This window comes from Stegodyphus dumicola, chromosome 3 (genome assembly GCF_044657685.1).
Source record: "Stegodyphus dumicola isolate Sdum_Otavi_A_Nest chromosome 3, ASM4465768v1".
Taxonomy (NCBI): Eukaryota; Metazoa; Arthropoda; class Arachnida; order Araneae; family Eresidae; genus Stegodyphus; species Stegodyphus dumicola.
In genome coordinates, this window is record NC_140770.1 from 22,686,959 (window position 1) to 22,759,047 (window position 72,089).

A 72,089-nucleotide genomic window follows, 5' to 3' on the forward strand; every position below is an offset into this window, starting at 1 on the left:
TAAATTTACTAATTTAACTATATCCAGGATCTATTTTCCACCCTTCTGATAAAAATGATCGATTTTCGAGTGATATTTGTTGTTTCCTTAAGACTACGATAAATTTTTAAACACTTATTAAATTATAATGAAGCAAGCAAGCAAAGAATAAAGCCAAATGAATTTTTAAACGTCATCAAAATACATAAAAAAAATCTGATGTGTACACTACATGACTTTCTAGTACGGAATATTAAATTATACGCATTTTTTCTTGCATTTCATTTAAACTTATTGGATTGAATTAAATCTACTTCGCCGACAGCGCATAAACCACAACAGAATAAATGCATTCTTTAAAATTCACTATTTTTGTTTACCATAGCGACACTCTGGCGCTAGGTTCACTTAACAGTATTATATTTCGTTCATATTATAACTCAGAATGAACAAAATTTATATCATTTAAAGAATTATCTAATCCTTGCCACATGTTCTATTCAAATACTATAATAAATATTCAAATACTATAATAAATAATAAAGCTACAACGATATATAAAAGAAATTAAGCAAACAAAACAAAAACGAAACAGTTTTTCACAGACGATTGAGTATTTCTCGTTCAATAAATTCAGTTCTCACTTCGCGACAATTCAAAAATACATAAAAACTCAAAATATCTGTATTAAAAATTGCGAAGCAAATCTTAAACAGTTATTTTCTCGAAAAAATTCCAGAAAGGATTAAGCATGATTTAATTTGAAATAATAAATGAAGGCGTTATCTTTGTTGTTGCGAAGTTATGTTTCTCTAGATTGGCAACAAATCCACTATCCTGCTGTTTCAAATGTAAACAAGCAATGACCGCCATCAAAAAAAAAAAAAAAATTATTAGGCTGAGCTGCACTTAAACAACTTATTGTTGATAATTCTAAAAATACTGCATACAGATTTACTAAAGGCATAAAAACCTTAACCGAAAGATAAGAACAACATAATTCAATCATTTTTAAAGCAAATATATGTACAATTTACAAATATATAAGAGAAAAGAAACTGAGATCGCTGAGCCGGGTAACAGAGTAGATATATATATATAAATATATTTATATACGTTTGGTGCGCCCGATTGCAATCGAAATACGAGGTGCATATCTACATGTTATAGCAGTCCTATGTACAAAATTTCAACGTTCTGAGGCTACTCGTTTTTGAGTTATGCGAGATACGTACGTACGTACGTTCGTACAAACGCCATGAAAAATTCTCTTCAGAATTCCTTTTAAAGAAGTTTTATAATTTTTTTGGAGGAAATGAGTATTTTATTCTGTCCTTACGTATAGATATCCCGTAAAAACATCGTTAAATTGCATTCGATAGTTGTCAAAATGGATATTTTCGTTGAAATATGCTATCTGAAACTTTTCGCGATTACAATACTTCCTTTTTACTTCGTGCAAGGAAGTAAAAAGGTCCTATTATCATTTCATTTATGAAATTTTATGAAAATATTTCGGCGTAGGATCACTTTTGTGGCGTGTTTTATCTATGATTCCTTACATTTTCAATTTTAGAAAATGAAAATAGGTCAGTATTAAAAAAAATAAAAGTTTCGGTTTTATTCAAAATCGAATGGAGATGATACGAAGAAATATTGGGCTTTATATTCGAATTTAATTCTGGACTACACCCCTTTTTCTGCAAATTCTTAAAGTGGCATAACACTTTTGGGAGCCACTGTATAACGTATTTCTTCCACCTTCTTAGCATGCCTTCGAAGTGTAGTGGTCAGCAAGCTCGTCCCGTATTCGAGAGGTTCGTGGTTCGAGTCCTGGCGAGGGCGTTACTCCTTTTTTATATCTCCTTCTTCAGAATAACCTTATGTCTCTACAACTGTATGTTATTTTATTTTAAAAACATAAATAAAATTTATAAATACCGAAATAAAATTTTCCAAATTTTTAATAATATAGTATTAAGATATAATTGTTTTGTTTACTTGGAATGTTGTCAGATAGTATCTAATCATCTGCTACGCACTTCATGTGAGTGAAACATGGTAAAATTTTAACACAAACTGTCATTTGCGTTGTTAAAGCATTGAACACCGACGTGTTTTATGTTACATTTAATGTTAATTATTAAGTAACGCAAGTAACGAAAAAAATTTTAAGTATTCAATCCAATAGTTCTTTTTAGATTTTATATTTTTATACGATAATATTAAACTGTGCTTTATAATATAAATAATATTAAATATTAATAATATTATTTATAATATTAAATAATGCTTTATAATTATTACTTAAATGTAACTTATAAGCTATATATAAATATCTCACTGTGAGTTTTATTTGTAACTTCCTCTTTGTTGATTGATATTCCAGTGCAGCAAAAGTTTCAGCAACATATTTACTCATATTTAAATTTTTAATAATCATAAAAATTTGTTCCATTGTTTACTTGCGATTATGAATATTTCTAAACAACTTAGGATTACCAGTGTAACAGCTTTAAATAGTATTCAAATCTTGTAGTTTAAATAATTTAAATAGATGAACATTAAGATATTTGTGAATGGCAATATTTGAAACCAGATCGAGTGCCACGTGCGACTCTCGCAAGAAGAATGTAATTTATTTTTAAATGTTAGAATATGTTTTCTCTTCTTGTTTGTATGTCGCCATTTTTGAGTGTTAAATAAAAGTTATTGCTGTGTTCCATCATTGGAGTTGCTTCATATCGCCAAAGAAGTACCACACCAGCCATAGAAAAATATAAATTAAAAGCACTGCTTAATTTATTAAACTGTAACTGAAAGTACGTTTAAGACATTTAATGTATTGTCTTTAAAATTTATTTTGAAATAGCAATTAATATTTGGAATCTTGAAGACGTTTATAGGGTAAAAAATGAGTAAAAAATCCTTTGAGATTCAGTTATTTGATAAAACCAAACCTTATTTTTTATGTATTATTTTTATTTCGTGTTCCGCCATTAGGAGCTACACGGAAGAGAAGGGATGTTCCTTGGAGAACTTTTTAAGGGAAATTGCCTCATACCCACGTTACACATGAGGAAAACCCCGTAAACGCCCACGCAACCAGCCCTTTCTTGGAGCTCGAATCCCAGACTGAACTACCAATGTTCAGAGGCTTTTAGCAGTTCGGCCTCTGGTGGGCCATCATCATTTATATGAAGCAATAATTAAATATAAAAAAGATACAATCATTATGTCTCAGAATATGAGTAGTTAAGTCTAAAACGCAACGAAAATGAAACGAGAAATTTTTAATTGAAATACAAATCCTAGGTTGTTTTTCTTTTGTGTGCTGTTTGCATATTGAACATTTAATTTTAAAAAAATGCATCAAAAGTCAAAGAAAACACTGGCAATCTTGTGTTCCCACCGATTACGCAAAATTCCTTTAAAGTTCCTTTCCATTTGAACAATTTGAACATTTGAAGCAAAAATTAACGCTATGAAAAGCATTAACATCTTACGATATGATCTAAGAACATTTATCGTCCACTTTTCAAAGTTATGTTGTTATATTATAAGGTATTTTATGTTAATTAGCCAGTTATTGTTACTCAAAGCTTTACTATAGCTTCATCTTTCCGAGTCCTTTCTAGAATACAAATTAATTGTTTTGTTATTTAAATCGAGGGTTTTGAATGTTTTAGAGATTTCTGCCTCCCTCCCCTTTAAGCTTACATCATATCGCCAGCTCGGCTTCAGCCATTTTACTAGGCGACGTTAGAAAAACAAGATTTAATAATATTCAGCCAACTTAAATAAGCTATTTTATGTAGTCGAATATGGATTTCGAATTGCGTTATTTTAAATACCCACATGTGTCGAAGGTTATTTTGTATGCACAAATGGTTCCTTCAATTTAAATTAAAGACTTAATAATAAAATTATTTTAACTTCTCATGACATTATCATATCAATTCAGAGTAAGCAATAATTCGCTTCGATAATTCTGCATAAAAGTAAAAATAAATTAAATATGTATCTTCAAACGACAACAGAGTTAATTTTTCGCAAACCTGAAACAATAAACTTCTCAAAGGAGTTTGCTTTTAACACGAAAATTTAGATGAATTATTATTAAGGTAATAAATTACTCGAAATCAGATATATTCTATAACTGAATAATACAAAAACTTTTCTAAGCGAATTAAGATTATTTGATCTTAATTAGCTTAGAAATTAATGTAATAAGCTAATCAAGATTCTTTGATCTATAAATAACTGTCATAAAGTCATCTTTTAACACCTAACGCTAACCTCACCTAACATTGAAGAATGGGAATTAAATTCATCATTAAGAAGATAAGTTTAATTATAACGTGTGAGCATTTTTCTTTACTAAAGCATAACAAACCGTAAAGCTTTTAAAATAAAACACTTTTCCAGTGGACTAGCACTCGTAAAACTATTTCTTCATTGCCTCACCTGAGGCTTAGCAGGCAGAAAGAAATGTGTAGAGATCAAAACAGCTGTTTTAATGTTTTCAATCTTTGAAGATAAAAGATAAGTTATAAAACGCAATACTGTTACATATGCGAGCAGGACTTGGAATGACTTCTAAATGTAAATCGTGAATAGAGACGACAGCCACTCGGGAGACGGCATCCGCTCTGTCAACAAAACCGAATCTTCATGTCTAATTGTTTCAATTTCAATATAGAGGTATTTTTTATTTTAGTCTATGATCACCAAAGTATATTTTAATTCTAACGTCCACTTATGTACATTTCTACATAATTCAGTATGGGATTAAGTATATGAGTTCGAAAATGTATTATTAAGGTGGTAGTTTATTAAAATAGTCAATATTATTAAAATAGTCAATGATTATATGTGATTTGATATAACTATTGAAATAAATATACATTTCTTTTATTAAGAGTTATTGGTAGTTTAGAAAGAAAACCATTTCTAATATTCATTTTTGCAGATACCGAGACCTTTTGCCTAATATGTGAATACATTGTACACGTAATAAATTCAAGATATGTAGGTCTTGCTTTAAAAATATCAATATGCATAGTTCACTGTGTATTAAAAATTAAAACTTTAAATTCTTATTTCCAAACTCTCAATGAAATCTAAAATAATTTTGCAATAAATATGATAATTATTAATACCATTTGCTAAAGAAGCAACATATCTTCTCAACTCAAAGATTAAGTACACCGCTCTGTTTACAGTTTTATTTGTTGACTTAAATATTTGTTTTTACTGATCTACGACTTCTTGATTTTTACTTATGACTGTACGTCAGCTGAGCTTTATACGAACGTGTATCTGGAATCATGTTTAATAATTTTTAGAAAAGTATGTTTATATTTGAAGTTTTGAATACTACGCGAAATGTTTTTACGTAAATCTTGTGCTGTGATTTTCTACGGATTGTGTATAACAGTGACTTTATATCCAGTCATTTGAGGTATAAGCTTTGATTTTTGTAATAAAGTTGTTAGACTTACGATTTAAGTAATGTTTTAGACGTACGATTTAAAGGCTCTTTATTTGTTAAGTCTAATTTGCACATAAAAAGTACATTTTCTAAAAATCACGGAAGCGTATTTTATATAGATTATAATTTTAACTGTACTCTTGAAATATCATAAAATTGTTTATTCTGTTGTAACCGTCAATCAACTGTTTAAAAGAATTAAATTCAATATTAATTATTTTTTTAATTTTGTAATCTCTCTTGCTGTGTCGAAGTTCAAGGTAGAACGCATTAACTGCGTTTGGTGATTGTATAAGTTTTCTTCCTTTTAACTTACAGTTCATTTTCTTTTAAAAAGTTTGGAAAGAAATTAATCTGACCAAATAATTTGGTATATTATCATTGACAACACCTTGAGATGTTTTTGATGTGACAGTGCAGAACATTGTGTAGTGTGATTATTAGTGAAATAATAGTAATAAAGTAATAATAATCACCTGATGCAGTTTTGAAGATTTTTAATGTTAAGCAGTGACCACCAAACAATCTTTTTGACAAATATTTTAACATATTTTTTAAATAATGCTGCTTATGGGAAAATAGCTATAATTTTCATGTGGTGCTTTTTTTAAGCATCTAATTTTTTTTTTTTTTTTTTTTTTTTTTTAATATTTTCAGAAGCTTAATTAAATCTTTTGTAACCATTAACTATCTGAGTTTTCTTGAACCTTAGTAATATTTTATCTGTCAAAAATATTCTTTATGTGGAGCTATTAAGACAGAATTTTGGAACAGCAGTTGAATATTTTTAAACATCACAAGAAGGATGGATGCAAACATGTGCATCATACATATTATTCATACAGTGCATTTCAGGTGATTAAATGTATTGACGTCTAGCCATTTTAATTAAAATTAAATTGAAAAATTAAAATAACAATTGACTAGGAAGCATTTGTTTCTAATTTACAGTTCAGACCTGTAAATAATTTAGGAATTTGTGTAAGAAAATGGTCATATGTATTCATTTTTATTCTATGCAATATTAGTTATTAATTTTTAAGCTTGTGAATATTACAACTTCTTAAAGTTTGGCAAGATATTAATTTCAACAAAAGAGTTTCAAATTTGAATTTTTGAATAATGAACTGATGGTAAGTTAGTGTTCTGGTAAGATAATGTAATTAAGCATTCAATTTGTTTGTTATAAAAATTTGTTAACAATTTGTTATATAAATCATTCGCATTTTATTTTTGAAATATACTGAATATGGCATATCTGTCAACTCTCCCACATCTCCTAGTAGATCACCAAATTTCCTAGTTTTTAATTTCTAGCCTTGCTCAGAAAAAATGTTTCTGAGGGATAAAGGAAATTTATTAAATTAATGGAACTTAAACAAATTCCATAGCATCACTTTTATTGATTTCCACAATAATTTTTCACATTAAATATTATTTCATCTGAATTGTATTTTTCTTACATTTTAGTGATCTTATCAAATTTTAAATTTCATTTGATCTGAGTTGTCTTACTCCACCATAGACTTTTGTAAATTTTTATGTATGAATATTCAAGCAATGTTTAATCAGTTAATATTTATATTTAATGTTGCTTACTTCAATATATGATGCATTTCTTATACACACTAACACTATGTATGTTAATTGTTTATTTTCATTGTATTTGAAAGTGCAGAGGCTGTTCATCAATTTTTTAGACAATTTTCATTGTATTTAACGAAATATTTTACCTAAAATGTTGGGGTATATCTTTGAATTATAGTAACTTGGCGAAACTTTGGCGACCAACCCTGCTACAGCAACCTGCTATTTTTTTAATTTTTATTTATTTATTTATTTATTTTTTGGATGCCGTTTTATTGTCACGAAGTAAAGGCATTTTTTTTTTTTTGGACGCTGTTTTGTTGTCACGAAGTAAAGGCATTTTTTTTTCTTTTTTACTCAACATTTTTTCCAACAATCTGCTAGCCAAATTACGCTTATGCTAGAACTTTTCGGAACAAAAGTGCTTAATCATGACGAAGATTAGGTGCCAAATTGGGAGAAAGTGTAGAATCGCCCACTGCTTGCCGCGTTTTTAAGAATTCCATATACACGTCGACCTACTTTCACTTAAAAAAACATCCCAGAATTCCACAAAAATGGCATTACGCACACTCTTGACTTTATCCATGTACAGATCAACCTATTTTCACTTAAAAAGTCAAAGAAAATTGACAAAAATCCAATTCTTCTTACTCTTGTAAAAAGCACCAAACAAATAAGTGGACGATTCTGCACAAATAAGTGGATGACTTAGCAGCGAAATTGTTTCTAAGTACTTATTAAGTAAAATTCCGATTGGAATTTTCCGGAAAATGTCATATTACATGTCTCATGATCTCTCATTTCTCTGAGACAAAATAATCTGTGATTCGAACTGTGTACTTCTCAGATTATTGCTAAAGTCCTAGCTAAGTAACCTTTATTGCCTTACCAAAATGCTGCCAAACTACCTGTTACCATATTCTAAAAATTAGCCAATTTTTGTGTTTTAAATGTTACATTTGATAACCCTTATTCTCCACTGTCTTTCTACACTGTAATTTCGAAGACAATAAAGCCTTTTGTAGTAGCAGAAGTATTTTATACCATTCCTCTTGAACAGCTTACCAAAGTACAAGGAGTGTTGTAGGTTGACAGTTGGACAATCCACTTTTTAAAAGTCCAAAAGCGCAAATATCCGTGAGTTAATTATCAGGCGATTTAGTAGGGATATACGTGAAGTGTATAATTGTGATACCTGTTTTTGGTTCCATTTTTTACAGGAAATTAACAGTGGTTTGTCTCAGTACAGTTCTACTGACTGATGCCACTGTTTATAAAGAGAAGGTGTTTCATATTTGAAAATTGGGTATAAAATATGTTCCTGATAACATGTGGAGTTGACCTTAGCAGTTTTCTCCACTCTCTTTAATTTAAATTTTTAGTTATATCAAAAACCAAAAACAATCATAAATCCTTTTGAAAAACTTTCTTTAGATTATTTGGTCTATTTTTAAGAATTTTGTATCCTGATAATAAATGGATTCTTTTCATTATATCATTTAAATATATGCAAGATTCATCTGTTGTGGCAATATTTTTTCCATTTTTCTCTGGAAAATGTTTGCCATGAAAATTTCTGCAGCATGTTCTGCATTCGGTTGTGTAGAAAGACAATGCACATTATATTTTTCTGCCCTTTTCAGATTCAAGCAGACATTAATTTTTTGTTTCCACTTGACATTGAGCATTTTAATGATTTTACAACTCTCCTTTGACTTTGCGAATTTTCTTTTAACATGAAGGAACTTACCTTTGCAATATTTGAAATATAGTATAAAGTCAATCCGGACCTCAGAGCTACAAACTTTCTGCACATGCGTAAATGCATAATGCGTTAATGCATGCACATAATACCTTTATGAATATGTGTTCACGCATGTGCCTAATACATTTACGCATGTGCGTTTAATGTATAATGGACGGTATAAGCTAGGCTAAAATTGTCTATTTCAGTTGCAGATAGCGTTGTTCCATAATCTTTTAATTGGATCCAGCTTATTATTTTTTGCAGACTGTTAAAGCAATTTTATAAAAAGTAAGCTTGAACTTTCAATTATGTCAAAAAGAGTTTCCGATTCTGGAGCTGCCAAAGGCTGTACAAAGCGAAAGCATGTTTCGATGTCCATCAAACAAAAAGTGGAATTGCTGCAAAAAATGGATAAAGGCTTATCCTTTGTTTCTCTAACCATTCCGAAATCTGTTTATCAATTTCTCCCTGCTCTGCGGGGAGGAACGTCGCGGCACGCAATGAACTGGAAGTTGATCTATCAGCACTATCCTCATCTTCAGAGCAGATACTTTTATTTTATTCAACTTATAATTCTTTACTAAATGTAGTATTTCATCTCGATGTACTCCGTCTTTAATATGAGTTAAGTCAAATTCCTCGTCATTATAAACATCATGAATACACATTTTCTGGTTGCAATTTTCTAATTTCGATTATGTATCATGTATGCTTTACGCATTCGCGCATTGAAAGAAATGTTTAGAACCGTTTAGATCATAATTGCTCTTTATTTCATAAATTACGGTTTCATATTTTTAATTTTATAATTTTTGCATGCCATTTTACCAGATTTAAATTGATGATCTATAATTGGGAATCGACGAAGTCTCGATGAGTCCAGATTAAAGACTTTGTACTGTACTGCATTGGAACAACTTTTCTCCTCGAAGCCAACTTTGAAATTTTTTTTCTTTCTTGCTGACATTATTACCTATCATAGCTTTATATATCGAAACAGGGCTGTGAAAGCCATGTTTTAATAACTAGATACAAATAATTTTCTTCAGAAAGAAACCAAACATAGCCTTCCATCCATTGCATCTTTAAAAGTGACATTTTGCATGAAAACAAAACTGTCAAGTAGCAGAAGATTATTTATACTTTCAAAAATATAGTTGCAGTTAAAAAGAAAATTCCAAGCAGAAGATTTTTTCACAGCAAAGCAAAATCATCTAAAAAAATATGCGAACATCCTCTGCACTTTCATAAATAAAAGCTTTCCTTCATTACATGGGATTTTCTTGGAATAAAAGTGTAAGTTATAAAATGTAATTAATTACCAAGAACATATAATTTAGAATGCTTAATCAAATAATTAAAACTAGTTCAGTAACCTGAAACATGCATTATAAAATTAAATCAGTTTGGAGTTCCTTTCAATTGGTTGTCATTTTTAGAATTGAGAAGGGAAATTAATTTATGCTGCTAATTTAATCTTTTACATATTCTTTAATTTTTCTTATATATATATGTATGTATGTGTGTATGTATGTATGTATCAATCATGTATCAAGAAAATTAAAATTTTGTATACATAGCATTGTATTTTATCCAGTAAGAAACAGAACTTAAAACGTATTTATTGAACAGAATTTGGTGCTGTTGCTACTATTGCTATATATTGTTACTATTAATTGATAACTATCCAGCTAAATAAGCAAAGTAGTGTTTTATAAAATCTTTTTTCTTTATGTAGGCTATCTTTCTGTGATGGGTAATATGATGAGTGATAAGGCAGGTTTTTAAATTTATTCAAAAGTCATGGGGTGATTGGAATCTACAATAAAATTCACAATGGTTTCTTTGGAATCACCAGCTGGAAAATCTGTTCCAGTATGGTATGCTGTTCATCGACTGCCTTCAGTACGTCTCTCCAGGGTCATAGGGATGCTCTTGTTTATTTTAGTTATGGTACCTCTTTTTACACACTATTATTTATCTAAGGTAAGTGTGCCATTTTTCATTGTTTTATGTTTTTTAAATACCAAAAGGTGTTTGCTCTGAAAAGATTATTAAATATTATTTATATTTAAATAAATTCTATGACTATTCAAAAATTTTTTATTTTGATATGTTAGTTGTTCTATAACACTGTTGTCCATGCAAAATACAGATAGCTGTGTCTAATGATTTGTTGACATGTTTAGCAAAATACACTCACGTTTGTGAAAATTGCAACACCAAGAAGGAATCGTCATAATTGAATGCAATTTAATACACAGTTGAGTGGTAGTGGTACAAATAAATGATTAAATGTTCAAAGCAAACAAACAAGAACAAGAGATCAGAATCAGTATTTTGTGTGGCCACCACGCGCCGCAATAAGTGCTGCTACACGACGTGGCATGGAGTCAAACAAAGTTTGAATGTCTGACTGAGGAAGAGCATTCCATATCGTTTGTACGCGTACCCAAAGTTCGTCTGCAGACGCAACAGGACGAGGATCACGAGCAAGACGCCGACCAGTGACATCCCACACATGTTCAATTGGCGACATATCCGGGGAACATGCAGGCCAAGGAAGAAGCTGTACCTGCTGCACTGCAAAGAAGGATTTAACAATCCGAGCAGTATGAGGGCGGGCATTGTCCTGTTGAAATACAGCGCCTGGCAAGCTTTGAAGGAAGGGAACAGCTTCGGGCTGTAGAACTTCACGGATATACCGGTTGCTGTTCAGATTGCCCACAATTCGTAGCAATTGAGATCGTCTATGATATGCTATGGCGCCCCAGACCATAACTCCGTGTGTTCGTCCACTGTGGCGTTCGATAATGCACTCCGGAAGGTGGCGTTCACCGGCATAGCGTCTGACACGAATGCGGCCATTATGGTACCACAAATTAAAGCGGGATTCGTCAGAAAACACGACATGCTGCCAATCAGCACGCCAGTCTCTATGCTGATTGGCCCATTGTAGCCGCAGGCGGCGATGGTCGTGCGTTAGGGGGATCCTGTATAAAGGAGTCCGTGCGTGCAGTCCACACTGCAGCAGACGTCTACGAATTGATGAAGCACACAATGAAACACCTGTAGCTATTGACCACAGTGCTGCCAATTGTCTAGAGGAAGCTGTACGGTCCGTCCGCGCCATGCGGACCAGGTGTCTATCATCGCGAGCTGACGTCACATTTCGGGGTCCACTCCCGGATTTCCGAGTTGTCCGACACTCGTCCGTCCACTGCTTCCAAACGCGCATCACTGTGCTGCTGTTACGCTGCACACGAGAGGCTACTGCACGATACGACAATCCAGCTTCACGAAGGCCGATGATTCTCCCTCGTTCAAACTCTGTAAGTTGTTCAAATCTCGCTCTCTTTCGTCGTCGAGGCATAAGTACAGATTGAGTTAACATTTACCACTAGCAGATAACCACCGATAACCATACACGCCTCGCTACAGCCGTCTATTTATTCGGATCCATTAGCCGTTCAGAGGGTGCTGCTCAGCATACGCATGCGCTACGGATTTGCAATTCTAATCATTTGCATATCATGCATTTCCTGAAAATTTCAGCTCACTCGCGTAAGTCCTTCATGGTGTTGCAATTTTCACAAACGTGAGTGTAGCTGGTCATGGTGAACAAAGCTGTAAAGTTTTCAAATAGGAAGAGCCAATTTAGCTTTTACTGTGTCATGTAACATCATGCATACTAGTTGTATGCTGATGAAATAAGCTTGAGGAAAATCGCCAGTAGTTCTGAGCAAAGTTAAAGTATTAACTTTGTCTTTCACCTAGGCAAAACATTCTGAAATGCTTAATTCAACATATAAAATTTTATAGTGCTAAATCATTATATTCAGTGAATTAGAAAATTCTGAAGCGAGTTCATTTGTAATCATATTCTTTAAAGAACTCATTGGACTTGAGTTGTATTCCAAACAAATGTCATGTACCAAATAAAATTTTTTTTCATTTAAACAGGACCTATAACAAGTGGGACATATTTCAAAGAGAACATACGTTGAAGTATCTATATAAGCAAACTTTGAATTGAGTATTTAACATATTAATGTTTTTAATGTCAAAAGAGGGGTATTACATAAAACAAATAAAACATTCTCAAATACATTCATTTCTTCACTGTGTATGTGGGGGATGTGGAACTAATCTTTAATTTTTTTTTTTTTTTAAGTTTATAAGAGATAGTCCCACTGCAGAGATACATCACAAAGGAGTACAGATGGAAGATTTAGAGTCAATTAAAGCTGTTGATTTAAAGGGCAGGATAGAAGAAATGATTCGTATTAAGATTTCAGTCAGCGATGAACTCAGAGATCTAGAAAGTCGAAGACAAAGATTGCAGGTATGTGTAAAATATTACTTTTTCCAAAATAATTATAAATATTTTTTAAACTAGAATTTTATAGCATTGTGTCTTCTGTAATATAGAGAAATAATTTATTTGTTATCTTAAAATTAATCTTAGCAATGCAATAAATAAAAAAATTAAATTTCTGAATTTATCATGAAAATTTTATTTAAGAGCTGCCAGCTTTTCTATCAATAAAATTAATATTTTTATTAAGCATCATAAAAATCATTGTAATCTCTTTATACAGAATAGTGAAAATAAACTAAAAATTGGTGTTTTTTTGTTAATGGGGCACAAGTTGCCAAAGGTAAGTAAAGATGCCAAATCTTGTAGCTTGTTTGCATAGTGTCAGCAATAGCATCACTGCAAACAGGTAGAAGAACGGGCATAAATCCAATAATTTTCTGTCCTAGATTTCTGGTTGCTTTTATATTGAACTGCAGATTGTCATTTTTTGCTGAATTTGTGCTTATACCAAATTTATGTAATTCTTGGCTATGTTTTTAGCAAAAACAGATCTGTCTCTATATTGAACAGTTTCTTTCACCTCATATGCACAGCAATGCATTTTGAATTAAAAAAAAAAAAAAATCAGAAAATTGCATGGTACTTATGTGTTATTGCAATCACTTTAGTAGTAGTCGCCAAATTTTCAGAATGTTCCAGAATCTGGCAACCATGCACAGAACCATTCTTTAGGCAACCATACTCAGAAAAATCCTTCAGTCAAGCAATGCTGCCATTTTCATATGCATTATTTATGCTATATTCCATGTTCCAGCAGTTTTTATAAACAAATCATGATATTTCTTGCCTTTAATTTTAAAATATTCACTTGTGGGATTTGGCAGCAATGGAAAAAAACTTTAGTAAAATTTCTGAAAAAATGCAGAATTTTGCCAAAAATCTCTGAAGGGAACAGCAAGAAGATGCATTTGGTAGATAGCCAGTGTTGCTGAGGTTTGTACAATGCTGAGTTTTATAAACAAATCATGATATTTCTTGCCTTAGATTTAATTTTAAAATATTCATTTGTGGGATTTGCCAGCAATGGAAAAAACTTTAGTAAAATTTCATAAAAATGCAGAATTTTGCCAAAAATCTCTGAAGGAAACAGCAAGAAGATGCATTTGTAAATAGCTAGTGTTGCTGAGGTTTGTACAATGCTGAATTTCCACACTCCTCTGATTTTTTTTAAGCGAAAATAGAGCACTGTGTACTTGGGAAGAATAGCACCAAAAAATTGCAGATGGATTTGGAGATGAATGTTAGTGTTTCATTTTTTTAATGTATCACATTATCCTTCTTAAACACTTAAAATTCAAATTTTAAATTGCTAAAGTGTGTTGATTTTGCATATGTTGATAATTTTTACCAATAATTTAAGATACACATTTATAGTTTGTGATTTAAGTCCCAAAAATCGCCAACTTTCACCCAATAGATAAATGTTATCATTTTATCTGTTAAAAAATTGCTAAATTGGGCCAAAATGGTTGCATTAATATGTAAGTTCAAATGCACAATTTGGCGTTCCGGCATATCTTTGGCATTGTACGCATTAAGCATTATGTATATACTATATATATATATTATATTCATTACATATCAAATAATTATTCTTTTCATGAAGCTTTATCTATCATTAGGTTTGCCACCATCTAGATAGATTGCATGCCAATGTTTATGTTTGATGCTGAATGGTACCCCAATAACAGAAGAGAACCTTTAAAATTTATGGTTATTTGTAGAATTGCATTTTCAGAATCTGATATAATAGGCAGCTTTCTGTGATGTTTTAGTGTAAGTTGTAGAAAATCAAATGTATGTAATGCTATACAGTTTTACTTAGTCATGTTGAGTATCTTTCCTGCATGTAAGCAGTATGAGCTTTCTAATTAATATCTTGCTAGATGTGTGGTTAAACAAATAGATAAAGTTACATCCAATGTAAAAAAAAACCTGAACTAAAAAAAAAAAAAAAAAAAAGCTAAATGGCATAAGTTATACTGTTTATACTTTTATTAAAGGTTAAGGCTGTTATTTTTATATTACTTTTATTATTAAGGCTTATTTCATATTCAGTCAGTTCTGGACATGCACATGAGGTCTATTTGCTTAAGAGGAAAGATACCTTTATAATACCCTTTCATAGGTAAATTGGTTCATATTCCTGTGAGACATGAAGAAAACCATAGAGCTGCTGTTGCAACCAGCCCATTCACCAGAATTCGAACCCACGTGGAAGTACATTCAGAAGTTTTTCCCATTCAACTAGTGATGGGTGTTTGATTAAAGCAGAATGCAGTATTAATATACAAGGGGTCATCAAATGAAAAGATACGAAACGACATGGTGGGTACAAATGTAGACTTTATTCAAAATATACACCATAGGCCTGAGCACAACAATCTCACCGATGAACAAGCTGCAGGATTCCTTGTTCTCAGAATTCCTGTGGCCGTGACGAGACCCAGTCCTTTACAGTGTCCTTGAGTACGTCGTCCGAGTTAAAGTGCTTCCCTTTCAGGGGTTCCTTCAGTGGACCAAACACATGGAAATCGCAGGCGACATGTCCAGACTGTAGGGCGGATAGTCCAACGTCTCCCACTTGAACTTGGCCATTTCCATGTGTGACTCTGGAGACGTGTGGATGTGTGTTATCATGGAGCAGAACCACACCCTTCGTGAGAAGCCCCAGTCTTTTCTTTTTGATGAACCTGCATAGGTGTCGGAGTGTCTTACTGTACACATCGGAGCTAATGGTTTTTCTGTGCTCGAGGAACGTAGTGTCCCGAGATGTCTCACTACGTTCTCCCATGGCGGAATATGCAAATATTTAACTGTTACGTTTTACGTCGTTTCGTACCTTTTCATTTGATCACCCCTTGTATCATATTTACTTACTTATGTCCTCCCTTTTTTAAAATTCATGTTGTACATTATTATCACTATAACTGAGTAATATACAGTTGAATCATGTATATTTTGTATATCTTTTACCCACTGGTGGCTAATTTTGTTTAGGGAGGGGGATGTTATCACTGGTACAAACTTGGTACCCCAATAACAGAAGAGAACCTTTAAAGGTAGTAAAAGTAATGGTATTTGGTGTTTAAGTAAGATAACTTAAATATACAAGTGTTTTTTTTTTTTTTTAATTTTTATTTGACGTATTATAATTTTTATTTGAAGTCTGGTTTCCTTGGAAAATCTTTCATGAGGTCTGAAATCAGCCAGAACATACTGTGGCCAGTTATGGTCTGCCTATTAATCTAATGTAGTAGGGGGGTCGCCAAACATTTAGTATTTCTTTAACTTATTACAATAGTTTTATAATAACCAAATATTTTTATGCATCTGAAAATAAAGATAAGACAATACAGACAAAGAAAAAATGAAAACAACGTTTTGACATATTTCTTTTATAAAAGAAACATGTATTTTACTTTAAAAATTAAAGTCAGTGATCATTGCGTATGGGATCCTAGTAAACATTCGTATTGTGTATAGAAAAACATGTTTCAGAATTATTGTATTTTAATATCTAATTTAATAAGTACAATGAGTTTTAAAATATCCATTACATTGGAATTAATTACTATGTGATAAGAGGATTTGGATTTCTTGAAAGGATTATTGTAGCATTTTGTAATGCTCATTAAAATATATCACTCTATAGCAGAGTTTCTTAAACTGTGGGTCATGACCCCATTTGGGGTCACGGGACTTGCAGTAGGGGTCGCCAAAAATTTAGCAATTTTAATATTTCTTTGACTTATTATAATAATAACCAAATGTTTTTATGCATATGAAAATATAGATAAGACAATACAGACAAAGAAAAAAATGAAAACAATATTTTGTCACATTTCTTTTATAATCGAAATGTTCATTTTACTTTAAAAATTAAAGTCAGGAACCTAAAACTGCAATAGGATATTGCAGTACAAGTGAAGAAACTGATAGTTTCACTCACACGTGTGTTGGATTTGCGCAATGCTTATGGGGTCCCACAAAATTTTCATAAATATTAGGGAGTCCCCACACCAAAAAGTTTAAGAAACCCTGCTCTATAGAAATGAAACCATTTACATCATATATTGAAAGATTAACTAAAAATTGGTTTTAACAAGTTTAACATTAGTCATATATTTACAGCAAATGTAGGAGATATTGGTTCTAAGATTGGCTAAATTTCGTTCTATAATAATCCTTTGGTTGGAATGTATAGTGATGCAAATTACAAGCATGTGACTATTACATTTTATTAGAACATTTATTATTTAAATGATATATTTCTCTCTCTCTGTATTATTCTAAAGATGTTTACTAATGATTACTAAGTTGTCTCACTAAATAATCCATAATAAAGGATTGGTCACAATCTATTGACCCACGACTGCCGAGTGAATAAGATTGCTAAACAGGGGTGGTTCAAACCAAATTTAAAAAGTTCAAATTGCAGTTAACAGATTATTGCATGTGCTTTTTTGTGTGATGTTCCCCATATGTAATTAAATTGCCTTCATTAGCCATTTTCTCATGAAGGCATCCTTTCCTTTAGGCAAATAATCTTAGTAGGTATTCTAGACCACTATCCAATCCATAGTTTGCTATAAATTCTTCCTACAAACATGATGTTTGGTTTATAATGTGCCAGATTAAATGAGAATGATGCATTCAAATCTGGAAATTCACAGCACATCAAAGTTTTTAACAGAGGTCTGGTTTGCTGTACCACTATTGTGTTCTAAGTCATATCTTTATTAGTATAACATTTTTAGTATCCCCTCCCCCCCCCCAAAAAAAGAAAAAGATTGAATAGTCCAGTTGGGTAATCAAAGAAGGACTGACACAATATTGTCCAAAATAATGTTAGCAATTGTGAATGTCTTCAAAAATTTGATGATGCAATATTTATCTTATGTTTTTTTTTTTAAACCTGACTTTTTCAGAAATTCTCTATTAACTTTATCGAAATGTGTTATCCATAATATTTTACTAGAAATTCATGTTTTGCAACAACACATATGGCTATCCTCAGTTATTTCACTTAGTGAAACACATCACACTGCCATTGGATTGAAATACTTATTGCCTTCTCATGAGTATGATTGCTGTACATTTTACCTTGCATTTGAAGGCAAATTCATAAATTCATTTTTCTTTAAGGAAATGTTATAGTTGGTTGTCTGGAAAACTGTCTAGTAAAACAATCTTTTTATTTGATTAATATCAAGCATTTTTTCCCACCTAATATTCTGCCTTTATAAGTTTGTTTTTTTCCTTATAGTGATATATTTATAATATGTATCTTTTTACATTGGAAATTTGTATGAATTTACTTTTGACTTCTCTTACAGTCAGATATATCTATTCTAAGTCAGAGGATGGAAGACTTGAAAGCAGATTACACTCACCAACAAGTTGAATTAGAACGCTTGAGGGTGTCTGTAGAACAAGCACAGTATGCTCAGAAGGAAGTTCAAGAAAAAAATAGCCCTCACATATCTCCTCCAAAACGTATTCTTCCATCTCTTGAGGATGGAATATTTTTGTCTTCTGCCAGTATGAAAGGAATTCAATCTTGCCGCACTCATCTGTGCTTTGATTTTTCAAGGTGTTCACTTACATCTGGCTTCCCTGTGTATTTCTATCATCCAGATGATTTTGGTTCCTGGAATCCAGAAGATCAACTTCTCAAAAGTGCAATCACTGAAGCTTTGAATATTAACATTCATATTACTTTTGATCCAACTATAGCATGTGTCTATGTTGTTCTTGTGGGAGAAATTCATGAGAAAAGTGATACTGCATCTTTAGAAAATTATCTTAAATCTTTGACCCATTGGAATGGGGATGGGCGCAATCATATTTTATTAAACTTAGCATTAGAAGCTAGTCGTACCAGACTTTTCGCAGGAGTGAACACTGGCCGTGCCATAATTGTCCAACCTTGTTTTCATGCAAATGAGTTCCGCAGTGGTTTTGATATAATAGCACCACCTTTGATACTTAAAAAAGACCGCATTTCTGAAATATATTTATATTCTCCTGCCCGTAGGAAATTTTTATTATCATACCAAGGAGAATACAGAACATTCAAATCATCCTCACAAAATAATTCTCAAAAGCCTTCTGCATCTTCATTTCCCAATTCAAATAATGATTCAGAAGATTTAGTCAAGATCTCAAGAATAAGGAAAGACAGTGATGATGTTGAGGAATCAATAATAGATGTGCTAAAAAAAATGCAGCTGTCCAACTTTGGTGATAATTTCTTCTTTCAGTTTTCGTGTGCAGGCAGTACTGTGCCTGGTTTGGATTCTGAGTGGCTTTTGTGTGGTTCATATGAAAGTAGAACCTCTATTTTAAAAGATTCTACATTTTCTCTTCTCATAAGCCCTGCAAATTATAATTTAATTAGTACACCACAAATACATATTCGAATATATGAAGCTCTAAAGACTGGTGCTATACCTGTAATCCTTGGGAACCACATTAATCTGCCATTTAGTGAGTTTCTGGACTGGAACAGAGCTGCCATCATACTACCCAAAGCAAGAGTTACAGAGTTACATTATTACCTTAGGACTTTTACTGATAATGACATAATGGCCATGCGACATCAAGGTTTGTGTGCATATCCTGTTTTAAATGTGCATTAAATATGTATTAATCTTTTTTCTAAAAGCAGTGGTGTCATTTTTCATATTTGATTACTTAGTATAATTTTATTGAATACTGTAAGTTATGCAGTCACATAAGAAGTAATGTATATGCTCCCAATTATATATGTGCTTTATAATCAAAATAACGGGTAATTTTAAAGTTTGAACTTTGGAATGTAATTTTATAGGTATGAAGTTTTCTTTTGCATTTTTGGCATTTTGATGATCTTTGGATCCTAAAAGTTTTATTTCAAAAACAAAATGTATATACTTGATTATTATTAGGAAATCCATATATATATATATATATATATATATATATATATTGATGTTTTAGTTATCTTGGAATATAAAACCAAATAATACGAGGGCCATCCAGGAAGTAGATTACGTTTCCGTCTGTGTCCGCTAGGGGCGGGGCTAGCGCGGCCATCTTGGGGTCAGAGCGTTGCGCAGCTCAGTCTGCATCTAGCCGTGCTAGTAAGAGGTTCGTGCTGTGCTCCGTTCAGATACTGTGACGGTTTGAAATGTCTGCGTTAATTGAAAATCCCGCGAGGTGCGCTCAGTAATAAGGTTTCTGACTGCAAAAAACTGTAAACCGATAGAAATCTATCGGCAGCTTCGTGAAGTGTATGGGGACAACATTATCACTGAAGGTGGAGTGCGTCAGTGGGTCATAAGATTTCAAAATGGCCGAACCAATGTTCACGACAAAGATCGAAGTGGGAGACCCAGCATAGTGACCGCCGAACTTCTCGAAAAAGTCGATGCTAAAGTCCGTGAAAATCGAAATTTCACAATAACGGAACTTTCTTTGAGTTTTCCACAAATTTTGCGAAGTTTGTTGCACGAAATCATCAGCGAAAAGCTTGGTTACCACAAGTTTTGTGCAAGATGGAAGGCAAGAAGAGGTAATGAAGTGGTTGAAGGCGCAGGCGGCCGAATTTTTCGACGAAGGAATTTCCAAGCTCGTACATCGCTACGATAAATGCCTTAATTTGTATGGTGACTATGTAGAAAAGTAGTATTTGAGTGTGGCTTTCATCTGTATATAATAAAATTTGTTTCCTATACTTTGTTTATTTTTTTATTCCAAAACGTAATCTACTTTCTGGATAGCCCTCGTAATTAATTGGTAAATTTTTCAGTACTTTCTGATTAACCGCATTTCCACTAAAAAGTAATATGCTGGTAACTTTAGAGAGAAATGTTTGTTTTGGTATTTATACATCCCTTTTAATGATGCATCCTGTAACACTTATTTTTTTACTTTTCTCTTTTTTCATAGAAGACATGTAGACTTCTCAGAGTTAATTGTACCAATCGATAGTAGAATTATTAGGTAATTATACATATCAGTAGTTTGGGTATAATCCCATTTTTTGTATGCAGAATGTCACTGATGTGTATTAGCAATTGTAAACAAGCTCTCAAACCAGTTTTTTAACCTAATAACACTTTTGAGTGCAATTTTTTGGATTGCATTTCCATAAAATTTAGTCATTTAAAAAGTACAGCTTCACAGAATATGAAGTTTGGTGTTCTGTATTGTTGGGGTGAACACCGTATTTCTGACGAAATGTGGTGCTTTTCTTTTTTTATCAGCTGATAAACTGGATAGTTCGATTATAGTTCATTATAACAGAAATAAATGTACTCATTGTAAATGAAATACCAATCGTAAGAATTACTATTGAATTTCAAAATTTCAAATCTATGTGTATGCAAATATGCATTGGGTACATGCATACCTCTATCTCCATATAAATACTTTTTTTATGGCTTGATACATTGCCTTATCAATACTTTTTTGTGACTTTCCAGTGGTGGTATGGATAATTAGAAAGTGCTTATATTTCTGTTACAAAAATTTAGTAACCATGGCCTACATGTGGGTTCAAATAAATGTTTTGCAGATGTGTGTGCAATATGTGTTAATAATTGATAATTTTTTACTGTTATGTTTTTATTGTAGGTGCTTAAAAATACTTCCTAAGTAGAATTTAATAGGATTATGTCTTAGTTTCCTTTAAAAAAAAGTGTTTGGTGGCCATTAAAATGGCATGAACAAGGACAAACAACAACACAAATAAATTTATTTTATCAACCCTTTGTTATACAGATATGACAGTGAAGGGTGGTTGCTATTGAAGGTGGTATGTTAGTTGATCTGAGTCACCCCAACCTGCGCCGGCATATAAGAGGCTGTGAGGTGAGACAGAAGTTGTGACGTAACAGGACAGATGTAGTTGCGCCTCTTGCTGATTGGCTAGAGAGTATGCCCCCCCCCAGTGACAAAGTCACGATTACAAATTACAATATATACAGAAAATGATTATATAATAGTGCAATATAGAATATGAACTACATTATAATAAAAATATACTGTTTGTGGTATAGATGCAGGAGAAACATATGCTTAATACAAAACATTATAGTACAGGTTTCTACTCAAGGAATGTAGTCTGTGACTAAATGCTTTGGAAATCGGACTTTACGGCCACTTTTAGTGGTAGACATTTTATTAAAGCATATTGGAGATGGAGGAAAAGAGGAGGTATGAGTAACGTCATCTGGCAGGAAGTAAGCAGGTTTTATGCGATCAATTGAAATTGTAGTACATTTGCCATTTACATCAATAATAAATTCTTATCATTTCTGTCAATGGCTAAAAGAGGTCCAGTATAAGGTGGTGTCAATGGAGGATTAACTTTATCAGATCTTAAAAATATATGAGAACAAGTTTTTAATGAGGGGTTGATGAAAGTTTTGGGACTACCGTGTAGGGCGGTAGAAATAGGATTTAAAGATCTCATTATTTGAAATAAACTGTTTACATATGCAGAATTTAAGGTCTGGTTTATGGCATCACTCGCTATTAGATTGGAAGGTTTGTGCTGTAGACAAGTTGAGCAGAAGTTGCTTTGACATCATCCTTAATAGCTGAGCGTATGCCTAAGAGGACAACTGGAAGAGTTTCAGTCCATTCTGTGGTGCTATTGGCTTTAAGGGCTGTGTTGAGATGCGGATGGAAGCATTCAATAATTCCATTTGACTGGGGGTGGTATGCAGAGGTTCGAATCCTGTTGCACCCAACTGTGTGAGTAAGTTCTCTAAAAAGATTAGATTCTAAATTTTTACCCTGATCAGATGTAATTGTAACTGGGCTTCCAAATCTTGATATCCAGCCGTGTACTAAAGCACGAGCTTCCGCAGTCATGTCTGCTGTTCGAATAACTTCCAGCCATCTTGTGAACCGGTCTATGATAGTCATGCAAAACTGTTTTCTGTCAGATGGAGGTAGAGGGCCTCTAAAATCTATATATATGTGTGCAAAATGAGCATCAGTTTCAGCAAATGTGCCAATACGAGATTTGGTGTGTTTGGCAATTTTAGCTCGTTGACACTGATCGCAACAACGCACAAAAGTTTTTATTTCTTTTCTCATGCCTGGCCATACAAAACATTTAGTGATTAAATCGATGAAGGCTGAGAGAAAACATGTAAAGTATTGAAAACTGTTAATCTCATAGATTGATGAACAAAAGACAGGGATGTTTTTGTGACATGTCACAATACAGATAAATATCCTCGAGAGGAAAATAGTGTTTCTCTAATTTTAGAGAGGATGTATTTGATGCTAAGAGTTGTTGAAGTTCTTCATTGCTTCATTGAATTTTTGAAAATCGATCACAGTACAGGAAATATCATCTATCTGAATTCAGGAAAGTGCATCGGTGACATTGTTATCAGACCCTTTAGTATATTCAATATGAGTAGTAAACTGCAAGATAAAATCCAAATGTCATAATTGGCGAGGACTGCATTTATCAGGATGTTGCTGAAATGCAAATTTAAGCGGTTTCTGATCAGTATAAATGATAAAATTTCTCCCTTCAAGCATGTGCCTGAATTTTTTTACTGAAGAATATGTAGTGTAGAGTTCACGGTCGTAAGTGGACCAGTTCCTTTGAGCTTTACTTAATTTAGCTGAATATAAAAGTATAGGTGTTCCCATTGTTGTTTAACAAGTTGCATGAGCGAGCCGCCGATTGCTACATTAGACGCATTGACCCATTTACAGTACAAAGTCTTTAATCCGGACTCATATGGACTTCGGCAATTCCAGATAGGGGTTTTTTCTGGATTATAAATCATCAATTTAAATCTGGTAAGATGGCGTGCAGAAAATATAAAATTAAAACTATGAAACCGTAATTTATGAAATAAAGAGCAATGATGATCTAAAGGGTATCAAAATTTACAAAAAAAAAAAAAAAAGCTTAATATTTATTTGTTTACTTCATTAAACATTTCTTTCTTTCAATGTAAGTTGTTAAGTTGCTTTTTTATGTGCTAATACTTTCTCTTTAATTCTATAAACAGACATAATTTCTTGTTCAGTTACAAAGTTCCACTGTTCAAGTCCTGTAATTGCTGTGCCGAGAATACCGACTAACTTATCAATAGAAATTTTTTCGTTTTCACTAATGTCTCTGTTACTTTCTTCATGCCTTTATCCATTTTTTTGCAGCAATTCCACATTTTGTTTGATGGGCATCGAAACATGGTTTCGCTTTGTTGATCCTTTGGCAGCTTCAGAATCGGAAACTCTTTTTGTCTCAATCAAAAGTTCAAGCTTGCTTTTTATAAAATTGCTCTAACAGTCTGCAGAAAATAATAAGCCGGATCCAATTAGAAGATTAAGGAACAACATAATCTGTAACATTAACTGAAATAGATAATTAGATAATTTTAGCCTAGCTTATACCGTCCGTTATACATTAAACGTGCATGCATAAATGTATTATGCGCATGCGTAAACACTACGCATGTGCAGAAAGTTTGTAGCTTTGAGATCCGGATTAAAGACTTTATACTTTACTTAATTGTGCACCAAGCATGGGATGCTGTAACAGGGTTGCTTTTGTGATAGCTTCCTTAGACACTTTTGAAGGCGAGTGTTCTTCATCGTCCCATTGTAATTGCTCAGTAGAAGCTTTGGAACGAGGATGTCTCTTTTTATTTGTGTGCCGTTCAAGGAATTTCACTAAGGATGCTAGAATATGAGCAGCTTTGGGAATACAATGTCTATAAAAATTATATAAACCTAAGAATCGGTGTAATTGTGTTAGAGTCTGGGGCTGAGGAAAATCTAGGATGCATTTTACACGATCAGGGAAGGGTTCAATTCCTTCACCCGATAACTTAAATCCTAGGAAATCTATGGTAGATTGACAAATTTGCATTTTTCTACATTTATACATAAACCATATTCCTGAAGTTTAGAAAATAGCAGGTGTAAATGTTGTAAGTGTTTTTGTTCATTATTAGAAGCTACAAGTATATCATCAATAAATGCATAAACAAAAGCCAAATCTCTAGTGACTTTATCGATAAACCGTTGAAAGGTTGAGGAAGCATTACAAAGATCAAACTGCAATCTCAAACTTTCAAACAAACCAAAAGGAGTACATATAGCTGTTTTATGTACATCATCCAGATTTATGGGAATTTGGTGATATGCTTTTACGAGATCAATGTGTTGCACTATCCTTGAATTTCCAATGATACCAGTATAAATTTTTGTCATGTGATATGAAACGTTTGTGGTCAGCAAAATTGGTACGATATGAACTCCTGGAACAATGAAGTTCAGACACTTCTTTTCAAAGAGCTTTGATTTCTTCATGAGGTTGAGCTGAAGGAGATTCATTGTTAGAAACAATGGCAGATATATTGGTGTTGTTGATAGCTAAACTTCGATCAGCTACCTCTGCAGCTTTATCCAAAGTAATAAGAGGGATGGAAGCTAAAATAGTTTGAACAGGAGCAGGCATCGCTTGATTAAAGAGTTCAAATAAAAGTGAATCATCTATGTTGTGATTCTCTGTGGGACATTTCATTATGCGGAGAAGTTCGTTAGGTTTTCTATCCCCGAGGCTTTCGCCTGCTAGCAGCCGACGAATCTCTTGAGTCTTGGATTTCGAACATCTTTCTATAACTTTTGATTTCAGATCATCATATGGGTTGACTGAATGATGACATCATGAATAACAGTTGCAATATAAGCTGGTAAGTGAGCTACTACGTAGTTGAATTTTGTCTTTTGCTCCGTTATCGGTTTAAGAGCAGCTAGTTCAAAAGTAGATTCCAACATGTGAAACCAAAGAAATGGGTCAACTTGAATAAAAGGGGGAATCACCACAGCAAAAGTTTCAGTTTTGGCCATTTTTCAGGTGGAACATGCACCAGCGGGAAGAATCAAAACCAGAAGTATCCGTCTGTAAAGGATTTTTCATCCGAATGTCACCATTGAAGGGTGGTTGCTATTGAAGGTGGTATATTAGTTGATCTGACTCCATAATTGAATGAAACAGCAGTCATTATAAAAATATATTTTATTATACACACAGGAATGAGACTCGTACCGGGAGTATTACGTAACGATCTTTACACTCCAACGGCGCCGACCCAAAAGAGGCTGTGAGGCGAGACAGAACTTGTGATGTAACAGAACAGATGTTGTTGCGCCTCTTGCTGATTGGCTACAACAGCATTAAATTTTCATGTACATTGGTAAACAGAATACGCTATAATCATCAATAACCACCACTCTTTCACAAGGCATAGATTGGAAAATACATTTAATTGCCATTCTGGGGTATTGCATTCCAGTCAACTGTAATTCAGTGCTAAAGTTCATCTTTTATAGCCATTGGTGGTCTTTGTCATGCCTCTCTATCAAACAGTGTAGACCAGATGTATACACTCAGGGAAAGGTAAGATGATTGCAGTGGTCAAGGCGTAGCATAATGTTGTCTATAGACTGCTAGAAATTGGCATAGCATAATGTTGTCTATTGTCTAAAAACCTGCTATGTATCTAATAAGTGTCAGACATTGAATGAAAAGTGCATGAAATGCTAATCATGCACTGCACGAGTTGAAGGTGGCTCTTGGAGGCTTTTGAAGATATAAGCTACTATAGACCTTAACTCATTTATGAGGTAATCTGGCTGGTCAGAATGTCAGATGTGCATACCGGATGTAAATGGAGCTGTATCCAATAAGATTTTGCATTGTAACTTAGGTGCTTAGCCAGTATGATGATGCATGTAGCAAGATCCTAACATGCTTCCAGTAGGGAAGACATATGTGCTCGCTTCATCGTGATTTTGCATGATTAAGCAATTCTTTCTTCCTAAATATATGTGATATTTGTCAATCATAAATTTGTAATGTAAGTTGCATTTGTTTGCACCTACTACGATGCTTACCTGGAATGTGAGCTGAGCTTGTTGATGGCCAACAAAAATATAATCCACATGTGCCCATTGTCATTCGCACAAGATATCTGATATCTTGAACATTAATACGTGAAAAGCCTACATGTTACTTTTCTTATACTTCCTGGGCCCATCAGTTCCATGTCTGCATGATAATGGACAGATTTTGAACAGTACAAGAGCAGCTGGACAATACAATAATCTGCAATCATGGTATTATTATTCTCTGTTCATTTAATCTGGTTGTTTGCTGTACATGTAGTCTTCTTGAGGCACAATTTACACTCAGTGAGGAAACATTATTGTATAGGAAACTCCCCCTCTTCTTTTTTACATTACCTATTTGCATGTGTGCTATATCAATAACTATTTTCATGTCCTGCATACTATATCTCCTTATACAGATTTTACAATGATAAGCTGCTTTTTCATGATTCTGCTTTTTTAATGGCTAGCAGATATGTTAGTTATGCTTTCATAAATTTCCCTTGTACCAATTGATATCACTGACCTTTTATTCCTAATATTTGTATAACATTGATTTTTTTAATATTTTAAGAGACGAGTAAAATTTCTCTCTAGCCCCATCTGTGGTAATACTTGCCATTTTGTTCCAGGATAAGCCAATTCACAGCTCAAGGAAGTCCTGGTTTGTGGTTTTATCTTTCATAGATTCTAGGCTAAGTAACTCTATGATGAAAAAAATTTCATTAATTCCATTGTTAAAGATGAGTAATTGTGCAGGGTCTTTATTAATTATGCTCTCAAACAGTGCCAAACAAAATCTTTGGTTACAATCTTCAGCTGTTCTGCGAGTTCTTCATTAATTGAGTCAATGCACTAACCGTCACAACTCCGAATTCCGTTTAATCTTTCAATCTGAAGCTGCCCTTGTAGTACTAGCAGGGGTAGTCTGATGACCAGTCAGTGCTCCAGGCTTAAAGTGCCACACCTCGTTGTTTATCACCACGAGGTGCGGCACTTTAAGCCTGGAGTTTGCTGGGTGTGGTGACCCTGGTTGACCTGTTCAGCCATGAGTAACGAGAGCACGTTTTGATCTATCACCCATGTGTGTGGGACAAGGTGACAGTCTATTGATATCTCTAAGCTCTCGATGGACTATTTTTCTGCCTGACAGACCCACCTCCCGCCTAATACAAAGGCCTTAAGTTGGGGTCGATCTTGGTTGTGTGTCTAGCTTAGATTGCGGTACCAGCTTCTAACAAACTAGTGTTAAAACACTCAGAAATGAACTATGTAGATTATGATGGGCCATCAGACTACTCAGTGTTTCTGTGAAAAAAGAGCAAAACTTTAACTATGTATTCAATGCTGTGATATAGGAATAAAAAGTTCAAGATAATAAGAGTTTCAAAGAAAATACTCCGAGCTAGCTGCTGGGAAATACATTCATTGATTTAACAGTAATAAAAGAAAACATTTGTAATATAAAAAGTGTATATTCAATATATATTATTAATTATATGTAATTTATGTTGCCATTATGATTATTTCTAATTTATCTAAACATATTTGTTGTAATAAATTTATATGAAAATTGCATTATTTTTTAATAAATTCTCTTGAAATAGTATATTAAAATACCAGTTAGAATTTAAAATTGCTTTTTCTTATTTTATAAATTTTGTATTTCTGTTGAACTGTTATTTTATGCAATGAGCTTCATTTATTTTTTTAATCTATAGTTTCAGATTCTTAATTAATGAATTATCATATGGTAATGTATACATATCTTATTGTTAAAAAATATTTGTAGTTTATAAGAATTTTAAATTAAAAATTTTAAGGATGTTGTGTAAAATCTTGAATTTTGTATTTTAAAAATATTCAGCTGCATGAATTAAATTTTACGAGATTTTTATAAATCGCTTTCTCTGTGTAACAATTAACTGTAGTTATTGGAAGTACCTTTTTATTTTGAAAAAATCTCAAATGAATCATCTCAGTCAAGAATAAGAGTTGACTAAGAATGTTACTAATTCAAAAAAGCATAGTATTGAAATTGTACCCTCTGAAAGGCCACGAAATGTCTTGTATACAGGCATTTTATTTCAATGCCAAAAGAATTATAAACTTTAAAAGGAAGCTAGCTGTCATCAACTAAACCATAATACTGATTAACAAGATTCGTATCTGTCAGTTTATTTTTTTTTTCCGTAATGTGATATATTATTTCTAAAAAAAATAGTAGCTAATAAAATTTATTCAAAGGGAGGATGGATGGTATTAAGATTAAAAAATTGTATTCTGTCTTGAACTGACTGCATGTTAAAGTCTTACCTTTATGATATGTATCATCTTATGGTCCACATTAAAGTTTACTTAACTTCATCTTTTTTTCATCAAAAGTTTTGAGCCAAGAAAAGTTTTACTATAGCTTAATCATAGTCACGTAATCCTTATCCTTAATCAGTAATGTTGCCCCCAATGTAATGATAGAATTTATCGTATGATCTCTCCCCAAAAGATCTTTTGTTTCAAAAACTGTACTGGATTGTGGAATGCATTTTGTTTGAGAGGAATAACTAATGGATTTATGCTGATGGTGCTGTTAAAATGTACTACACTCATTTAAAATTTATCATTTTTTAAGAATTCAGTGTAATGCATAAATTAGATTGTTCAACTATACCAACAGTTAGCCAAAAAGCAAAACAAAACAAAAAATTTGTTTTTTCAGAAAAATTTAATTAACTGAGTTGGTAAACTTTTGAGCATGGGCCAACTGGTCTGTGCTTGAGATTGTATTTCTGTGGACCATAGCAAGGGTAATAAAACTTATTATTATAGATTATGGACTTTTTATACATTTATCTTCTTTCTTTTGATTATCTTAGGAGATAATTTATTTCCTGAAAATAATAGCACTACCAGTAGAAATGGAATTTGAATGAATTTTTGTTGAGCTCAATTTTCTATATACCTTATTAATTATGTCCGTAGTCATAAATTGATGAATAGGATAAATATGTTAAATTAAATAGAAAATGTATTTTTATTCTGAGTGATTGTACTGAATGATTTACTATATAATTATCAATTGTTGAAAATTACTTTTTTTTAATAGGTCGTATGCTCTTTGATCATTATTTTGCCAATCCTCGTCAAGTTATAGCAACAATTCTTGCAGTTATAAGGAATAGAATTCAAATTCCTGCACCTGCAGCAAGGGAAGAGACTTCTCCAAGTGTCTTCAATGGAACATTTCGTCCATTAAGAGCTGAATTTGCTGCTGTTCAAGATCCTGACCCAGAGGAGAATCTTGGACCTGTTGAGTCACCTTTTCCTTCACTTAGTTTTCAAAGAAATCTCACATATACGAATGCACAGCGTTATTTTGTGTGGAATGATGTAGCTGATCCTTTTACTTTATATCCCTCTACACCATTCGATCCATTACTGCCATCAGAGTCAAAATTTGTTGGTAATTTATTTATTTATTTATAATAATTTTTTCATGAGTAAATTTAAGTTCAGATTTTAGGTTTGATTAATAATAAACATTTATGTTCAAACTTTTAAGTTATTTTTGGTATATATTTCAAGTAAGTGATGTGTTGTATTTTATATATGTTGGGTACGTGCTCAGTGATGATTACAAGATGTACACAAACATCGTTTATTCTACATTGCTCATCTACTATACTATATTACAGTTATAGTTACAGATAATAATAGATACAGTTACAGTTACATATATAACATCTCCCTTTTTTATAAAAAATAATAATAGTAGTAAAATTAAACATATTCTTTTAAATAATAAGGTTTCTTAACAGTCCTACCAGATCGAGTGACGTAGTTATGTCCATTTGAAAAATTTGATGATACTATACCTCTTTCACTATTTGGTGACACAACACTTCTGTTAGGTTTTGAAGGACTTACAGGCACATTTAAATTTGTAGTGCTCCTACTCCTACTATTTTCATGTATCTTGGGTTCATCTATAACTTCATTCTCATAGTTGTTTTGTATTGCAAACTCTTCCTGATTAGTTCCTTTAAGAAGGTCTCTTCTGTTCCTTTCTACAATTCTTCCATCTGTTCTTATAATCCTATATGAATGTGGTCTTTCTACTTCTTCTATAATTTTCCCTTTTTCATTTAGTTTTTTCCTTTTCTCTTTTATGTACACATGATCTCCTGTTTTCAGTGGTTTTAATGGTCTTGCATTCCTATCATAATAACTTTTTTGTAAGGTTTGTCTCTTCAGTAAATGTTGTTTATGGTCTTCATATCGTTTAGCTTGGACAAAATTCTCTTTTATAGGCATCAGTCCATATACTTTTCTTCCAAACATCAATTCTGAAGGTGACTTAATTTCATCTGAAATAGGAGAGTTACGATATTCCAGTAAAACTAAATATGGATCCTTGTTGTCAACTACAGCTTTTTCTAACATTCGCTTGACAGTTTGAATATGTCTTTCAACCATTCCATTAGACTGTGGGTATTTTGGACTTGAAGTTCTGGTTTCAAAATTCCATCTTCTTGCAAAATCTTTATATTTCCTGCAATTATATTGTGGACCATTATCCGAATATACTATTTTCGAAATGCCATGTCTTGCAAAAATTGATTTCAATTGCTTTATCACTGCTACACTTGACAAATCTTCCAAATGTCCAATTTCAACATATTTGCTAAAATAATCTATTACTATTAGATAATCCCTTCCTTGAAAGTAAAAGAGGTCTGTTCCCAATACTTCCCATGGACCATTAGGTATTTCTTTAGATATCATTGGTTCTTTAGTATTAGCTTTTTGTAAACTTAAACATGTTTGACAATTCAGTACCAAATCTTCAATTTCTTTGGACATTCCTGGCCAATATAATATTTCTCTTGCTTTGATCTTGCATTTTACTACTCCTAAATGACCATAATGAATTCTGCTTAACATATCTTTTCGTAAACTTCTTGGTACAACAACACAGGAATTTTTAAATATTAATCCATTTGCTTCTGATAGTTCTTCTCTGAAGTTAAAATATGGTTTTGCCAGTTCTGGAACCATACATTTTTCATCTGGCCATCCAGTTTTAATTAATTTTCTTAAAACTTGTAGTTCTTTATCTTTTTCTGTTTCCAGTTGAAAAACTTCCATTTTACCATTAGACATTGGTATACATTCTACAACTAATCCAACATGAGCTTCTATTTCTCCTTCAAAGAAAGCAGATCCTTTATCAGTGAATGATCTTGATCCGCTATAAAAAGTTCTTTTCCTGGTTTATATTTTATCTCAAACTGATATGGCTGTAATCTTATACACATTCTTTGTAGTCTTACAGGGCATTTATTTAATGGCTTTTTAAAAAATGATTCCAGTGGTTTATGATCACTTTCCACAGTAATATTTTTTCAAAATATATACTAGTGAAATTTCTCACATGCAAATACAATAGCTAAAGTTTCCTTTTCAATTTGAGCATAATTCTTCTGTGTATCTGTTAATGCCTTAGATGCATATGCCACTGGTAAATTATTCTGCAGTAAGACTGCTCCTAGTCCTTCTTGAGATGTATCTACAGATAAAACTACTGGCATGTTTATATCATAATACTGTAAAATTGGTTTATTTACCAAGACATCTTTTAGTCTTCTAAATGCTTTTTCATGTGTTGCATTCCAGTTCCAGATAACTTGTTTTTTCAACAAATCTCTTAAACATGATGTCAATTCTGATACATTAGGTATAAATCTAGAAACATATGTAATCATTCCTATTAAAGTTTCTAATTCTTTCACATTTTTTGGTGGTTTTATATCTAGAATAGCCTTAATTTTGTCTTCATCTGGTTTTAAACCATCTTTAGAAAATATATGTCCCATATATTTCACTTCATTCTGCCCAAATTTACATTTATTTAAATTAAATTTAACATTTTTTTCTCTGGCTCTGTCCAACAACTTCTTTAATCTTGAATCATGTTCTTTTTTATCTTTACCCCAAACTAATAAGTCATCTATATATATTTGAACTCCTTCTAAATCACTAAAAATTTCAGAAAAACTTCTGTGGAAAACTTCTGGTGATGAACTCAGTCCATATGGCAACCTCAAAAAACAATATCTACCAAACGGAGTGTTAAATGTAGTAAATTCACAACTTGAATCTGACAGTTTAATTTGCCAAAATGCTTTGTTTGCATCTAAAATACTAAAGACCTTTGCATTTGTCATTTGAGATGAAATTTCTTCAAAGGTTGGTATGTGATAATGTTCTCTCAGTATATTTTGGTTAAGGTGCTGAGGATCTAAACACACTCTTAAATTTCCATCCTTTTTCCTTAGTACCACTAATGAATTCACGAATTCTGTTGGTTGGTTAACTTTCTTTATAATACCATCTTTTTCCATTCTTGCTAATTCCTTTTTTAATGGATTTAATAAGCTAAGTGGAATTTTCCTACAGGGTTCTATTTTACCAACAGCTCCTGGTTTTAATTTAATATGATATGTATATCCAGTTAAATTCCCAGTTCCTTTAAACAAATCTTGATATCCTTTTAAAAGTTCTGGTAACTTTTCATTAGAATCAGGATTTACTGTACAAATCCTTTGTATTAGGTTTAATTTTTGCAATGTAGGTAAACCTAAAATAGCTGGAACAGTTTTATCACATGCTATGACTTGAAATTCTATTTCATCCTTGTCCCCTTTCGATGTTTCACATAATAATTTACATTTTCCAACTACATCAATTGTAGTACCATTGTAATTATTTAAAGTGACTTTTGATTTAGTCAAACATTTCTCTCTTAAATTTAATTGTTTAAATTTAGGCAATGGTAGCACATTACACTGAGCTCCAGTATCCAACTTAACAAATAAATATTTAGATATGTTTACTTTTAGTTTTTCAAACCATTCGGTTTTATTTTTAGAAAATGGATTTGTATCTTCTACTTACCCTAAAATATATTCTTTACCATTATTATGTAACTCATGCTCTAAATTATTCTGTACAACATTAACATTTTTATAAGTGCACATTTTAGAAAAGTGATTTTTCTTTTTACAGTACAAGCAAATCTTATTATAAGCAGGACAGTTGTATAACTTATGAAAAGTTCCACATTTTCTACATGGTTTTGGATTATTGTACTTATTTCCTTGATAGTTTGAAGAAAATTTAGTACTTTGTTGCTTTTGTTTTACATGATAGTCTTTCTTACAAGGCTGACTTTTTTCCTCTGAAGGTCGAAATTTATTACGTTTGATAGCTTCTATTTTATTTTCTTCAGTTAAAGTTTTCAGCTGAAGTTCTGCTAATTCAGAAGCTTTACACATTTTAATACATTTCTCCAATGTTAACTGATCTTCCCTTAATAATCTATCTTTGAGATTTTTATTTAGAATTCCACTTACTATTCTATCCCTTATTAAACTATCTTTTAATTCTGCAAATCCACAGTTGCTACTTAATTTCTTTAAATCGGTTAAGAAATCATCAAACGATTCACCTACATGTTGTGTTCGACAGAAAAATATATGTCTATCAACACTTTTGTTTGCTTTCGGTATGCAAAAATTTTCGAAAGCTTCAATTACTTTGTCAACATCCTTCTTATCTTCTTCACTTAAATTAAAAGTATTAAATTTTTCAAGTGCTTCTTCACCAATTATATGCAATAAAATAGCTACTTTAATTTCAGGTGATTTAGTAATACCACCAGACGCTAACATATAAATTTGGAATTTTTGTTTCCATTTCTTCCAATTTTTCCATTTCTTCCAATTAAATTTCCTTCGAAACTTAGATTACTTGGTGGCTTTAATCCATCCATATTTAATTTAGGACTTTAAATAGTTTATATATACGTATTTTTAGCCACTTCCAATAAAAATAAACAACTCACTTACCAGCATATAAGTTTTGATTTCACAGTAAACAACTTCCCATGATGTTTTTGTTTAGAACATCTTTACCCAGGCTGCATGGTTCTTCAAAAAAGATTTTCTTTTTTAATCAACCACGAGCTGGGCCATGTGTTGTATTTTATATAAGTTGGGTACCTGCTCAGTGATGATTACAAGATGTACACAAACATCGTTTATTCTACATTGCTCATCTACTATACTATATTACAGTTATAGTTACAGATAATAATAGATACAGTTACAGTTACATATATAACTATTGATATCTGAATAAATCAAAATGTAATTTATGTTATCATTATTATATTAAATCAAAATGCTTTTTCTTTGATATTTGTTAAGATTTCACTTTGTAAAATTCTTACTATAGCAGTTTTTATTATTTTAACTGAATTTAGATGCATTTAATTTCAAATGTTTATTACACATTTATGTATCTGTTATCTATATGTTATCTACGTAGTCAAACCTTGGTCAATGGATGACTGACTTTCATAGACACTTGCTTAATGGACAGTTCATTATTCCCCAAACTCTTGACCCTTGAAATAGAACATCAATGTATTTCATTTATTGATAACAGATATTTCTGATATTAAACAGGGGAAAACTATTGACTAATTTCCTTCTAGTTAAGTTTTTTTTTTTTTTTTTAATTTAAGAGGAAATGTAGAATTCAGGAAGGAATTACAAGAAATTTGAAACATCTAGTTGATTTTAAAATGAGGGTAATAATAAGATGATTGATCCTCAAAAGAATCCCTAGATTCTAGAAATAGGAAATTAGTTTGTTTCAGCCTTCAATAACTGATATTTCCTCCAAACAGCAGATGGGAAATACTTATTGATAAAAGTTTCTTATAAACTGTCCATGACGAAAGTAAGAAAAAATAAACCATAGAAGATACGTCTCTCTTATGATGCATTTATTCTAAAATGAGGTATGGGATTTAGGAAAATAGAATATTAAGAATTTTAAGAAATCTGAAGGAATAAAGAGGTTGCAAAATGAGAATTATGTCAATAACAGCAGCACCTTTAGTTATTACCCCTAAAAGGATGATGTTAATAATGGGAGGATAATTTCCCAAATATGAATCCACTATATTTTCTCCAGATTCCATTAAAGGAATGATGACATAATTATATGACAGCGTATTATATACCTGGTGGCCATAATTAAACTGACAGTGCTCACAGTGTTCTGTAGCGCGATCTATTTGTGAGAATGATGCCACATTTTGTAGGAAGATTAAACAAGACGGGGGACAAAGGATTCCATGAAAAAACAAATTAGTTCCAAAAGTCATCGATAGGGGAATATTTGGCACTGTGTAATAGAAAATAGAGTGTTAACAAATGCAAATCAATACGGAAATTACCTTTTATTATGCACATTTTCTGATTTAGTTCAAGTGCAATATGGCAACACTTTTAAAAAAGAGATTTTAAAAAGCGATAAAAGACAATGCCTGGGGGAAATCATTTTCATGCAAGATGGAGCCCCTTCACATGTTGCTGTATGGGTGCAACAGATGCTATGACAGAAATTCACAACAGAAAGAGTCTTTAGCCGCTACTTTCCAACTGCATGGCCACCTCGGTCGCCTGATCTTACTGTATGCCTGACTGTACGGGAGATTCCTGCAGACATGTTACTTTCTGCTATTGTGCATACTAAGCACAGAATGCAATATGTGGTCCACAACAACGGCAGCCACATTGAACCTCATTTGAATGCAAAATAAAAGGTAATTTCCATATTGATTTGCATTTGTTAACACTCTATTTTCTATTACACAGTGCCAAATATTCCCCTAGCGGTGACTTTTGGAACTAATTTGTTTTTTTGCAGAATCCTTCGTCTCCCGTCTTGTTTAATCTTCCTACAAAATGTGGCATCATTCTTGCAAATAGATCGCGCTACAGAACACTGTGAGCACTATCAGTTTAATTATGGCCACCCGTTATTATAATGATGACAGCATTGCAAGAGCTGATTTTTGCATATATCCACTAATTTTGGACAATTCATGTTGAGGGTCCAGTCTGTCTTCAAAAAAGAAATATACCATAGATTATGGAACATATAGTCATTCTCTTTTACTGGATTTTTTTTATTATCCATGTTGAAAATTGTGATCTAAATCCTATGATTTATAACTTGTTTGTTTGCCGTGACTCTAAATGTGAAAGATAAATGTTTTTTTAAAATATTGTTATCGGTACTATCGAAAGCCAGTTTACAGAAACTTCTTAAATGTTTTAAATTAGAAAGATACACACTTGAAAATTACTCAAAGTAAGTAAGTAAATAAAATAGCAAGGAAAAAGATAAAATAGCAAAATTGATAAACAACTCTGATTCACTTCTCTTTCTTTACGCCTGCACATGCAAGGAGTATTCCTCTAACTGAACCTTTGTTGGAACAAAAGGTTAGATGAAGTAGCTGAATCATTGAAAAAAATTGACTCCAGAATTTTGAATGATTGAATCAAAAATTTCAGGCTAGGCCATTATTTTTCATTTTAATGAACTTGCAGCAAAGCTAGATAAATTCTCAGTTGGTAACAGAAGAGATTAAAAAATTTCAAAGCATATGAATATGTGAATTTCTGTCCAGAAGATATTTAGAATTTGGAAGAACTTGCCTCCTGTTAGAATATGAAAGTAAAAAACGAAAAAGGACATCAGAAGTAAAGCTTCAAAAAAGTAATTGACAGCAATATTATGTTGTAAATCTCATAAAAAATTAATCTTCCAGCACGCGCGTATGTGTAAAATTAATGACAAATTCCATTTTTAATTCACATTTTTCGCATATCGAAGCTTTCTCCTTTCTACCCTCACATTATGGAATTCACATTATTTCTGTTCCTCCTTTCTACCCTCACATTATGGAATGGGCCAACAGGAAGTCATTTGACTTTTTTTTTTTTAACTGGGCTTTTGTGCTATGTGGCAGCTTTTTCGTAAAAGTTACGACACGTGCGTGGTCATGTTTTAAAATTCGGAAAATATTTTTTTCTCAAATGTTTTGCCATTTTGTGTTATTAATTGCCATGTATTATTTTAATTTGAATACTTTTGGCTCTGTAAATTTTATATCAGTTTTCATGGCAAAAAAATATGTGCAACCAGCTGATTTTGCTCGGATTCTTCAAGAATTATCTGATGAAGAAAAGGAAGACAAGGAAACCTTTGGATGGGAGAACAATAGCGATTTCCATTCCTTATTTTCTTTTATTTCTATCTTTTAGAAATAAATAAAAACATCAAAGTTAGTTTAAAGTGCATTTTTGTAACCGGTAAGAAGTAAATTTCCTTGCAGAAGTAAGTAATGCTAAACTTACCTTTTTTGCTACCAAGGTGTTTTCCTTTTTTATTGTCTATACTTGTCTTTGATGCACTTCTTAAAATTAGCTCCTATTTTAAAGTGTAATTATTAAATAATAAATTTAAAATTTTCTATAATGAAATACATCGTTGCATTTCCATCTCACTCACATTAGAACTTAAAAATAATTTAGTTATATTTGAATGTGATATCATTTGTATTTTGCAATAATAAGATTAATATTTTATTTCTTAACAAATTTATTATCAATATTCACTCATTTCTGTCATTTTTCGTGCCCAAAATGGTAACATAACAGATGTCAAAAGTATGACGTGCGCCTGCTCTTGTAAAATTGCCAAGCACACGTGCTGTAAGGTTAAAGAAACTGAATATGCAATGGGAAGCTAATAAATCCAGAATGATGTTTGATTAAATTTGACATTTAATGTACAATAAATTGTGTTTTAACAAACTGACTTACTGTAACAGAATGATAATGGAGGCTTACTGTGGCAGAATGATAATTTTTTTGTCTTCCTTTATAATATATATACTGGAATGGTTCCTTAACTAATTCTGGATATATAAAAGGAAGGATTTTCTTATGGAAGAGGAATTGTAATTAATTTATGTATATCCTCCTCCTGGCGGCGTCACGCCAAAGTTAATGGAGTTCCTCTTCTTTCATGTTCTTTTTTTCATTATTTATTTTTGGTTTTTCTTGTAATGGTTTATTTTAGTTTTTCTTTTAATTTTTTTAGAATTCTAATTCTACATTTATAGTTTTTTTTTTTTTTTTTTTTAAATTTATTTATGTATGTGAATTTCAGTTTTCGGCTTTGGAAAAAATTGGTTCTAAATTTCTTTTTTATGTATTTACTGATCAATTTTTGGCGGCATAACACACGAAAATTCTTGAAATGATTTTATATTTTTCGTTATAAAAATTGTTTTGTGTTTATATGTATATATATATATTTCAGGGTCTAGTTTTGGTTTTCGACCTATAGGCCAAGGAACTGGTGGAGCTGGTAAAGAATTCAGTGAAGCTCTGGGAGGTAATTCTCCTAGAGAACAATTCACGAGTAAGTTTTACCATTCCCAGAGTTAAATAAAGATTAAAATTCGTTTATGGGAACATTATTACTGTTTTTTAATGATCTAGGACTTCTTTTTTTCACTGAAATATCCATATACAGTTGAATTTTGATATGTGAGAGTACTAGTACTGTGATTAATTCTTGAAAGAATCTCTATATCCTAGAAATAAGGAATTATATGTTTATATAGGTTAGGGAAGTTAGTAGATGATGGATCATGTTTTTCTGAATTTTGCTATTACATAAATCTTTCCCTTTTTAATTTTTAAATCAAATCTGCATTGTTTTATGTATAAATTACCAACTAAAACACATTCACAGATTTAAAAAAGTTTGCTTGAACTATTAGTTTTCCCTTTTTTGTATATTCATTGTTTTTCATTGGTAAATACACCTTTTTAGAAATGAGTCCACTTGCAAGCTAAAATTTTAATTACAAATAAAAAGTGATCTTCTGAATAAAGGATAGCGGAAGGTATGAGAAGCCCCTTTTTTTTAAACACTTAAGCCCGTTCACAAGAGCGGATTCAACCGGCGGGGAAACCGGTTCTTCCAATGTGTCCCATTCACATGGCGAACAAGCATTAACTGCTTCTCCGAATTGGAGGTAGAATTTGCTAGAATGCTTCCTACCTCTCAGAAGTAAGGCAAATGGGGAGATTTGCCATACTGCACTGTGCGGTTCACTTTATTTTAGTTACTGCTTGCTGGACTGTCAGCGAAACAATTGCGTTGATAGATATCAGGGGATGTGAAAGCATCTCCCCCAAAAAATTAGAGGGAACGGTACAAGATACGGAAATTTATAAACAAATACAGACAAGGTTATCTGATGTATTTCAGAAATATCATTCAAATTAAAACTAAAGTTAAGACAAGTGCATATATATCAATGTGACAAGGGACTTGGTATCTTTTGAATGTTTTTTTTTTATTATTATTTAAGAACTTTCATTGACTTTTTATGAATATTATTAAATAGTTTTGTAAGACAAAATCATTTTAAGTTGAAAAAAATATTTTTGCTAGTAATTTTTTTTATTTTATTTTTTGAAGAAAAATTTAATAATTAAAATGTCTATTAAATAATGTATTTTAAGAGAAAACTAACTCAGAAATATCTCCGATCTTATGCTGAACTAACAACTGCAGCAATAAAAACTTGTATAGTATAAATAATGTCATAAAAGTAGTGTAGTATAATCAGATTATTACTTTGAAACTGATGTTTCGAATTGATGTCCATGAAGAACCAATATTTCACATTCTGCTTCATTGCATATCTTTCAAAAAAGTAAAAATTATCCAATTAATTTTCTTTATCATTTTTTTAATGCGAAAAGTTTGTTTTATAAGCTGTGAAAATGTTGGAAGTTTTTAACTGATATATTGTTAGGTATGAAATTTTAAAATTAATGGGCATCAAAAAGTGTAAAAGTATGTGCATTTTTCAAAAATTCTTCTAAAATTTAAAAAAAAAAAAAAAAAAATTATGCTAGAATTTCAATTTCTTTTTTTTTTTTTTTTTTTTTTTTTTTTTTTCTGCTGTGTCTTATGGTGCAAACAATAATATTCTGAGATTCTCAGTTTATTTGTTAATATTTGCAATAAATCGTTTCAACTTTAAATTTGAAAAAATTCTCATCCTCTAAAAATCAAAATCGTGACACCACATCCACAGGCAGTGTATGTACAAATTTTGAGTTCTATATCTTATCGGGAAGCTGTTTAAAAATCGATGACCATCTTTTAATAGCAACACACACCAAGACTAAGCTAAATAAAATATTTTAAAATAATAATAATAATTAAAAAGCATATATTTTTCATGAACCATTACGGAACTTCCAGTACCAGTTTCAAATGTACCGATTACGAAATTACAGTAGTAAACAATGTTAAAAATGTGTAAATAGTATTAGAAATCATCCAATTCAGTGGCGTGATTCTTCACAGAAAAGTAATAGTGTAAATGTTATCAAATGTTAGTAATAATGTAAATGTGAAGTTAAGTGTAAAGGGAAGGAAGACTGTGGTCTTCTGAATGGGTCCTAAAGACGAAACTCTTTCATATCTTTTTTTTCCTTCTCTTGCTAATGGCAGCTGTGCAAAAGAGCGTTGCATGTGAATATGGCTTTAAAGGTATCAAATGTCTAGAAAACATGCAGCAATTAATTCCACATGGAAGTAAAGCAGAATGCATTCATTAAAAAAGATACAATTTTAAATTTCAAGATTTTAGATATGTGTAATAAAAAAAAAAATTTCTTTCACAAATTATTAAAAATTAAATTAATAATGCCTTCTAATTCAGTAACCACATTTCAGATATTTATTTAAGGCCAGTGAGCAGCATGGCTTTAGATCGTAACAGTAATTGTTATTGCTTCCTTAGTTTCCTAATTAAACATTATTTTTGCCAAAATTCCTCTTTCAATACCAGCCATTATAATTCTGATTGTTATAATTTTCAAAAAGCAGCTTAAATTATCAATATGAACTAAAAGTTCGCAAAGCTAAAGCAGTTTTTAATAATGCAGGATTAGTGAGCAGAGGTTGCAACAGCTCTCATTTGTATTGACACCTAATATTAACTTCATTATGAATGAAATTGTGAACTGTAGCATGATAGAATTTACATAACAACTAGTCATAAGTGTGTAGGACATTTCATAGAGATGCATATATGTATAAAGTAATTTTACTAATATTAAAATATTATTAATAGTTTTTTCACATTTTATTTTATATATTTCAGTTGTCATGCTGACGTATGAAAGGGAAGCTGTTCTGATAGATTCTCTTCAAAGATTGCGTGGATTACCATATTTGAACAAAGTAGTTGTAGTGTGGAACAGTGATCATCTTCCCTCATCAGATCTTCGATGGCCTGAAATTGGAGTTCCTATTCATGTAATGTAGTTTTGACGTATGCCAACTCCCTCCCCCATTTAAAAACATTATGCTTATTGTAAATAATATTTTTAATTTAATATATTTTATTCTTAATATTTCAAATTCAATAATATTTTGGGTATGAAAGGTTTTTGGTTTATTTTATATTTACATTATTCAGTTCATTAAACAGAAAAATCTGTATAATATTTTCATTTAAAGTAAAAATATATAAAATAATTGTTTTGTTTATTTCTATACAGGTTATAAAAGCAAAGAAAAATAGCTTGAATAACCGTTTTTTGCCTTATGACGCCGTAGAAACAGAGGCAGTTCTATCTGTAGACGATGATGCTCATTTGCGGCATGATGAAATTGTTTTTGGTTTTAGGTTAGATTTCTTTTAATTTTTCCCCCCTCTGACAGAAAAAAAAAATATTTTCTCTTTTATTTAGGTGTTATCCATAGTATAGTTGTAAAAGAAAAAAAAAATACTTCTTATCTTGAGAATTTAATGATAAGCTAATTGATATTCTTCGTTCTGTTTTAAAATAATAAACTCATGAGATTTAAAAGTTTTCCTTGTAATATTTATTTTTGCTTGTGATATTTTCTTGACTACATGTGGTTTATTTAACACTGAACATAACAAAATCATTCTATGCTTTATTATCACTGTGAAAACATGAGTAGCATTTATGCTTATGAAGGTTACCTATGTGTAATGACCAAAATTAAGATTACAAACACAAATAGTGTAACATCTGAAAAAAATAATTTGTTTATTGGAATGAAATTTTATACATAGTTGTCTAATGCCATGAGATAGTCAGTGGTAACATTGACAAAATAAACAGAGATTAAATATTTTGCAATATGCAAATGAAATCCCAAGCAGTCAAAACATACCACTTCATGTTTCCAGAGGAATATGACCACTCAACATAGCTTACAATATACCTTTTTATTGTATCCTCAACGTGATTGTTAATCATAACTTGTGGTAACAAATCCTATTAATTTAAAAATAAGGACTTTAACACCTGATATGATGCAGTACTTCTTTTTGTATAGGATTCCAAACATGCTGTATAGGATTTTAGTGACTTCACTGTTCACACCATATGATGAATATATCTTTCTCCAAAAAAATCATTAACCATTCGACTTTTGCATGACCTCACATTATTATCTTTATTTAAAAATTATCTCTACTAAATCCTTTCTAAAAACTCCAAAAAAGCCTTATTAAGATTCAGTGGCTTTATCTCTATAATGTTGGGAGTCACAGCACCTGTACTGAAGATTTAGTGGTATTGGTCATCAAACATAATGCTTCCTTATACAAAACATTTTATTCAATTAATTGACTTATCGTGGTAGAGATGGCATGTTCAAAAATATCATCCCCTTCCTATCGGGAATAAAGGTAAAAAATATTATTTTGTCAAAAGATCTTCTTTCTAATCCAAGGCTTCTTCAGAATTATTTTATTGACTGAAGACAGTTTACTTGGAAGCAGATAAAAGCATTCATTATAAAATAATGAAACATATTTTAATTTCACAGTGCATGTTATTACCTAAGTATACATAATGCACAGTTGAGAAATTATTGATTACATTTGTAGTCCATTTGTGCATTACTAGTTCTAAAATTTTCTGGTTTCGTTGCTCCCCGCATGCACAAATCACATGATGTGAATCATTTGGCGAAAGTTTCAACACAGTGTGTGCAGCATTGGGGGGGAGGCTTATACTGGGAGCCAACTGTTCTCTAGAGTGGTTTGTTTGATGGTAGAGAAAAGGAGTGAGAGACTTTCGGATGCATCACTTGAAGTGTGTTCCTTTAAGATTGAGATGGAACTGGATAGTTAGTATGATAGGATTATACTTCTGAGAGCATTTGGTGTTTTGATTTTCTACCTATTTCTTCCTTCCTGTGTACTAAATCTTGACTTATTGCTGAAGAGACATGGCTCTAATCTTTCTGTGCTCCAGAATATCACTGATCTCTAAACGAAAAGAGCATTCTCTGCTAGGTGTCTGTATACAGTTTTCCTAGATATTATTTTCCAGATATAGCAGCAAGATACTGAGAGAGTTCTGTAATTGTCATCACTCAATAGCATTGTGCATTTAATGCCATGTATTGAGCCTTTACTTGCATCATGATTCTTTAACAACCTTAACCAGGCCTTCTAGTAATAATTTACAAAGTGTGTAATTTCATGCCATAACCTGGGTACTATTATTCAAAACCTCCTAACCCTCAAACAACCTCTACTTCAAACTGGCCACTTCTAACCTCCCTATGCATCTTCATATCACTTCATCATTTTGATTGTAAGAGCTCATTTTAACTGAAATCAGTCAATTATGATTTTTCTTGAAAGAAGCATAGTTCTGTAGATGAATTTCAGATATCTGGAAATCAGCTGCCTTCACATTTTCTCAAAAAAGTATATCCGTTTAACATTTAAATTACCACTGGATGCTTATGTTACATGTACCATTCCTAAAATGGATGACTTCATGTTTTAAAATATTAGTGATACTTTTTCTGAGTTATAGCAAAAATTGTGTTATAACTTTAATTCTGGATATTATTTTGTATTTATATTGCTCAGAAAATTTTATGCACAGTTCCTTTTTCTTTAAAGTGAAGTTTTAAATTTTCTTTTATGTTACTCATATTATAAAAATGTTTATTTCTCTCTGATACAGAAATCAAATATATTAAATTGGTCAAGAATCTAATTTAAAATCTTAACTGGTTCTAAAATCTTAGTAGTTTCTAGCTCAAGTTTTTCAGTTTTGAGCTTATATGTGAAGAACATGGAAACTAATATCAGTTCATGTTTTATTTTTTATTTACAAATTAGGAGTATTTTTATAGGTATTGTTTGAGTGCAATTTTTTAAATGAATGCAGTATGCAGAAAGTAATTGTACCTTTTGGTAAAGTTATAGCTTATGATCTCAAGATTTAATTACTTTAATTTTATTACCAAAAAATATGAATGTAAGTTATTTGTTCTCTTTTAAAAATTTATGAACTTGAATCCAAGAAGTAATAATTATATGCTGTGATTGGACTTTTAATAATAATTTATTTGTCATTTTAGAGTTTGGAGGGAAGCTAGGGATCGTATTGTAGGTTTTCCTGGACGATACCATGCCTGGGATTCTCTGAATGGTGGATGGTTATACAACTCAAACTATTCTTGTGAATTGTCTATGGTTTTAACTGGAGCTGCTTTCTTTCACAAGGTTTATTTTGTTTTATATTTAATGATTTTATTTTCCATTTACTATTGAATGTTCAGTTGTAATTTTTGCTTTTACTGTGTTAACTTAGTATTTTCAAAAATATTTTTCTCATAATTTTTAATACACACTTGAACTTAAGCAAATTTACTTATTAGATCATATTGAAAATTTGTGTGTAAAGTTGAAATTCATAATGCAAGATTTTTTTTAAATTAATCCTTTTATTTTCTTTTGCAAATGTAATAAAGTGTGTATGAAGTATCTGAATTCAAGTTCTGTTTGATGTGAAACAGCTTATTTGATTTTACTACCATTCCTGATTAAATAAATTAAAAAAATAATTTTTTTATAATTTTCTGTTCTGCATTCATAATCATATTGGAGCCCATTAGTGTCCAATAAATACAATCAGTAAATATTTAGTGGTGTTTCTGAAATGCACTTTTTCCTTGGCTGCGATAACTTTCCATGATTTTTCCATTGTTTGTAATATATAAATATAAATCAATTTTCTTTTAGTTAGTCTTGCTTAAGGGACATATTTTCCTGTGACACATCTTTTATTGCATTTTATCCAGAAGTGTTTGGCATCCCTTGCTTGGCATCCCCTCCCATCTAACTTGCAGCATGTTTTAGAAAATTCTAAACATCTCCTGGTGTGAAGATGTATGCGTTCAAAACAGCTTTACATCAGAATTATCTTGAATAAATAAATGGTATCCAAAATAAAAATAATTAGTTTATACTGATTCTGGTATGATGACAGGACTAGGACCATTTAGATTAAGGTTATCTGATTATGGCAAAGCATTCGAGGGTCATCTGCCTTAGTGAAGGGATGCCTTTATGAGGGACTTTATATTCACATTGCACATGACCATTTTGCCTAGAATTAAGCCCAGGTCGAACCACTAGGTGTTCAGCAACATTACTGCTTGGCTGCTGGTGGGCCTGGGACAGTTCAAATTTTGGAATCAATATGAATAATTATTGCTTTAGTAGCATTCTAATGTTTTTTCTAAAAGAATCAATTCCATTGTGCATGCTTTTCATACATAGTGGTAATATATGTATATTTATGGACTACAAATCTTTTCTCCAAAACATCTATTAAAAGCATTTTAATAAATATATTTTTTGACTTTCTGAGAACCAACCTTAAACTCTCAGTTTTCCTCAAAAAATATGTAAAAAAATTAATCATTAACATTTTATATATAATATGGAAAGGAAGTTTTTAATCAGCAGTGGCAAATTTTCTAATGAAATCTCCAAAATAGTGCTGCATCACCAAAGAAAAGTTGAATTTATATATTTTCAATTTCCTGGTCACATTAATTTAGGAGTTAATTTTCTGTAACATACACTTTTAAATAAGCAAAAGTCTTAGTACTTAGAAATTTGAGCTAATAAATATGATGCAGTTTCTCCTTAGACAAAAATAGCCTCCTCCCCTTAGACCAGTGTTTCTTAAACTATGGGTTGTGAAAATTCAATTCCGTTGTTGAATTTAAAGGAACTGCATTCATAAGACTTTTCAGGAAATTACATTAATTGACAATAATGGGATTAGACTTGTAAAGATGTTACAATAATTGATGTTAATGAGATTATTTACCTGTTATATAACGTGCAAAAGAATTTGTAAAGCTATTTATCGATTCAAACCTAAAATATTAAAGTTTTCACAAAAATCCTTGATGTATTCTGGATCAGAATTAGAACTATATTTTTCATTATTTCTGAAATGGCATTAAATGTTCTTCCTTCATTCAGCACTATATGTTTTTAAAAAACTACTTTTCCAGCTTTAACACTAAGTAAAACCAAATGTCGTTCAATGTTAAAACATGCTGAAGGTGCTTTATGACCAGCAGTGTCAAATATCACTTTAATTTGTTATGCAGCAAAAAACGAGCACATTTTTCTCAGTAGAATTTTCTTTAATTTTTGTTTGCTTAAATCCTAAAATACTTTTTTTTATATGTATATTGTTTACCAAAGAAGTAAATTATTTACAGGAGGATATTTATTTTTATATCTTCATTTTGTTATGAAAAAACTCTCAGTGATTAAAAAAGGGGTTGTGATTGGAAAAAGTTTAAGAAGCCCTGCCCTGACCATCTTTGAGTACTTGATCATTATTCAGTAATTGAAAGCAGTCTTTTAAAGTTTTGCTTTAGTAAAAACGATTAATTTTTGTGAATTTTAGAATCCTTTTTTATTATCTGCATGCTAGAAAATGCATGTGATTGAGTAATTGAATTGTACGAGGGCCATCAAGGAAGTAGATTACGTTTCCGTCTGTGTCCGCTAGGGGCGGGGCTAGCGCGGCCATCTTGGGGTCAGAGCGTTGCGCAGCTCAGTCTGCATCTAGCCGTGCTAGTGAGAGGTTCGTGCTGTGCTCCGTTCAGATACTGTGACGGTTTGAAATGTCTGCGTTAATTGAAAATCCCGCGAGCTGCGCTCAGTAATAAGGTTTCTGACTGCAAAAAACTGTAAACCGATAGAAATCTATCGGCAGCTTCGTGAAGTGTATGGGGACAACATTATCACTGAAGGTGGAGTGCGTCAGTGGGTCATAAGATTTCAAAATGGCCGAACCAATGTTCACGACGAAGATCGAAGTGGGAGACCCAGCATAGTGACCGCCGAACTTCTCGAAAAAGTCGATGCTAAAGTCCGTGAAAATCGAAATTTCACAATAACGGAACTTTCTTTGAGTTTTCCACAAATTTCGCAAAGTTTGTTGCACGAAATCATCAGCGAAAAGCTTGGTTACCACAAGTTTTGTGCAAGATGGATTCCAAAAATCTTGACAGAGGACCACAAAAATCAGCGAATGGCTGCAGCGTTGAACTTTTTGGACGCTTACCATAGGGATGGTGACTCTTTACTCGATCGCATCGTTACTGGTGACGAAACATGGGTGAAACATGTGAACTGTGAAACGAAATTGCAATCAATGCAGTGGGGGCACACAAGTTCTCCCCAAAAACCCAAGAAATGCATGCAAACAATGTCGGCAAGGAAGATGATGGCGACTGTTTTTTGGGACAGAAAAGGTGTAATTTTGGTGGACTTCCTGGAAAGAGGCACTACAATAAACTCTCAAAGGTATTGCCAAACTCTCCAAAAACTCAGAAGAGCAATTCAAAACAAGCGCAGAGGAATGTTGAGCTCTAAGATCTTGTTGATTCACGACAACGCCCGGCCCCACACGGCAAATGTCACTCGTAAAGTTCTTGAATCTTTTAAGTGGGAGTTGTTTCCTCATCCGCCGTACAGTCCCGACCTGGCACCGAGCGACTTCCACCTATTCCCAGCAATGAAGAAGTGGCTGGCTATGCAGCGTTTTGATGACGACGCACAGCTGCAAGAAGAGGTAACGAAGTGGTTGAAGGCGCAGGCGGCCGAATTTTTCGACGAAGGAATTTCCAAGCTCGTACATCGCTACGATAAATGCCTTAATTTGTATGGTGACTATGTAGAAAAGTAGTATTTGAGTGTGGCTTTCATCTGTATATAATAAAATTTGTTTCCTATACTTTGTTTATTTTTTTATTCCAAAATGTAATCTACTTTCTGGATAGCCCTCGTACTTATCTTTGCCTTTTATTTTCCATTTTCTGGGGTTAATTAACTAATTACATATTTTTTTACTTATAGTATTACACTTATTTATACACTTACTCTATGCCTCAAGTGATTCGGGACAAAGTGGATGAATACATGAATTGTGAAGACATTGCAATGAATTTTCTTGTATCTCATGTCACTAGAAAACCACCTGTCAAGGTAAGTTGTTTTTTGTTTTCCAATTTTTCAGTTTCTGGTTTTTGAAATGAGTTAAAATTAACATATCATTAACAAGGACCATAGAGTCCATAAATTGTAATTTAGATTTACATTCTTACAATTTTTGTCCTTTACCTCTATATAAATACACACTAATAGTGCAAAATGGATTGGATGTGTTTTAAAGTGAATTTTTTGATAAATCTGAATAAATTACAATAATCTATTCAATAATTTTTGAAAATCTGAATAAGTTAGATTTACACATAAAAATTTAGAAAAGTATGTAAAAGGATACTTTCAAAAATTCATTGAATATTCATTCATCGAAAATTCATTGAACATGATATTTAATAAATAAACGTAACAGACAAAATGTTGAAAAAACTCCCCTTTGGACGTAATTTAAAATCTGAAACCCTTCAGATTTTTAATCCCCTGCCCACCCTTTTTTTTTTTAAGTTCTGGCATTTGATAAAAAGAAATGATAATAGAAATGATCTGCAAAATGTATTTATTATGAGGAAATTGAGAGTAAATAATCTTCTGTATGATTGTAACCTTAATAAAGCCCTTTTATTTTTTAAATCTCTTGAATAAGGGTTTTTTTTTTTTATCCTCCGTTAAAGCCGAAAGGAGTGTTAGACCCAAAATGCCATTAGTCTCAAAATGGCATTTTGCATTGTTTCACTTTCTACAGTGGCTCACTTTTCAAACTGGTGCCACCAAATATTATTGCTGTGTGTTTAAAGAAATTAAATAATGAAGAATCTGCATGAATGTTTCGTGCATTGTGAAAAAACAATGGTGCGTGTTTGGAAGCCCGAATGTTGAATTTCAAATTTGTTTTATTATACATTTTAATTTTTGTAAAACTTCAACCTATTTTTATTAACAAACTCAACTATTTCAAAGTGAGGAAAAAAAATATTATCTTCAGTGTGCGAGACTGTATATTGGAAATTCTAAAGATATGCTGTTTTGCTATTTTAAAATATTTTGTGATATTGCTGTTGAATTGAATTTTATGTGGTTTAAGTGTGAAGAACGTAATATTTAATAAATAAAGGTAACACACAAAACGTTTAAAACACGCCCTTTTGGGCATAATTTAAAATCTGAAAAGTTTCAGTTTTTTTATATATATATGACTATAACTTATTGAAATAGCAATGATAATAAATGAACTTCTGATTTACTGGCATAAAACTGAACATGAGTCTGTGCCACCCACCACCATGATTAATATAAATGCAGTTAAAAAAGCACAGGAAAAGAGAATAACCTACATTAAAATTAACAAAAAAAATGGTTATTGATAATTCATAAATTGAATCAGTATACAAAACAAAAAGAAATCCCTGTGAGTAAAAAAAAAGTAAATAGTATTAAGAAATGAAGAAATTACGTTATAAATGGCATTAACCTTTTCAGGATGGGTGTCCCATATATGCATTCCCTAAGAACATCTCTTACAGCCGGGCATCCCATCCACGCATCACTAGAGATTCCATTCAGAGGACGGGTGATGCGTATATGCATTTTAAGCTGGAACGTTTTTCTGAAGGCCACTAGATGGCATCCTATGTCCATTACTTTTGAAATGAACACAGTTTAAGATTCCTGACCTTGAGTTTATATATTCTGTTTGACTTTGTTATTTTACTCTTCAACTGTTGCGAGGGTGTGGGGGAGGGAAAGCATAAACAGAGGTGGGCTCTTTAAATCACCATGTACTAATATAAAATATTCGCGTGTCTATTTACCATATTCAGTCTTCATTTTAAATTTTGTTACTTTTTACTGTAAATAGTCTTTAATGTGTTGTTTTATTAATTTTAAATTTTATTGATGAATTTTATCAATTAAAACTTTGGAATAATTTGAATAGCGCTTCCAAAAATTATTTTACAAGATAAGCAATTTTTTAATTATATTTTCATGTAAAATAAAGAAAAAAAGGCTATTGTGCTAATTTAAACATATATAAGAACTCAAGTAATAATCTAAAATGATACCAAAAATTAGGATGTTCTGATTTATTTTTATAAAATTAGGCTTAGCGATGCAAAACCTCCGCCCTGTACGGTGACTGTCTTGGATTCCTTTCTATCCCGCACGAGCATCTTAAACAAAGGTGCGCCATCGCGAAAGGGTTAAAGAACAGTATGGACAAGAAAATTTAAACAATGCCATTGCATCATTGGGTTAAAAAATGTCAATAGTAGTTTTTTAATTTTTCCACAACAAAAAAATTTAATTTTTGACATGGAGCTATTTAATTCACAACCCAGTTAATTGGAAATTGACTATGTTGATATTCATAGTTTAATTTAAAATTTTTATTGATGTAGGTAACATCAAGGTGGACTTTCCGATGTCCTGGTTGTCCGGTCTCTCTCTCTGAAGAGGATTCACATTTCCAAGAAAGACACAAATGTATTGATCATTTTGCTCAGGTTTATGGTTACATGCCTCTATTAAACACCCAATTTAGAGCTGACTCTGTCCTTTTTAAGACTAGAATTCCCCATGATAAACAAAAATGTTTTAAATTTATCTAATTTTTGTTAAGTTTCGTTTGAATCATGTTGCGGAATTTTTTACATATTACTATGAATATTTTGCAAAAGCATTTCATTTCTCAAGTTTTACCTCCAGTATGCAAGATCTTAATTATGTTTTGTACTCTTATCTAAGATTTCTTTTTTTGTTTAAACAAAGTACAAGAGTTATATTGTTTTCCATTATCATATGTTCTGAATGTTTACTGTATAGTCTTAGCTTGAATTTACGTTTTTGGTTTCTGTATTTTAATCAGATTTTTAGAATAATGTTTCAGAATCATATTTTGAATATTTTTTCATTTAAATTCTTAACTATCCCCCCCTTCTGAGAAAATTCATGAAGGTATTCTAAAGCAGTTATCCTCTGACTGCTTTGCCATAATAAATATCGTAACTTAATTGTTTTTATATTTAAAAAAAATATTATATCTGAATTTGATATCAGTGCCATTTAACTATAATGATATCTTCATTAAATTATGGATGCTGCTTTATTATGTTTTGTTAATTTTTAGTGAAGATAATTTGTTAAACTTTTATTGTTTTATGTATTTATAAGTTGCCATTCTTTGAGTGTTGATATGGTTTCCTTAATTTTCATCTTTATTATATGAAATTAGACAAATCTTATCTATTACTGTACAGGTATCTCCCTCATAACATGGTAGAAAGATTCCTAAATGTACCATGTTTGTGTGAAACGATGTTATACAAGACTTAACAATTAATATAAAATGAAGGAATGCATTCTGAAAACTTTTTGAAAACAAAATACTTTTTTAATGACTCTCTCTATTGCCTCATTTAAATTTAGACTTTTTTGCAATGTGAGTTGTAATTTTTTTCTCCATTTAACAAATGATTCAAAACTTACATTTTCATCTCGAAAGAAATAAACTTTCTTTTAAATGTTGTTTCATACTTTCAAACATACTTTGGGACTGAAGTATAATTTTGCAATAATTATTCTTATAAATAACAAGGATTATTGCCGATGGATACCCAAAATGCTTTTTGTTAAGTTTATTCCAAAATTGTAGTTATGCATATTATGCAGTCTCCCAACAGAACATTTGAAGCACAAGATACATACTGTGTAAATGATGGCCTTGACCCAGTTTCAAAAGAATTTTGACCTGAAAAAATGTGAGTATTCCTGGAATTTGTTTTTGTGTGTATAAATAGTAAGGTTATTTTTGTGTACTACATGCGCAAGCCGTAGTAACATACTATACCTTCACATGTTAATTTTGTAAATGTTTAGAATAAAAATGTTGTTATCGAATAACTATTGAATAACTTACATAGATAAAGTGTTTTAAGAGGGTCTGCATACATTCATTAATGTTCTAGAATAAAAAACTATGTTATCATGCTATATACAAGGCTTTCTACAAATTTCTTATTATGAGCAAAACTGTGTTATAAGAGCGATGCCTGTATTTAATTGTCTAATTTATGCTATTATATTTTTCTGATAGTATAAATAGTTTTAATATGAATCATTACCTGAATTACTACTTGCACATCAGTATAAATCTGGTGCTATACTTCCTAATTCTTGTTGTATGCTAAACAGCAAAATAAGAAAATATACCATAGATTTGTAGATAAATCAGTTTTTTAATTAATATTATCTTTATTTCCATTCATATTATTAAAAGAATTTTGCCCTTTAAATAATATTACTTATTTATTTCTTAATATATTTCTTATTCTTTAAATGCAATTTATTTACATCTTTGTACATTATTCCTCACTTTCTTCTATTTATTTCTTTGTTCATTACTTAATCATAGTATTCTTTATTTATTTATTGTATTTAATTAAATAATTCTTATAAGTGCATTTTATTTTCCATTTTGATTAACATTTATTATGCTTCGGGATAGTGAAATAATGTAATTATATTTATTTTACACCATATTAAAAAAAAAGTATTGCAATTTTAAATCAAATGAAGTTCAAAAGTTTCAGCAACCTGCTTAGATGTGTGAGTGATAGGAAAAACATAATGTTAATTAAGACAACCAGTTCTAATGATAATACAATCAAAAATTATTTTAAAGTTTTTTTTGTATTAGTGCCATTGTTTAGTTCAAGTGTAAATATATTTCAATCCAAAATGGAGGAAAAAAGACTTAGAGCTTATCTATACTGCCTCTTGAAAGTTAAGCAATAAATATATTATGAATGAAAAATTCTTTAATGATCTGAATAAAACTTTTATAATAAATTAATGCAGTGATAGCATAATAATGCATAGCAGAAGAGTAAATTCTATGGGAAATTTAAATAACAGGAACCACTTGAGGAAAGTTGTTTTTTATCTTGAAATGGGCAAGAATTGCTCAAATATGAATAAACCATTTTTTTTCCTAAACAGAATTTATGTTATAGGAAACTCTACCTTTCTACAAATTATTTTTTTACATAGTCTCCTCCTTTATGATACATTTTTCAAAAGATTTTTGCAGCCTTTCATGTAGAATGAAGCTGGGTGGGTATCTAACCACTCATATACAAATGTTTCTAGTTCATCATCAAGCTCAAATTTCTTGTTCCCAAGTACTTCTTTGAAGGGTTTGAACATGTGGAAATTCAGTATAAAAAAACCATGGCTCTGAAGTAGACAATCAAATTTTAGCTTTCACAAGGTTTCTTTAACCTTTCCTCCTCCAATTTATGCTTGATCGGCCCAGTGGTAAAGTCACCAAGGTTTGAATCCCGCGAACAGGCTGTCTGCATGTGCGTTTTGCGGTTTTTCCCATGTGTAATGTGTATCCAAGCCAGTTGTCCTTAGAAAGTCTTCCACAAAGGCATCCCTTCCCTTAGGCAGATAGCTGTTGAGGCTTTGCTGTAATTTAATAAACCAAAGCAATTCATGCTTGCACACACTTTGATTCTGGGGTGTAATGATACACCCATGTCTCATCATAGTTGATGATTTTATTCAAAAACATTTCTGTTTCTTCTTCTTCAAAAGGAGTTAGAAACAATAAAGAAATACAAACTTGTGCAGCTTTTAAATCATCATTCAGTGAGGATGCTGGGAATGAGCTTTATCGGCAGCATGTTCACAGCATTGCTTGAAATCATTGCTAAAGGGTATTTTGCCTGAAATGAACTTGCAGTCTGCAGTAAGTTTTGCCAGGTTTTCTTTTCAGGCAACCAGGTTCATTCATGTATTTTGTGTGGCCCCTTGCTGCACAGAAACTATATACTTACTAACATACATGCTTTCTCTGGAATTCGAACCCATTCCAGATCCTTTGGTATGGCAGTCAGTGTAACTAACAAGTATCCCTTCTGGGCAGCCTTACTCTAGACGAGCGGCTCTCAACCTTTTGACTAACGTGTACCATCTAAACAAAAATTGAAAACCTTTAGTACCAACACTACAAAGTACTGCTACCACCACCACTCTTGAACAAAGCTCAAATCGCATAAATTTACGAGAGTTATAGAAAAAATTCAATTAGTATGTTGGGGTTCTAATTTTTGAATGTAATAGTTAAAAATAGTTTGCTTCTTTTGTACCACCTATTTTTCTCTTGCGTACCACCGGTTGAGAACCACTGCTGTAGGCAATCCAACATAATGATTTCAGCTGTCCTCACACCCTTCACTAGAAACACCCTTCCTAATGCTCAGCCAATAAAGGCTTATTTATATTTGATTGCCCTTCATATACAGGTTAATAACTGTGATTTGCTAGTTACAGATAAATGAGATTTTTGAGACTGACATTTTCATAAATGCAGATCTGATAAGCCTCTATATAAATTAGAAATTCAGATATAGATCTGACTACATACGTATACAAATTAAAAATACAGATCTGATTTTAAGCTGCCCATGGCAGCATGGAAATTAATGGAGGCTGGCTGCTAATTTGAAACCAAGGACTTGATTCAATCTCATTTATGTCTTGGCTGTGTGTGTATTGCTTTTCTCCTTCTTTGCAGGTTACCTTTTGTGATACATCTCTGATATCATTCATAGTCATGCAATTGCTAAAATACAGAACGATTTGGCCATTATTCCAAACAGATTCTCAATCAATAAATATTCTGCCTGTAGAGAACAGAAAAAGATCTGAGTTTAGAAGTTTAAAGATAATGTAATGAAATGTATAAACCCTTTTTCTGGAGTATTAAAACAATCCAATTTTCTAACTTCAATAGTTTGTGAGGGTCAAGTAATACAATTTGCCAATCCATACTACTGATTATATTTTATAAATGTATGTAGGGTTGTCCAAAGATTGAATAATTAAATCTGTCTTGAATGGTCCATCATAAATTTGTGCCAACCAGTGGCCTAGTAGAAAAGTTGCTGAACATTGGTAGTTCAGTCCGGGATTTGAATTCCATTACATGGGCATTTTTGTGGCTTTCCCCATGTGTAACATGTACATGAGCAAGTAAAATTACTGTGCAGGCTTCATGCAGAGAAAAATATTGATTGAAAAAAAATTTTTTAACAGCAAAATTAGTCAAATAACCAAATTCATTCATACCACTAATATTATCCAAACTTACCATTAATATATCTCTCTATCTCTTATCTTATCTCTTAAAATATATATAGGTACCATGTACAAATATTGCTAAAAAGGAGCAAGCAGATTTTCAAAGGTTTTAGATATCTGTTTGTAGAAATGCTAAAATTTATTCGTAAAAGTTTTTCATAGCATAATTAAAATTTTACAGACCTATTAATATCAAAGTTCCTCTTTCATAAAAGTAAACTGTTTAAATCATAAATTTTACTTTTGAGAATTATTTTGTATATTGCAGATCATTAGAAAGAAGCTTTTTATTAGGGATAAGAAATCACTGACTAATTTGAACTTCTCTTGTGTAAGAAAATGAACTATATATTTAAATTAACTCTATATTTCAATTAAAAGATGTTGCACAGCCAGATTGAGAAATGATGATTTGTTTAAATCATAAGCAGAAACGTGGCTGTGCAATTAATCTTTCACAAAATATTTGGACATAAATTCTTTTGAAAATTCTGTATAGTTGTTAACATATTTCTTTGCATATTTTCCCCCATTCTTTTACTAATATGATTGTTCAAAAATCGAGAGGGCAAAATTATGCGAATCATTTCATTTTCAGAGGGTATGTTTACAGTAAAAACATAACAAGTGGAAAGTAATCATTGATAAACTGCAGGTAATTATTGCAGTATTATTTCGTTAAAAGAAATATACATTCCAATAAGAATATGTAATAATATTATCATTACAATATTTAATAAAGTATTTTCATTTCTACTTTCCTATAACTTGAATCTTGTCCATTCTTATTGTTGTCTTTGCTGCTTCTTAGGCTTCAAGCCATCCATAAATAATCGGAGAAGTTGCATGTGCAACCAACCTGCCAAAATCACAGACTGAATGCCAGTTTATGTTTGCTTCATTGTCATGGGCTGGTTTTTATATTAGGTTGGCGTAAAGTGCAACAGGTAGAAAGGAAAGTTTTAGCGTGACATTTTCACGTAGTTTGTGAGGGTTTGCCTTTATTGTAAAATGAAAACAATCACTACATGGACAAATCCATTTTAAAATGTAAGGGAGCTCATTTCCTGAACACAAAGTATTGGAAAATTACGGAAAAGAGTTGAAAGGGCACTAAAAAAGCGTAAAATGACATTTAATATTTTTTTAATTTTCAGTCAATAATTCTGGCACTAAAAAACTAACTTGCATAGTGTCATTTCTTTGAATAAAATAATCATAATCAACAGGCGTAAGTACTTCTCCTTAATCTGGAATTGGAACGAGTCACTGGTGTTTTAAATGCATATTTGATTTCAGGATTTTATCATTCCTCATAATAATTAACTTAACTTTCTGGAAGATGTGAAGATTGTACTACCACTGATTATTATTCTAGTCTGTACAAAATAAATCAAAACTGTGTACTTTTTGCTGTGCTGTGTCATACTGATGTTCTGCAGATCAGTTTGTGTTCAAAATATCAGTTTTGAAACCTGATTGGCATAATCGTTTTAGTGTGTGTTGTATTAGTGACTGACTGAATCTAGCTGATAGACTTTTAAAAAATCAGTCTCAATTTAAACAGATCCCATATCTTTCAGTATTGTGTATTTTCTAAAATATCTTGCACTTACAGAACAGGTAGTCGTCTTTCTTGATTATTTGCATTTCAGGCATTTGAAAAAAATGTGGAAGTAGTGTGGCTAGCTTAATAACAAATTAAAACACTCTCAGTATAATATGGTAGTAACCTTGAAGAATATAGTGGAAGCTGACTGCTAGTCTGAACCCCTAGGTCTGGGTTCAGCTTTTGTGTGAGGCTTGATTGTTTGTATGCATCCTATCTCTACTTCATGTAGGTGTAATGCAAAACTGAATCCAAAAATCCAGATATCCAACATCTAGAATAATCTATTATCTGGACCACTAGCCAAAAAATAGTTAATTAAGTAGTTAAAATATTAAACCCTTCTTTATAATGTCGAGGAAGGGAGAATGTAACAACAAAAGGAAGCAGGTGTGCCGTAAATGTGATTTTTCTTCAGACTGATGTCACACTCAATGGCCAATGCACTGATTGATGTTTATTGATGTTGGTTTTCAGTCCTGTGGTGATTTGGGGGGAAGGCATGGCCAGTGCTGCAGATTTTTCTGTCTAGTGCAGTTTCTTCATTTCTTAAATTCTACCATCCCTAATTTTTGCTGCTTGGTGCACCATTAAATTCCAAAATTTTTTATCCCCTAAATTCTGACATCCGGTGCAGCTGTAGTAGTTGCACCTGCTCTGTTGCAATTGCCTGTGTAGGATTAGCTGATCTAAATGGTAAGTGAACAGGACCGGATATAGATTTGACGAGATCCTAAACTAATTGAAATATCGGGCCCTTTATGAGGGATATGAGACTTTTTTTTTTCTCCTTAATACAGGATATAGTGCAATTTTTGAAGGTTTCCTCAAGAACGTGGGGGCCCTAAGCTATAGCTTGTGCTGCTTATACGTAAATCCAGCACTGTAAGTGAAGCCCTGGCATTGCGATGTCTGTATGTCATCTTACTGATTTAAGCTAATGATTTTATAAGGTATTAATTACTCCTGCATTCGTGGTGTAGTGGTCTGCACGCTGAGCACATATTCCAGAGGTCCGTGGTTCGATTCTTGGTGAAGGTGTTGCTCATATTTCACTTCTCATGCCTCTAAAATATCTAATGTCTCTACAATCTAAAACTCAAAAATTTCCAGAATTACCATAGTCTCGACAATTCCAGATCTCGTACTTTGTACTGTATTGATCTGCTTCCCCACAGTACAACATAGGCAACATTTTTGGTAATTAATGGATAAACAGATCATGGGTTCAGTTATTTCCAACAGATGATGGAGAAGGAAGCATTAAAAAAAAAAAAAAAAGAAAGAAAGAAAAGTACAATTTTGATATTTTTGCTTCCTATTCAATTTCTTCTAAAGATTATTATATCATACTTTCTAAGTAAACACAAAATGAGGTAGGCACCAAAGATTTATTTTTTATAATGAACTAGTTCTTATAGCATTTTATTTTATACTAATTTAGTACTTTCTTAAATTCTTACATGTGTTACTTATTGAATTATTTATTTACATTATTGTGATACTCATTCAATTATGATGTGTTGCGTATTTCAATTTAATTGTTTTTCTGATTTTTATATTTGTTGCTTAACTTTTGATTATCAGTATATGTTCATTTTTAGTGTACTGTCCTGTGTTTATTGATGTTGTATGGGAGGAAGTATTATGTTTGATCTATATATAGTGAAACTTTCAGTGTTACTGTGAATGAAACTTCTGGTCATGTATTTTACTGTGTGGTTTGTGTGACTTGTACATTTGTAAATAGGGTTTTAGAAAGAATGCTCATTAGCATGTAATTTTAATCAAATGTCGAATGTTGTGATACATTTTTAGTGAGTACAGTCATTATCTAGTATTCTTCTATGTATTTTATTATAGTTATTTTTTATTTTTGTTAATTTTGAATCAGAAAATTTTGTTTTAAAATGTATTGCCAAATGTAACACTGATATACATTTTCGCCTTTAAGTAAAGGAAATTTTTTTATTATTTATTTTTATTTATTTTGCTTCTTTCCTTCTGTGTCTCTAGCTTTATCATCATCAGAATATCAGTTGTAAAATTGGTATACTTCACAGATAATGATTTTGTTCAGTTTAACAATCAACATTATCTTAAACATATCAGTAAATGAATTCCTGCTGTTATTTTTTTTTTCTTCAAAATGAAGTTATTTTTATAATATTTTAAGAAAATTACATGCATGTCGAAATATAAGTGGTACCTCAGTATATGTCATTATTTCATTCCAGAGCCTTGAATATGTACCAAATGAACTTTTCCAATGAGATATAAAGGAAATTTAATCAATCCATTCCAATAAAAAAAATCCTGTTATTATTTTAACACTGTTTAGTACTAAAATACAATTTCAGGGGTGAAATATACACTGTATATAGTTGAAGTAATGATGTACATAAGTTTTTTCTGCTTTCCAGATCAAATACAGTTTTTTAACGTGCACTGTCTCTGATCTTTGTTTGATAACTGATTTTACCTCCTTCACGATGTTAGCCAGAGACTAGCCTCTTTGTTTTTAACAACTGTCAACACTATCATATTTGCCATATGGTATGCAATAGCCAAGCCCTGGGTAAGCATGGCATCCTCGGTGTACTGATGCTCAGGTGCAATCATAGCATTGTCTCAAGAAAAGTTGTAGCGACTCTAGGTGAACTTGTATTTACTCGCCAACTATGTACTTGCATCTCTAACTGCAGCCACAATGGAGGTTCAGGACAACTTAAACAAATGTAATACATACAGTCATAACTTATTGAACTCCATTCATATTCCAAAAAAATGTTACATACCAAAAATTAATTTCCGTGTCTTTGGACATAGAAGTCTTTGGACCTTTAGCATATACCAGGGTCAGCTCATCTGATAAACCTATCAGGTGAACTGAAGATGAGTGTTAGTACCCCTTCAGCTTCTGCTCGAGAAAGGGAAAACAAAACATGCTGCCCTGGCCAACCAGCAGCCGAGTGGTGGAGATGATCAGGTAAAATAAGTTCAAAGGTAAACAATAGGTAATGCTATTAATTTATTTATTACAAAATGATTATCACAAATCACTCACAAAGCAAAGGTTAAGTAATCCTGAGTAATAAACACTATGATATTGTTAGTCTATGCATACTAACATTTAACATGAACTTTAATTCATGATTCCTCGCTATTTTCTATTTATACTATAGCTAACGAGGAGAAGCAGTAGTGTCAGAACTTTAAGAAAAATACATCCTGTAATCTTGAAACTGTATTTCTTGGAAATTTCCAAAATGTTACCAAATTGGCAAGAAATCACTAAACAAACAATAAACTATCATAACAAGTGTACTAAGTTAAGACAAACCTAACCGAAGTAAAAATGCTGCCAGCCCATTCCCCTGGGATCGAAGCCAAACCAGGTGGAGCTAACAATGTGTAGTGATCTTCACCACTCGACCGCTACTGAGACTCCAATTACGAAAATAACTTACACTTGAAATAAAGTTTTTTTTTTTTTTCCCCGAGTTTGCTTCTTCTTTTGGCTTGATTGTTTAGGGCATCATCACGAACCCACAAAAATAATAAACGTATTTAAATTATATTTCATTTAAAGAAATTGCAGAATCGCATGAAAAATTTCATTAAAGGAAGTTTATGTTAAATTGCTGTTTCAATGAGTATTTGAGGTCATCTAAAATCTTAAATACTGTAAAAAAAAAAAAAAAAAAAAAACAGTTTGTGAAAATCTTGTTGGCTATCCATTTTCTTTAAAATAAAAATATAACAATAGGGCATTAAATCAGATGCATGTTGTGCTTATTACATATAGATAAATTCTAATGCGCTGAATTAAGGAAATGGTAAATTCCTGATTCCAAATCCTCTCGATAATTACTTTATACTGCTCTTCTATGTAAATTTAATGAAAATCGTGAAACATAATTCTTGTATTTAAAATGCACAGGCTGTAAACGAGTACATAAATGCACTGTATACTGCACATTCATTTCCAACAATGAAGTTAAAGTATATTTGTCAAGAGAGAAAACTATGATATATCATTGGAATGTATGGCAAGATAAAAAAGAAAGCTAACCCCACAATGTACACTGGTATGTTTCTCTGCGCTGTTTGCAATCTGTTTTGAACATTCTGGCAATCTGGGAAGGACATTTCTGTCAAACGTTTGCACTTTGCATGCATAAATTTCATTCAGAAGAGTTCGTTGGAGCTAATCATAATTTTCGAAGGATATACCCCAGAGTGCATTGGACATTGATCCCGTAAGGTGATAATATGTAGGTATTTGAGAATAATGGCATATTTAGAAGAATCTCTCAGTTAAGCAGCTAAATGGCATGTTTTGTCATGTGGTTTATGATGCCTTGTCATGCATTTGGTCTTTCATCTTGAAGTTCTGCATGTTGTTGGAGTTGTTCTTAGATAAATTCGATTGTGGTTTGAATCAAAATCGATGGATTGTTGAAAGTTTCTTTATCAAAGTGTGATGAGCGACCAGAATGTGAAGCCTGTTCTTTCAATAACAGCGTCTATAATCCTGCTTTCAGGCAAAATAAAGGCAATCTGTCTGGATACCTGGGCAGCACTGGAGTCTGTGAACTGTACAGAAAAGTATCGTGAAAAAGTATTGGTGTAACTTTTTTTTGCAGCTTCATACTACATACTTGAGACAGTGAAAACAAAATTTAGTTAGCCAAAATAAAGCCATCCATATAGAACATATATATGAGATGTAATCAATTATAATTTGGTATTTTTAACTCCCCTGCAGTCGTCCGTGACATTTAGATCAATATTATGGGGCAAAAATTATATAACCTTATGCATCAATCCAATAGAATGGACCTATCAGTTTGGAGACCATTTTTATGATAAAATAAGTTTAAATTACCTTGATTAACATGTCACCAAAAATTCTCTTCAGAATTTCATGAAATAGACGTTCGTTTACACATGTTTTCACTGAATATCTTACTGGTGTTTTTATAAGCATTTGCAGCTTTATTACAAGTAATGAAACACTTTTTTGTGCAATATATTGCATACTTTGTACAAAATCGTTTGTTGGTATTCAGAGTGCGTCTGCATAGTTTGGAGATTAATTTTTTACTTTCTTGTACGAAGTAAAAAGCAAGTATTGCAATCGCGAAAAATTTTGGGTATCATATTTCAACGAAAATATCCGTTTTGACCGCTATCGAATGCAATATAACGATGTGTTTTGAGTGACATCTCTGCGTGAGAAATAAAGAATAAAGGACTCTTTTTCTCCAAAAAATTATAACAACTGATTTAAAATGAATTCTGAAGAGATTGTTTCGTGGCGTCTGTGCGTACGTACATACCGCATGTATGTAGATATATCGCATAGCTGAAAAAGGAGTAGCCTCAGAACGTTGAAATTTTGTATATAGGACTGCTGTAACGTGTAGATGTGCATCTCCCATTTTGGTTGCAATCGGCCCCCACCAAAAGTATATAAATATATGTATATATATATATATATCCACCCTTAGGCTTGCCAGATTTCAGAAATGTTCAACCGGAATGTTCCCTGGGGTCGTGGGTATTCAAGGATGCACACCCTTGGCGGGTTTTTAGAGGTTCGTTTGTTGTCAGTGTTATGAATAAATGGTTACTTAATAGGAACTTAAACCAAGGGTAATAATAAATGACACAAGCATATAAATTTAAACATTTTATTTCTTGCATGCTAATATTTATAAGTTACTTAAGTAAAAAGAAACACTTTAAATGAGGAATAAAAATTTGAACAATATTTACATGTATATTTCATTGGCTAGGACTTTTTTTAGAAAGTGTTTTTTTGTTTTTAATCTTGTTGTAAAAATCTCCACAAACTAATCCGATATTAATTTTACATGTCGTCAAGCCTTTAACCGTTAACCGTCAAGCCTTTTAGATTCCTTCATCAAACTCTTATCATCAGTCCATGCGTTGTTTATCAAAGAAAATACTCTCTCAACTGGTGCTAAGGTCCCAGGTAAGCAGAAGGCGTATTCAACAATCTTGATCAGATTGCGAACTGCTATGTGATTCTCCTTGAAGTGATCAAACAACCTGAGCCATTTTTCTTCACTTGAAGTAATCACATCTCTGGTAGACTTTCTTGCTTCCACTGTTCCCAATTTGACTGCAACTACTCCTTAGTAAGCATAACTTCGTCAAGCAGCTGATCAGTGTTTATTTGCATATCGGGTACATCAAGAAGACTGCTGTTAATCATTTCAGCAGAAGTTTCGACGTTTTCCCAATTAACAGCAGTTGTTTTGGTCAAATTGGCTCAAGAAAACTGTTCAGCATTTCTCCAAGAGGTCCAAGTATGCAATGCATCTTTCCTAAAAGCTATCAAATTCTTCTTTCACACTGTTACGGACTTGCTCGTCTAGATTCCTGTAGATGTTCTTTGCTCCCATAGGGATAAAGTTTGATGCCTTTCTTTCTGTCAAGTTTCTTTTGAGAGCTGTATGAGCTTCAGCAACTTCAAAAGCTGTAATGTTATCTTTTCCCATTACGAGGATGGCCTTGTTAAAGAGTGCAAGCTGTTCGTGGACAAACCACAAGTACAGCTCGCTCGTTAAAACAGTAAACAAGTTTTTTTTTTTTTTTTTTTTTTTTTTTTTTTTTGTTTTGTTTTGTTTTGTTTTTTGTTGATGGGCACATTTCTTCGTCTAAAAAAACGCTTTCAGACCTTCAAAAATCTGTCAAATTCTTTCCAGCGCGGGCATCATTGATAGAAACCGGGTGTTTCCGTGTTGAATGGTACTGTATCTCAGCATATTCACAAAATTCTTGTAGTTTAGTTAAACGAACTGTGTATCTGTGGAAGTTATTTATAAATCTTCAACCAGTAAGGCCTCGATATCGACTGGGAATCTACTGAAGTTTGCACACAGTTGTGCACAATGTGTACTCAACATCCGATTCCACTGATTCTCGTCCTAGACTATTCTTGAGTCGATAGGAGACATTGTTTTGCCCTGCTCTTTTTTCACACCACTGAAATTAGTGTTGCAGTTATCTTCACGAAAGCCCACTACTTTGTTGTTCAAATCGTTTTGCAGCAGGACAGAGCACAAGTAATTTGTTAGAATTTCAGATGTTTCGCCGTCACAGATTTGAAATCTAACAGCTTTACTCGCACACCTGAATTAGGATTAAATTAGTGCACAACAAAATTGGCACAAGTTTTATACCCTTTCTGTTTGATGCATCTATACTTACAGATACGTAGTTTGACTTGGTCAATCTTTAAGCTCTTTTTGAGCTAAAGGAGCTATGGCATTTAAAACAATTGCCTCACACTTAGTTTTTCCGAGTGAGAATTTAGGTTAAAATAACTTAGAAATTAGCTTTGATGAACAAGAATTCGAACTGAAACTTAGACTATGGTTTGCTGTGTGGTAAGCAAAGGTTGCCTCTTTCGCTGCTAAGTTTTTATCATTAGAACTCGCAGTCTTAAAATAAATGGTCAGTTTTGATAAACTAGCAGCACATGTTAAACTTATTCTGTGTTTACTCGACTGCAAATGATTTTTTATATCGGATCGACCCACGTGAGCAACAGAAAACTCAGAATTACAATGAGAACATTTAACTCTATCGTCTTGATCTTGATTGCCAGTACCTACCTTCTTCAAAAAAGGGAATTCATTCTGTAAATCCGCCCACCAGCGGCCGAGCGGTAAAGTCGCTGAACACTGGTAGTTCGGTCCGAAGTTCGAATCCCGCGAACGGGCTGGCTGCATGGGCGCTTTCGTGGTTTTCCCCATGTGTAACGTGTATATGAGCCAGTTTCCCTTAGAAAGTTCTCCACGAAGGCATCCCTCCCTAGGCAGATAGCCCTAGTGTGCTTTGCCGTAATTAAAATAAACCAAACCAAACCATTCTGTAAATCCCCGATGAATTTACATTTTGGCATTTTAACAGAGAACGCATAAATTTTAACTTAAAGCATAAATAAAACAGCGGTAGCTCACTAACACAACAGACACCACCAACTGACAACCACAGAGACTGACAATTGACTATAGGGGATAGATTCTTTGATCACAATATTATTTAATAGGCAGATCATCACTTTTCTATGGTTTTCACCTTTCATACAGGACAGAGATAACTGACAAAGTAATTAGCCTAAATAATACTTCGCAGATAATTATTTTTAGACCTTTTGGGTCATCTATAAAATCAAATTTAATTTTTACCGAGACGAGAAGTAAACCGGCCGGGACACCGGGATTTTGTCTGAAACCCGGGACGTCTGGCAAGCGTATCCACTCTGTTACTCGGCTCACTGAGCTCAGTTTCTTTATTCTTAGATGTTTGTAAATTGTGCATTTTTTGCTTTAAAAATGATTGAATTATGTTGTTCTGATCTTCAAGTTTTTATACCTTAAGTTAATCTGTACGCAATAATTGTAGAATTATCAACAATTTAAAAGTTTTTTAAGTGCGGCTAAGTCTAATTTTTGTTTACCATAGCAGCCATATTTGTTTAAATTTGAAACTGAGCAGAATATTGGATTTGTTACCAATCTAGGAAAACTAAGCTTCGCAACAAAGTCTTCTTTTATTATTGCGAATTAAATTATGCTTAATTAATTCTGGAATTATCATTGAAGTTATTTGCTTAAATGATTAGAAACTAATTTTAATTGCAAAATATTTTTTTTAATTGTTTTAACTGTACTTGGTGTTTTATGTTTTTCTATATCTTTCAAATTTTAATGAAAATATTGTGAATTTTTATGTATTTTTGTCTTGCCGCGAAGTGAGAACTGAATTAATTAGTAGCACATGTGCATTAGGTAAGTTGCGTTGAATCGTCTGCGAAAAACTGTTTCTTTTTTATTTGTTAAATTTCTTTTATACATCGTTTTGGATTTATTATAGGATTTGAATAGAACCTGTATTAATTCTTCAGGTGATATAATTTTTTTGCTCTCTGAGCCATAAAATGAATGAGATATAAGGCTGTTAAATGAACCTAGCGCCGAAGTGCCGCTATGGTAAATAAATATAGTGAACTTTAAGGAGTGCATTTATTTTATTGTGGTTTATGCGCTATCGACGAAGAATATTTAATTCAAAATTCGTTAACTGTTAATTCAATATGTTTAAATGAAATGCAGGAAAATTGCGTGTAATTTAATATTCCGTACAAGGAAGTTTTTTAAACAAATTAGAGCAAAACCTGCTAATCGATAATTTCTAAACATTTGTTGCTTTTTCTAAAATATCGTCTGCTTACAGACAGAAATTTCTTTTTAGTGGATCGTTTGTTTGCTTTGATAATCTGTTGTCAGCATTCGTAGGCTGAACTAAGAATAACGATAAAATTTTTCTGCAAAGTGAGAGAAATAGCAGATCCGATGTTTTTCATTAATACAGATGATTTCGTGGGACCGAAAAGTTGATGATGAACCTAGAAATTGTCATCATTTACAGCCTCAGACGGATGAGAGCAACAAAAATGTTCGACAAAAGTCGTCACCTGTTTATTCGGAAGGCCACTGATCAGCTTAACATCAGTAAACACATACTGCTCACAAAATTGTCGTATAAGATCTTTATAAACGAAAAGTTTGTTTTTATTCTACAGTAGGTTTTCTTTAATTGCATGAACTCTGCTCGATGTTTAGTTATCTGATTTTCAAGTTCCATCTATTATTCGTCAAAATTTTGATGTTGTTTGTTTACGAGCGAAGAAATGATGAGCTTAAGTGAATCCTACATAACAGAAACCTACATATTAGACAATTATAGCTTTAATTCAAATGGTGCAGAGGTAAGAACTATAAAAAGTCATCCATGATCTTGACACTGGTCCGCTCACGAGTTTTTTTACAGGTGTGGTCTCTTTCAACCTTGAGAGCATATCATATGAACAGATGTAAAAGAAAAAATGAATTTTCATATGAAATAGAACAACAATGCATATTTTAAACGTGACGCGCAAACATTTTGCACTTTATTTGCATGTCTTGTATTTCTTACCAAATTTGGTAACAATTTGTTTCGAAGGATTCTCATTGTCATTCTTGATTACTAGCATAATACTGATTAAAATCGTGTGAAAAGGATTACATTATTTGTGGATTTAAAAATGACGTTTTGCAGATTTCGACTATGTTTCTCTGCTGCTTTGAATAGGCAGTGATTTAAAATTTTTAGGCACGTATTTTCGACATTCTTATACAATGTCTCACAAAAGTGATGGGACACTTGTGCTTTACAAAAGGAAACTGTAATAAAATAAATTAAAAAAACATGTAAAAATTTTTTTGGGTGTGTTTCATACTTAAATTTAGTAACAATTATTACATAACATACATTTTTTCAAAATATTAAAATATTAATTTAATAAAAATACAATTGTTTAGAACGGAGCAAAAAATGGTTCACATAAGTGATGGCACACTACGTACTTTGTAACAAAAATCGTCTGAAGTAAGCAATAAAAATATCTTTTGGGGTATTAATTTTGCTCAAAAGCAATTAACAATAATTTATAAAATCGTCTGCAGTATTTCTCTCCAGTTTGTTTTGGAATTTTTGTGTTTTTTAGCTCTGTGCAGCTATGAATGCTAAACGAAAAGAAATTTTGCCTGAAATTCGAAAATTAGTTATTAATTTGCATATTGAACGTGTAAAATCTATTAGAGAAACAGCTTAAACAGTTAACTTGAGTCCTTCAACAGTTTTCAAAATCATTAAACGATATAAAAAGAATCATATGATCCAGGATAAAAGAAGACCTGGCCGACCATCAAAACTATCCGATGGAATAAAGCGAATTATCGTTCGAAATATTAAAAAAATCCAAGAATGAGTGTTCCTAAAATTGCTGCTGAGTTACAAGCATTATATGGAGTAATTGTTAATTCTGAGACTATTAGAAAAGTAATTCGATCTGCTGGATATCACGGTAGAGCAGCCAGGAAAAAAGTCTTCGTAAGTGAAAAGAATAGAAAACTCAGACTGGCTTTCGCAAAATCCAACGTAAATAAGAATTCTGATTACTGGAATGAAGTTATATTTGCTGATGAGAGTAAATTTAATATATTTGGTTCTGACGGTAGAATCTTGGTATGGAGAAAACCCAGGGAAGAAGAATTTCGCAAACAGAACTTGGTGCCAACAGAAAACATGGTGGAGGAGGAGTTATGGTATGGGGGTGTATGTCGTCCGCTGGAGTTGGTAATCTTGTTTTTATTGACAGTATAATGGATCAGTACAAGTATATTAACATTTTAAATCAAAATTTGAAATCTTCAGCACGAAAATTGAACCTTCATAACAATTTTAAATTCTACCAGGACAGTGACCCTAAGCACACTCTTTGAACGTTAGACTCTGGCTGCTGTATAACTGTCCTGAAATAATAAAAACACCACTACAATCTCCAGACTTAAATCCCATAGAGAATATTTGGTAAGAATTGGAATCAAGAATTCGCAAACACACCATTTCTTCAAAACAACAATTAAAATCATTGCTTCAAGAAGAATGGGGTAAAATCACTCCAGAAATCACAAAAAAATTAGTCGAATCCATCCCAAGAAGATTAAATCACGTTTTAAAAGTAAAAGGAAATCCAACAAAATATTAAAACATTTTAAGAAGTAAAATTTTTAGATAAATATTTGATGGAAAAGTAAGTGTCCCATCACTTATGTGAGCCATTTTTTGCTCCGTTCTGAACAATTGTATTTTTATTAAATTACTATTTTAATATTTTGAGAAAATGTATGTTAGGTAATAATTGTTACTAAATTTAAGTATGAAACACACCCACAAAAAATTTTTACATGTTTTTTTAATTTATTTTACTACAGTTTCCTTTCGTAAAGCACAAGTGTCCCATCACTTTTGTGAGACACTGTATTTTGATATTAAGTCACGATTTTTTTTTTTTTTTTTTTTTTTTTTTTTTTTTAAATCTACTGTTCTGTGGCAGAAGAAATGTAAATGAGTTTTGAGATTTTTAGACAATATTTGTTGTTTTCCTTTCCTGAGCAACTTAGTTAATAAAACTTTTTTTCGCTGTATTAGTGAATATTATTAACTTTTGAAAAATTCGACTCAAAAACATATTAACACTGTACTATTAGAAATCGCCAAATTTTTAGAATATGCCAAATGGCAACCATGCTCATAACAGTTCTTTAGTCAAGCAACGCCGTCATTTTCGTCTGCGTTCTTTTTTGTTGTATTCCAAGTTCCAACGGCTTTTATAAATAAATTCGTGATATTTTTTGCCTTAAACTTGGTTTTAAACTATGAGCTTGTTGGAATTTGCCAACAGTAGAAAAAAACTGAGGTAAAATTTCTGCTGGAATACAAAATTTTACTGAAAATTTTCTGAAGGGAAAATACGTTTCCTAGATAGCCGCCGTTGCCCAGTATCTTCGAAATTCTCCCATGTGTTTTAAGGGAAAACAGATTGCTGTGTATTTCGAGAGAAGAATAGCTCAAAAAAATTACAGAAGGATTTGAAGAAGAATGTAAGTGCTTTTTTTAAATATATCATGTAATTCTTATTGAATAATTCAAATTTGTATTTTAAATTGCTAAAGCATGTTTTATTTTAATATACTGGTAATGTTTACCGACTTATTATAAATATCGATAGTCTGGAAATCTTTCTTTAAAAAAAAAAAAAAAAAAAAATCAACTTGCACCCGATATGTAACGTTAAACTTTCGTCTGTAGATCGCCAAACTGCGTCAAAGTGGTTGCGTTAATACGTAAGTACGCTAAAAAAAGTATTTAAAACTCAAATACACTGATCTTAAATGAAATTATGAACAGATAAATCGCATAAAATTTCACTTTAGCATGTATAAAATATTGAACAAAAAATACGGTAATTATAATTGGTTTCAGCGAACTAAAATATGCAAGTGATTGTTAAATGCACTATTAAGAATAATAATAATAATTCGATACTATAATAATTTAAATATTTTGAGGGAAGGCGATGCTTAGCTTTTTAAAATATCACTGAAGCCTTTAAACCGTTGTTCTAAGTAAGAATGAAATATTAATTATTGAGATATATTTATCTATATATATGAAGAAAAATGTATGTGTCTTTACTCGCGATTAACTCAATCACTACTATAGCTATCGTCACCAAATTTTGTACAATTCGGTTCTGGGTCCTGGAAAAGGTCGACGTCTACTTCTCCCCCTACCCCAAAAAAAAGGTTGAAATCAGAGATATTAATTAAAAACACTGAAAACGCTAATTTTCGCTCTCGTTTTTACGAGTGGCAACAGTCTGGCACGCTGGAGATAAAAATATGCTTCATTATGAGAAGTGTTGCCACTGCTCGCTTTCAAATCGTAGAGTTTGTTAATAAAAAATTCCTAAGTTTTACAATGAAATAAAAATATCAATAAATGCATTATTCCAGATTCTAAAAATTCGTGGGAAGTTATTTCGATTATTCCCATCTTCGTACGACTTTAATCAGCCGAGATATTAAAAACTCTGAAAACACTGATTTTCGCACTCATTTTTCCGAGTGGCAACAGTCTCGCGCGTTTGAGACAAAAAGGCTTTTTTTCGAAAACTGTTGCTGCTGATTCGCTTTCAAATCGTATAGTTGGTCAATCAAAAATTTGTAAGTTTTACAAAATCTATATATAAAGAAGAATGCCTGTGTGTTTGTTTGTTCGCGTTCTTGATTTTTATGATCAATTATGATCAATTTTTTGCTGCGTTTAATCGACTAATAAGGCATAATTGATTTACTTTACGACTAATAAGGCATCTTTACGAGGCATAATTGATTTTTTTTTTTTTTTTTTTTTTTTTTTTTTAGTCCAAAGGGATTTGAATCCAGAAGGACTATTAGTTTCGTTTTGGCATTTTGCGTCGGACTCATAAATGTCGGTTCACTTTTC

The 72,089-nt window shown here is 31.9% G+C and overlaps 1 protein-coding gene and 1 pseudogene across 3 annotated transcripts; one reads left to right on the forward strand and one right to left on the reverse strand.

Moving 5' to 3' along the window:
• Window positions 1-4,561: 4,561 nt before the first annotated feature.
• On the forward strand, window positions 4,562-60,125 carry botv (exostosin like glycosyltransferase 3). Of its 3 annotated transcripts, none has more exons than XM_035363710.2 (11): window positions 4,562-4,683; window positions 10,549-10,796; window positions 12,985-13,155; window positions 18,531-19,800; window positions 30,215-30,571; window positions 39,361-39,462; window positions 42,236-42,390; window positions 42,636-42,763; window positions 45,499-45,643; window positions 49,313-49,441; window positions 51,796-60,125. In XM_035363710.2, the coding sequence occupies exons 2-11, from the start codon at window positions 10,647-10,649 to the stop codon at window positions 52,003-52,005; spliced, it is 2,817 nt and encodes a 938-aa protein (XP_035219601.1). In that variant the 5' UTR covers window positions 4,562-4,683; window positions 10,549-10,646; the 3' UTR covers window positions 52,006-60,125. The 3 variants fall into 3 exon arrangements, with proteins under 3 accessions (XP_035219601.1, XP_035219600.1, XP_035219602.1); XM_035363709.2 differs by lacking the exon at window positions 4,562-4,683 and adding an exon at window positions 5,196-5,443; XM_035363711.2 differs by lacking the exon at window positions 4,562-4,683 and adding an exon at window positions 5,198-5,331.
• On the reverse strand, window positions 25,376-26,070 carry LOC146997929 (uncharacterized; annotated as a pseudogene).
• Window positions 60,126-72,089: the final 11,964 nt, after the last annotated feature.

What these genes read in the sequence shown, in the direction of transcription:
- botv (XM_035363710.2), top strand. Translation starts at nt 10,647, where the DNA reads ATGGTTTCTTTGGAATCACCAGCTGGAAAATCTGTTCCAGTATGGTAT. An exon ending in CACACTATTATTTATCTAAG is followed by an intron (nt 10,797 to 12,984) that starts GTAAGTGTGCCA and finishes TTTTTTTTTAAG; the next exon opens with TTTATAAGAGATAGTCCCAC. An exon ending in GTCGAAGACAAAGATTGCAG is followed by an intron (nt 13,156 to 18,530) that starts GTATGTGTAAAA and finishes CTTCTCTTACAG; the next exon opens with TCAGATATATCTATTCTAAG.